Source organism: Trichomycterus rosablanca, chromosome 20 (genome assembly GCF_030014385.1).
Source record: "Trichomycterus rosablanca isolate fTriRos1 chromosome 20, fTriRos1.hap1, whole genome shotgun sequence".
In the NCBI taxonomy this organism is placed as follows: Eukaryota; Metazoa; Chordata; class Actinopteri; order Siluriformes; family Trichomycteridae; genus Trichomycterus; species Trichomycterus rosablanca.
The window spans coordinates 10,462,099-10,524,369 of record NC_086007.1 but is presented as its reverse complement, the minus strand read 5'-3'; the positions used below and the strand labels follow the sequence as shown (position 1 = coordinate 10,524,369).

Below are 62,271 nucleotides of genomic sequence, written 5' to 3'. Positions count from 1 at the left end.
AACAGACCTCGCGTTGGTCGTCCAAAGAAGCTGAGTGCACGTGCTCAGCGTCACATCCAACTGCTGTCTTTGAAAGATAGGCGCAGGAGTGCTGTCAGCATTGCTGCAGAGATTGAAAAGGTGGGGGGTCAGCCTGTCAGTGCTCAGACCATACGCCGCACACTACATCAAATTGGTCTGCATGGCTGTCACCCCAGAAGGAAGCCTCTTCTGAAGTCTCTACACAAGAAAGCCCGCAAACAGTTTGCTGAAGACATGTCAACAAAGGACATGGATTACTGGAACCATGTCCTACGGTCTGATGAGACCAAGATTAATTTGTTTGGTTCAGATGGTCTCAAGCATGTGTGGCGGCAATCAGGTGAGGAGTACAAAGATAAGTGTGTCATGCCTACAGTCAAGCATGGTGGTGGGAATGCCATGGTCTGGGGCTGCATGAGTGCAGCAGGTGTTGGGGAGTTACATTTCATTGAGGGACACATGAACTCCAATATGTACTGTGAAATACTGAAGCAGAGCATGATCCCCTCCCTCCGGAAACTGGGTCGCAGGGCAGTGTTCCAGCATGATAATGACTCCAAACACACCTCTAAGACGACCACTGCTTTATTGAAGAGGCTGAGGGTAAAGGTGATGGACTGGCCAAGCATGTCTCCAGACCTAAACCCAATAGAACATCTTCGCGCTCCTCCACCTTCCGCTTGAGGATGCCCCAAAGTCTCGAATATCCGCCAGCTCCGTGATGTCGTCATGGAGGAGTGGAAAAGCATTCCAGTGGCAACCTGTGAAGCTCTGGTAAACTCCATGCCCAGGAGTGTTAAGGCAGTTCTGGGAAATAATGGTGGCCACACAAAATATTGACACTTCAGGAACTTTCACTAAGGGGTGTACTCACTTTTGTTGCCGGTGGTTTAGACATTAATGGCTGTATATTGAGTTATTTTGAGGGAAGAATAAATTTACACTGTTATATAAGCTGCACACAGACTACTTTTCATTGTGTCAAAGTGTCATTTTGTCAGTGTTGTCCCATGAAAAGATATACTTAAATATCTGCAGAAATGTGAGGGGTGTACTCACTTTTGTGATACACTGTATATGATAAGTGGAGCTGATAAAATGGACAGTGAGTAGAAAAAGGAGGTGGTTTTAATGTTATGGTTGATTGGTGTATATGTGTTACCCTGAGTAGGATAAATTAAAACGACAATTAATTAATGTTTTGTCCAAATTTTTTCAAATGTGCAAAAAAGACAGCTTATAATTTATAAATAATGTATGTACAAAGGTCTGGATTTAGTGCCATATGATTTCCATCTTTTTGGACCGCTCAAAGAAGCTTTAAGAGGAAGAAGATTTTCATGTGATGATGATGGTGTGAAAGCAGCGGTGCATCAGTGGCTACACATTCAACCAAAAACATTTTTGCTGAATGCGTTAAAAGGGTCCCAAGCTGGGAACAATGCATTGCAAAGGAAGATGACTTTAGGAAAGTGATGTAATTTGTTTTTTTTTTAATTCTTAATAAATAGTTTAAAAAAGTGTGGAAATGTTTTGAAGAACCCTTGTATTCATTACTAAACATTTGAAAATAGATAAAATACCTTAATGATGGTATTCATTTACATTTAACCCCATAAACAAGTGGAACACAGTTCATTTTATTAGCTCCACTTACCATATAGAAGCACTTTGTAGTTCTACAATTACTGACTGTAGTCCATTTGTTTTTCTGCATGCTTTGTTAGCCCCCTTTCATGCTGTTCTTCAATGGTCAGGACCTCCACAGGACCACTACAGAGCAGGTATTATTTAGGTGGTGGATCATTCTCAGCACTGCAGTGACACTGACATGGTGGTGGTGTGTTAGTGTGTGTTGTGCTGTTATGAGTGGATCAGACACAGCAGCGCTGCTGGAGTTTTTAAACACCTTACTGTCACTGCTGGACTGAGAATAGTCCACCAACCAAAAATATCCAGCCAACAGTGCCTGTTGGGCAGCGTCCTGTGACCACTGATGAAGGTCTAGAAGATGACCAACTCAAACAGCAGCAATAGATGAGCGATCATCGCTGACTTTACATCTACAAGGTAGACTAACTAGGTAGGAGTGTCTAATAGAGTGGACAGTGAGTGGACACAGTATTAAAAATCTCCAGCAGCATTGCTGTGTCTGATCCACTCACACCAGCACAACACACACTAACACACCACCACCATGTCAGTGTCACTGCAGTGCTGCAGTACAGTTTTTAAATACCATGTCCACTCACTGTCCACTATATTAGACACTCCTACTTAGTTGGTTCACCTTGTAGATGTAAAGTCAGAGACGATCGCTCTAGATCTTTATCAGTGGTCACAGGACGCTGCCCATGGGCCGCTGTTGGCTGGATGTTTTTGGTTGGTGGACTATTCTCAATCCAGCAGTGACAGTAAGGTGTTTAAAAACTCCAGCAGTGCTGCTGTGTCTGATCCACTCATACCAGCACAACACACACTAACACACCACCACCATGTCAGTGTCACTGTAGTGCTGAGAATGATCCACCACCTAAATAATACCTGCTCTGTGGTGGTCCTGGGAGAGTCCTGACCATTGAAGAACAGGGTGTGAAACAGATGGACTACAGTCAGTAATTGTAGAACTACAGAGTGCTTCTATATGGTAAGTGGAGCTGATAAAATGGACAGTGAGTGCAGAAACAAGGAGGTGGTTTTAATGTTATGGCTGATCGGTGTACATGAGGAATAAAGGCGCATTTCGTGTGTGTGTCCACTAGGCAGCTGTCTGCTCTTTGTTCCTCTGGAAGTCTGATTCTAACCTCGGTTGCTTCCCTTTTGATTCTCCCAGTACGCACACAGTACGGAGTCGCTCCCTCGTGAAACTCTGGAACTGGAAACTATAAACTGAATTATTTTGCATTAGAAAATATTTAAAGCCGAAGCTTTAATGTGCGTCTTTATTCAGCTGTGGAGGAACAACCTGAACGCAAACGGGCAGTGATGTTGAGTGGATATTTTTAACGGCATTGGGGAATTCTAACGCTGTGCCGTGTTCACCAGCTGCTCTCCCCCAGTAAGTACCCCTGTGTTTTTGTGTTAGCTTAGCTAATTGCTATCGTATTGTTTTTTAAACGTGTATGCCCTAAATTCGTGGGGTAAACTGAACGCTGCTTTACGCTGTGTTTTATTTATTTATTTATTTTTAGCTGCATGTGTTGAGCTTTCTTCTAAGTGAACTCTAATGGTGCGGCCTCGTTTTAAAGTAGCTGTGTTATTATACCATGATAAGTAAACACTATTTAGGATTAAACTACAGTATAGAATTTAACATCGTCCTATTCGCTTAAAGCAACAGCTCATTGTAAACAAACACACAAACATTGTGTATAAACGTCAGCTAACGACAATTCCACATTTTTTTTAAACGAAGTCCTTCACTTTTGGCTTAATCCCAAACCACTAACAATTGGACAAACTTATTTTTGTGTTAAAAGCCTTGATTTCACACACTAGTGAGTGCACATAGTAAGAAAGTGTGGAAGCAGCAACCTGTCCTGTTTAGACGCTAATGCTAGCTAGTAGGGCTGGGCGGTATTGACCAAAAATTAGTATCACGATATTTTTTCTGATTCTGACGGTTTCACGGTATTTTTTATTTTATTTTGTATGACTGGGACTTTTTATATGTTGGTGGCTTATTATACTGTCATAAGTACACAGAATATAAAAAGTTTTACTTTTACCATGTATATAATGAAGGTTTTGAGTACTTTGCTCAGCTCCACAAAATAACACAATATATGATGGAATCAGTACAATCTTTTTGTTTATTTAATATTTAAGTATTCTACAATTATCCATAGCTCTCCCTTTAACAAATAAAACAACGTTTGCAAACTCCACTGTACAACTTGACCACACTTAACTTAATTACGCTGGTTTAGCGACTGACCTGAAGTATTTTCCCCAGTAAGACATACATGGAATCCACTGTTTTAATTATTGCTCTAAATGCTTCTTACTCGACTGTCTATTAAAGCAATAAGCCACTCGTTACTGCGATTTTATCACGAGGAAGGAACGTGCAGTAACGCACGGTCTCGAGTGGCTTATTGCTTTTATAAAACGGCGGTCAACATAAAATATAATAAAATACAACAATGTTCAATTTATAAATGTTTTTATTTACAAAAACACTTACAAAAAAGCATTCTTCTGCAAAATCAGGTAGTCCGTTAACAGTGTTGCTAGGCAACATGAGGGCGAACATAACATTCGCAATAAACATTCCTCCACAAACACTATTACACTATTTCTTGGACGAAACACCCGCTTAACGATTAGGATTACTGTTTATATTAATCTGGACATTTCCATGTATAGTACATGACTTAAAATAGTGTTCAACCAAGTTTGTACTTTTTCTTTTCAGTGGCGTATTAATATGGAATGATGTGAGGTGGTCATAGGTGTGCGTTTATCTGGGATTTTACAACGAATGCGGCTCAGCCAATCAGATTTTAGGACCGGAACTATCCGTTTTATAATAAAGCAATAAGCCACGAGAGGCCGTGCATTACTGTGATTTTAGCACGGGGATGACGTTTTTGGCACGACGCGAAGCGGAGTGCCTAAAACTTCTTTCCCCGTGCTAAAATCATAACAGTAATGCACGGTCTGGAGTGGCTTATTGCTTTTATAAAACGGCGGTCAACATAAAATATAATAAATACAACAATGTTTAATTCATAAATGTATTTATTGTGTATAAACTTACAATAAAGCGTTCTTCCGCGACGCAAAATAGTTCGATTAACAGTGTTGCTAGGCAACATGAGGGCGAAAATAACATTAATTTTTTCTATTCAGTGGCGTATTAATATGGAATGATGTGAGGTGGTCCTAGGTGTGCCTTTATCGGGGATTTTACAACGGCTTCGAACGCGGCTCAGCCAATCAGATTTTAGGACCGGAACGATCCGTTTTATAATGAAGGTTTTGAGTACTTTGCTCAGCCCCACAAAATAACACAATATATGATGGAATCAGTACACGTGGAACAGTTGCAATCAATACAAATTTTATTGTTTATTTAATATTTAAGTATTCTACAATTATCCGTAGCTCTCCCTTTAACAAATAAAACAACGTTTGCAAGCTCCACTGTACAACTTGACCACAGGTCTGTTGTACTGTAGAACAGTGGACGACTTGACTTAACTTAATTACGTTGGTTTAGCGACTGACCTGAAGTATTTTCCCCAGTGAGACATACCTGGAATCCACTGTTTTAATTATTGCTCTAAATGCTTCTTACTCGACTGTCTATAGAGGAATATTATATGATTTGCTGCCTACTGAAGCCTACAGCTGTTGTATTAACTATGCTACGGTATGTATGGCTGTATTTGAAAAATCCGTACGGTATGAGGAATCAAAGGCGGTATATCGAATGTACCATCATACCTCCCAGCCCTACTAGCTAGTGAATAAGCCAGCATAAAGTGAACGCTGGTATATTCACATTTTTTATTATGGTGCTTTTACATTTTATTTATCCATGCTTTTGCTCTCATTAATTGTGTACTTTTGAATTTTGACTTAAGTACGGTTTTTGATTCTCAGCAGTTGCAGTTTTTATAAGACACATGGAAAGGGGACACCCATGGTATCATGTTAATTTATTTAGTTTTTTATGCTGATGCCAAGCTGCTGCATTTCACTAAATGTGAATAAATATTTTATTCTTGTTATTATTACAAAAGAGGAAAATATCCTAAAACCAAAGCAAATCCAATTGTTGAAACATTGTGAAAAACACATAACCAGAATTGCTTGTTGACACTCCCTAAAGTAAGCTTAATTCCATTCCCATTTGATATGTTCACAAATGTAAACATGACAGACTCAAAGCTGTAATCACAATATATAGTGTCTACCTCAAAATTCAGATATGCTCATAATGTCCCTTTCAATATACTGATGTAGCTTTGTATAATGTAAGGATTCGTCAGTGTTTCCATCAGTTGTTGATATGGCAGGAATGTTTTAGAATGGCAGGAACCACCCTGGTAGGTTTGGTACCCCCCCCAATTTTTTTTTCATTTTATGGCTTGTGAGACAGCTATGGCTCTGGAAAGAAAATATGCACATCTTCAAAAAGTGTGTTCATGCTACATGTCCAGAAGCTATTATCTGTTTGCTAAGGTGACAAAAAAAGATAATGTTAAAATCTATGTAGTTATTTTTAATTGTATGTTTTTGTCTTTTAATGTTCACAAGTGTATTTAAATTGCATTGTTGAATCTTTCATATTCATCACGTTTTAAAATAACAGGGTTTTTAAACAGAACAGACACCGGCAATAACTTCTTTAGCAATTTGAGCTACAGCAGCTCGTCTGTTGGACCAAACGGGCCAGCCTTCGCTCCCCACGTGCATCAATGAGCCTTGGGCGCCCATGACCCTGTCGCCGGTTTACCACTGTTCCTTCCTTGGGTCACTTTTGATAGATACTGACCACTGCAGACCAGGACCACCCCACAAGAGCTGCAGTTTTGGAGATCCTCTGACCCTCTAACCATCACAATATGGCCCTTGGTTACTCTTTAAGGTTTCTAATGGTAATTGTGGCTTCAACACAGTTGTTTGAGTGTGTGTAAGTAATGTTTAGTAAAGTACTGGTCCTCTGTTCAGGGTCTGTTCTGCATTCAGCTATGTTTTTTGAGGAAGTGAATGACTCACTTTGACACCGACCAGGATAAAAATGTTAGTATGAATGATTAAGTCTGTGTAATGGTTGTGTTATTTGGCTTTGTTTTTTCAAGTGCAGTATTGATGGTGAAGATTTATGTTAGACAGCTGCTGCCAGTTTTTTCCACATTATAAAATGTTTATTTGTATATGACTACTGATCCTATTTGGGCTTTTTGTTTCTGCACAAATTACCGGAACATTTGGCACCAGAAAACTTTTTCCACTGGGTTTTACCCACTGGGGCTGCTGAAAATGTTTCAGTTGTATGTTTTAGTACTTGCTTAAGATTTCCAACACAAGACCTAATGGTATCCAGTGATGGGGGTTAGGCATGGTTGGTAACAGTTTGTTACTGGTTGGCTATTCTTGCTACACCTATGCAAGCATGCCAGTTTAAAGGACATATGATGTTGATGTCATTACATGCTGAAAAAATCTTTTGGGTTTCTTTTTAATCATTGAAACAAATTGATCTAAATAACATTCAACTAAGTACTTCAAAGTATGACTTCACTGTTCATGCATGCAACAGGAACAGGGTGTATGTAGAACCCTTTTGATAGCCTTCCTATTCTTAAGAGCAATTTCCTTTTTTGTGTTCTCCCAATTTAGACTGTATTGTAGTTCCTGGAATGAACTGTGTGAATAGCCTGTATTAGCATATCATATATACAGAGGTACGTTGTTAACAGTGTTTATCTTTAGAGTGGTCATTTAAAATAATTTCTTTGTGAAGTAATATTTAGTTAGAAAGATTTTTTCCTGTCTATAAAATAAAAAAACAGATATATGAATGCTTTAACATCTTCATCGTTAATAAAATACCAGCACGTGTTGAAAATGGCCTCACATCTCCTGCCACCTGTTTAGTGTGCCTGAAATAACATCCACCATGTTGACTGCCCAAACCACATGCAGCTGTACTACAACTAGTATGTCAAATTAGTACATCACCCAGGGCAGCACGGTGGCTTAGTGGGTAGCACTTTTGCCTCACAGCAAGAAGGTCCTGGGTTCGATCCCCAGGTGGGGCGGTCTGGGTCCTTTCTGTGTGAAGTTTGTATGTTCTCCCCGTGTCTGCGTGGGTTTCCTCTGGGCGCCCCAGTTTCCTCCCACAGTCCAAAGACGTTCAAGTGAGGTGAATTGGAGATACAAAATTGTCCATGACTGTGTTTGACATTAAACTTGTGAACTGATGAATCTTGTGTAACGAGTAACTACCTGTTCTGTCATGTTCATGTGGCCGCTCATCCTTAGACGGCCGGCAGAGCTGAGATTCGATACGATGTATTCGAGATCCCAGCTCTGGTTCCAGTTTTTGTCTTGATTTAATACAGTACCTTGCATCAGATTTTTACGTTGGGTAATGATGTACTGATAATCTGAGGCACACTGGGTCTGTTAGTCTGTTTCTACTGAAGCACCAGCAAGTTTCACTACTCTTTTTGTACAGCCTTTTTACACGTTTCCTTGATTCAAAGCCAGGAATAATAATAATGCTGCCTTGCTGAGTTTTGTTTCCTCTTAAAGTATTTATGTCAGCAGTAGACTAAACATTTAACCCTGAACAAACCATGTACATGTACTTTTACTATTGTTTTAGTGTTTTAATCCAAATATAGAACATCTCTTTTAATAAGAACTGTTGCTTTGCTCTGAATAAATACACACAGCAAATCCCACAGACTTTTTAATATTATATTCAGTCTTTGCTCTGCTTTGCAGGCAGCTCTTGTCTGGATGCCAAGGGGATACTCTGAACTGGCATGCGCTATGTGAAGGCTGTCAAAAAATGTGTTAAATCTTAGTCTCAGCCTGTTTGGTTTCTGTTTTAGCCAACAGCCACATTTCTTTGTTTCCAACTGCTCTTTTATTTGCAAGTACTTGTTTTTAGAATTTTTTCCAGTTGGGCTACAGGTTTGATAACCTGGCTGTATCATGCATACTGCACTTCACGCCTTATATTATTCTTGTTTGGTTTTATCTTATAGTACATCTTTTCTTTTAGTTAAATATACACTGATCAGCAGGGCTGGACTGGGAACAAAATTCAGCCCTGGACTTTTTTCTTGACCAGCCCACTACAAGCACATCGCGCCACACATATCACCCCCTAATCAAAGAAATCAAGTAATAATAATCAAGAAATAAAATGAAACCTTTCTTTCATTAAACCTTTAACACTGGTAAATATGCTTTTTTTCGCACTTTTATTCACACGTGATTCACGTTTGTTCCAAATTAGTGCATTGCTCCGATGAGCAAAGAAATAAATACTTTATATGTTGACAAGGGAAATTAACCATGTGAACTATGCACATAATCACTCTAAAAAATGTCCTGAACAACTGCATTTTTCTTTCTGTATTATAGAGGACAAGATAGTGTTTACTTTTTCTGAAGAGCAGAGACTAATGGTACCGTCTCAAATTATATCCACCGCCCTATGTAGTGCACTATGTTGGACATGATATCATAGAACTTTTACAAAAATCGTCCTTAAAACGGCTGGTTTAAAGCCCCTGATATCCAACAGTAGCTTAGATAACTACTTATTAATCATTCAGCGACTGTTAAAAGAAATGTTTTGTACTGTTAGGAAGTACCCTAAGTAGGGCATAGGCGACATTTGAGATGGGCCCACAGTCTCTCCTTAAACGGCGTTACTAACGAAGCAGAGTCACTGAACACTAACTTTTCCTTTTCTGCTCTTTGGCTGTGCTGTAGTTCCTCACTGCCAAACAGGTTGTCCAGTTTCCTGCACTTTTCTGCATCTGCTTGCAGCTTTTTCTGTTTTTTATCAGGGGCTTTTTCTGCACCTCCTTTACACGTTTTTGACCCTTTCTCTATCGCTCGCACTCATTCATAGCTTTTGTACCGGTGGTTGTGATTACGGTTTATCCTGTCTCATTAAACCGCAAGAAATAAAATTAAACCTTTCTTTCATTAAACCTTTAACACTGGTAAATATGCTTTTTTCGCACTTTTATTCACACGTGATTCACGTTTGTTCCAAATTAGTGCATTGCTCCGATTTTTCTTTTTCTGCACCTCCTTTACACTTTTTCGACCCTTTCTCTATCTCGCACTCATTCATAGCTTTTGTACCGGTGGTTGTGATCAGAGCGGTAGAGAGAACAGAGTGGCGACACTCCCATAGGGAACCGTTGGAAAGGGGGCGGGACATTTTTTCTGCGCAGCTTCCGGGTTGTGGAGCTCTGTATAGTTCCAAACATCCCATAGAGCCCCATTCATTTCCACTACTTATCAAACATTTTTAGCTGTTTGTTGCTTTGTTTTAAAAAAATTATGAATTTAATGTCATTAATATACTTAATACTGTTATTGTTTAGCATTTGCTCAGCACTAAATGTTACATGTTTATCTTAATTAATAGGTATAACCCAATTTAGCTTAGTCAGTTAAGCTTAATTAATGACACACGAGTCTTTTCACCTAAAATGAGTTGATTAATCAAGAGTCTTGTTACAGAAATGATCATAAAACATTAGAACCACAATAAATCATTATACTTTTACTTTCATACTTAAGTACATTTGAAGGTAAATTTAGTTTAGTACTTTAGTGGAGGTAAAGAGTATTTTTACTTTTACTACTACTTTTACTGGAGTAATATGTTACCTTGGATATCTCTACTTTAACTCAACTACATGGTTTGTGTACCTTGTCCACCACTTACATTAGACAAAATGAACTAGTGCATATATTCATAATGAATTCATTAATGTATTACATGTAGGAATCAATTATTAATCACTCATGAAATAAGAGATGAATGAATGCTTTTTCATGTACCTGCACTATAATGTTTTTGGTACGGTAATGTGTTTATCAATCTGTTCATTCAGTGCAGGTAAACCTTATGAATCCAGCACATGACTTAGTGTTTAGCCAAAATGATTATTATTATGAATCCTCAGGAAAGTGAAGGGAGATTAGTTTATGCAAAAAACAAAACATAAAAAACTTTAATGTCTATACTGTATATTGTCTCTACTACTTAATGATATCGCATTATGTAATGTATGCTAATATAATGTACTGTGTGTTAACAAGAACGACCTATTAACAAATCATTATAAACATCAATCTTCCACTTTATGGTTGCAGTAAGATGCAGTAAATGTAAACGCAGTTGAAAATACCCAGAAATTGTACAAATGTTTATTATTTGCCGTTTAATATTTCATTTACTGCTGCCTGTCCCATTTGAGAACATGACAGCGCCGAGTTTGTTTGGAACTATTGAGGGTTACATGAACCACGTGACCGCGTAGCGGCGAGATCAAGGAGTGTCGCAACTCTCTCTATCTACGGCTCTGGTTGTGATTACGGTTTATCCTGGGGGAGGGACATTTCTGTGATTGGCCAATGGACATGCATTGAGGATACTGTGGTGGGCCAATGCACACTTCAGGATTATTATTCAGGAATATTAAAACAGAATTTATTTTTCACTCTCTCTCAGCGGCCCACATACAGAGCGGCCCACCGGGAAAACTCCCGACCCTCCCGATGGCCAGTCCATCCCTGCTGATCAGCCATAACATTAAAACCACCTCCTTGTTTCTACACTTACTGTCCATTTGATCTGCTCCACTTACCATATAGAAGCACTTTGTAGTTCTATAATTACTGACTGTAGTCCATATGTTTCTCTGCATGCTTTGTTAACCCCCTTTCATGCTGTTCTTCAATGGTCAGGACTCTCCCAGGACCACCACAGAGCAGGTATTAATTGGGTGGTGGATCATTCTCAGTACTGCAGTGACACTGACATGGTGTGTTAGTGTGTGTTGTACTGGTACGAGTGGCATAAGACACAGCAGTGCTGCTGGAGTTTTTAAACACCTCACTGTCACTGCTGGACTGAGAATAGTCCACCAACCAAAAATATATCCAGCCAACAGCACCCTGTGGGCAGCGTCCTGTGACCACTGATAAAGGTCTAGAAGATGACCAACTCAAACAGCAGCAATAGATGAGCGATCGTCTCTGACTTTAAATGTACAAGGTGGACCAACTAGATATGAGTGTCTAATACAGTGGACAGTGAGTGGATACGGTATTTAAAAAGTCCAGCATCGCTGCTGTGTCTGATCCACTCATACCAGCACAACACACATTATCACACCACCACCATGTCACTGTCACTGGCAGTGCTGAGAATCATCCACCACCATATATATATATTACTGGATTTTTGTAGTTATCTGATTACGTTCTTTAAACAACTTGGTCTATAGTTTAGTCTATCGGCTATTATCAAATATTAAAAATTATTTTTAATAATATCTGAACAACAGGCCAATCGTTGTTCATGTGGCCACTGGGCCTCAGGCTTACCTGAGCGCCGTTTTATTTTATTTTTAAAGACAAATAATAAAAGGAAACTTTGTCATCATTTGTCTTCAATTTAATTTTGTTTAAAAAATCGGGGGGGAAAATTGTATTGTGAACCCAGTATCGTGAAACACATCGCATCGTGGATTAGAGTGTATTGTTATCTCCCTAGTTTTAAGTAAGCTGAGGTTGTTTTTGAGTAGTCTGCAAAGTTTAAACAGAAAGTGAGACTGTGGATGGAGAAGCCAATGGTTTATTGCAATGGCAACAGGAGTTCCTCTTCCTTTTTACTGCAGTAACATAAGACAAATCTTTCTCAGTTCTATTGCTAAATATAGTAGCAATCTGGAAAGCAGACTAATGTGGTATTGAAAGTAAGTATTGAATGTGTAATTGGGGAACATTTGGTCGGCGCTTCCAAACCTTTTTTTAATGCAACTTCCAAATGTTTCTGGTTAATTCGGTATTATTTAATCTCTGAGGCAGAGTGGCTTCAGTGCTGATCTTGTAGAGCAAATGTTAGTGTGCTGATGATATAAATAGTCAAAACTGTGCTCTTTTTTTAATTTTGCTGTGTGCATGTAGAGCCCATATTAGTGTTCTATGTGGCATCCTGGTTCCCATTTCCTGTTTCCAGGGGACAAAAGACATGAGGCTGTTTCAGAGAGTTTGCCAGCTGAAATAACCATTAGAGACAAAAAGCTCTGGCCTACATATTTGTTCAAAGGGAAAGAAAAATCAAAGTCTTTATGGATAAAAGAATGCGAAAGTAATCTCATGGACAAGGATCCACATCAAGAAATTAAACTATCCCTTACACCTTAAAGTACAAAAATGAAAAGAAACAGGCTTCAGTTATTTTAGCTGTTTGTCACTTTAATGTTATTGCAATACATTCATATACACTGATCAGCCATAACATTAAAACCACATTATCAGCTCCTCTTACCATATAGAAGCACTTTGTAGTTCTACAATTACTGACTGTAGTCCATCTGTTTCTCTACATACTTTTTTAGCCTGCTTTCACCCTGTTCTTCAATGGTCAAGACCACCACAGAGCAGGTATTATTTAGGTGGATCATTCTCGGCACTGCAGTGACACTGACATGGTGGTGGTGTGTTAGTGTGTGTTGTGCTGGTATGAGTGGATCAGACACAGCAGCGCTGCTGGAGTTTTTAAATACCGTGTCCACTCACTGTCCACTCTATTAGACACTCCTACCTAGTTGGTCCACCTTGTACATGTACAGACAGGAATGATCGCTCATCTGTTGCTGCTGTTTGAGTTGGTCATCTTCTAGACCTTCATCAGTGCACAGTGGCTAAGTGGGTAGCACTGTCGCCTCACAGCAAGAAGGTCCTGTGTTCGATACCCAGGTGGGGCGGTCCGTGTCCTTTCTGTGTAGAGTTTGCATGTTCTCTCCGTGCCTGTGTGGGTTTCCTCCGGGTGCTCCGGTTTCCTCCCACAGTCCAAAGACATGCAAGTGAGGTGAATTGGAGATACAAAATTGTCCATGACTGTGTTTGATATAACCTTGTGTAATGAGTAACTACCGTTCCTGTCATGAATGTAACCAAAGTGTAAAACATGACGTTAAAATCCTAATAAACAACAAACATGTTTAGAAGAAACAGAAATTGAATTTGGCCAAAATTTGGAGAAAGATGTGCTTCCCATTTGATGAACACATACCACTTTTCATTACCCACTTTTTAGTAGTATCGCTAAGCATAAGTGTAAATCAAAGCATCATGATATGGCGCTGCTTCTTTGTGAGAGTTACTGAAGCATTACACATAAAATAATTGTGCAATAAGGTCGAAGTCGCTTCTGGACATGGTTAACATAAGGCTTAAAGTTTTAAGTGGTATTTGTGCATGTAACTTTGTATTGTAGTTCTTGACAAAGGTTTGCCAAAGTAATCCCGTGCCCCATGCGGTTATATCAGCTATTGCTGAGTGGCGGTTCTTGATGCAGTGCCGTCTGAGGGATCGAAGATCACGGGCGTTCAGCTTAAGCTTTCTCCCTTGGCCTTTATGCACTGAAATTCCTCCAGATTCCTTGAATGGTTTTATGATGTTATGCACTGTAGAGGGAGAAATATGCAAATCCCTTCCAATCTTTCTTTGAGGTTCATTGTTTTTAAACATTTCAATCATTTTCTCACACATTTGTTGACAAACCGGAGATCCTCTGATCATCTTTGCTCATCAAAGACTCAGCCTTTCCTGGATGCTGCTTTTGTACCAAACCATGATTACAATCACCTGTTGACGTCACCTGTTTGGAATCACATTATTAGTTAGTTTTTTCACCTCACTAATAGCTCTAAATTGCCCTCGTCCCAACTTTTTTTGGAATGTGTTGCAGGCCTGAAATGCAGGAATGGATGTTTATTAATAGATGAAATAAAGTTGAGCAGATAAAACATGACATATCTCAGGTTCATCCTGTGTGCAATCAAATCAAGGAACACTGCATTTTTATTTTATTTGCATTTTCCATACTGTCCCAACTTTTTTCTGATTTTGGGTTGTACTTTTAATGTCTAAATTGGTCTATTAGACTTTAGTTAAAGTTCAGAAAAAAACATTTTCCCCCAAAGACAGACACCTTTTTTGTCAGTTTTGTCAGTTTTGTCAAGGCATTGTGCTCCATGACCAGAATATTCAATTAGATGCAAATGAAATGCCTCCAGCTTCAAAGAAATGCTCAACAACTTTAGTTTCAAGAGTTACTCGATTTTACATATTTGGCTCGGTAAATCATCTGCAGCTTGTCTCACAGCTTCAGATCTCAAAACACTGACCACATATTCTGATTTTGCATCCTGTTTACATTATAAACAAGTGGTTGGCAAAGCGCACTGGTCCTGGCAGTGCCATGTGTGACTGACTTTGCTTCGGCCTGGCTCTTTGTTCTCCAGAGCAGGGATTTCACTGCCCAGCACAGTGGGTACGGGAAGGTGGGGGGGAAGGGGGGGATGTTGAAGTGGCCGACGGGACAAGGACGGAATATTGCGAGGAGGTACCAGCCTCCTGTTTTTTAGAATTACTATTTTGGAAATTGTTAATCGGGATCTGGGCTTGGGGTTTGGGCAGGAACAGAAAATATTACACACTGATTTCTGTTGATGACTAGATACATGAAGGTAAACAAATGAAGTATTTACGATCCTTCTGCAGTTTGCTGACTAATCTGTAGGTCACCAGTTGATCAGGTAATAACATTTTGTTTTTTATCTAGCATTAACAAAGTAATATTTATACTATTCCACTCGTTTTGACGTTATAAATAATGACACTTGTAAAATGTTCTTTTGTATAAGTGGAGTTTGCTGCTGAACAGAGTTTCTTTGGGAATATATTTTAAGTTAAGTGACCTGCCAAACAATAGCACAATCGCCCATCGCCTACCATTCAGTGATCCTTTGTGTCATTAGAATATACAAAAAATGGATTGGCAGCTAACTTGCAATGTACAACCCCAAATCAGACAAAGTTGGGACAGTATGGAAAATGCAAATAAAACAAAAATGCAGTGTTTCTTACATTTACTTTGACTTTTATTTGATTACAGACAGAATGAACCTGAGATATTTCATGTTTTGTCTGCTCAACTTCATTTCATTTGTTAATACATTTCAGGCCTGCAACACATTTCAAAAAAAGTTAGGACGAGGGCAATTTAGGGCTAGTAATGAGGTGAAAAAACTAAATAATGATGTGATTGTAATCATGGTTTGGTACAAAAGCAGCATCCAGGAAAGGCTGAGTCTTTGATGAGCAAAGATGCCCAGAGGATCTCCAGTTTGTCAACAAATGCGTGAAAAGATGACTGAAATGTTTAAAAACAAGAAATATTGTAAGGGGTTTGCATATTTCTCCCTCTACAGTTCATAATATCATTAAACGATTCAAGGAATCGGGAGGAATTTCAGTGCATAAAGGCCAAGGGCACAAGCTGATCGGTCCCCAATAGAGAATGTGTGAAGAATTTTAAAACAAAAAATGCAACAACGACGACCCCGTACTGTTGTACATCTTAAGACGTGTTTGCAGGAAGAATGGGACAAAATAAAACCTGAAACACTAAATAACTTGGAATAAAAGACTTTGTCTTTTAAGTGTAGTGAAAAGGAACGGCAACATTACAAAGTGGTAAATGCTTTACTGTCCCAACTTTTTTTGGAATTTGTTGCAGGCCTGAAATGCAGGAATGGATGTTTATTAATAAATGAAATGAAGTTGAGCAGATAAAACATGAAATATATCAGGTTCATCCTGTCTGCAATCAAATAAAAGTAAAAGTAAGAAACTCTGCATTCTTCAAGCTGTCCCAACTTTTTCTGATTTGGGGTTGTATTTCTAACAGACTGTATTTATTTATTTATTTATTTATTAGGATTTTAACATTGTTTTACACACTTTAGTTACATTCATGACAGAACAGGTATTTACTGGTTACACAAGACACACTGTAGCACCCGGTGGAAACCCACACAGACACAGGGAGAACATGCAAACTCCACACAGAAAGGACCCAGACCGCTCCACCTGGAAATCAAACCTAACCACCAAGTCATTTTAACCAAGTGCTACCCACCAATCCACCCAGATAGAGAAATAATTGAAAACAAGTATTAAAATTAGAGATGGACCGATCGGGGTTTTTGGCACCGATTCCGATTTCCGATCTCCTTTCAGGGACATCGGCCGATAGCCGATTCCGATCCTTTGGGATTTGCAGATTTGCAGTAAATAAACTTAAAAAGAGCCTCACAGTAAAGATAAACCGGAGCCGTGTGTGTTTGTGCCTTTAGAAGAGACGCAGTTACAGAGTTACAGAGACGCAGAGTTCACAGTATCGCTATAAGTGATTCATTGATTCATGAGTTGATTCGTTTTTATGTGAAGCGTAAGTTTCTCTTCTCAGTTATCTCTCCGTGTTTACTGTTATTAATTAAATGTCGTGGTTTTAAATAAACACCAGCTACTACAGAACATTTTGTGTGACTCTTACATTAAAAAGCTTAATTAAAAAGCTTAATTAAACTGCTATTACCACAGATCTGTAACCGAGTCAGACTCGTTCCGTCTAAGGAGCTAAAAGTTTTCTAAAAGTTCAGCAGATGATCCTGAACTAACGAATTTGGTAATGAATAAACTTTTGCCTCGGATTGGCTCTGTAACGTCTTCTGTTCTCATCTACATCACAAGTAAGAACCGCTTACGACTTACCAAAGTGAACCAGGAGTTTATATAACGTGCTGATAGAATCGACTCAGATGTGACCGGGTTGAATTATCTTTTTAAAGTAAATATTACAATCAGCAAAATTACGTCGTAAGAGCTTTCACGATGGTTTCTGTACGATTGTTGATGAATGGTGATGTGATGGTTGGTGCTTCGTAGCTCAAAGTCTGGATCAATCCACTGAGCTGTTAACTTAACATGGTCTTTATATATCACACGATCGGATCGACTACTTTTAGGAAATATCGCCGATCGCCGATAGCATATTTTGATTAAAAATCGGCCGATACCGATTCGTAGCCGATCGATCGTCCCATCTCTAATTAAAATGTATAATCTAAGTACAACAATTGAGTATTTGTATTCACTTAAATATGCAGTACTTCAACAGCATTCTTTGCTGCAAAGAAAGTTGCCAGATGTGGAGTTTTCACACTAAACTAGGCTACTTATTAACTGCAGTCTTCTTTTTAAACAAATGTCACTGAATAGCGCAATTCATAGCTTTCATATGCCTTTATCTAAACGTATTCTGAATACAGTGTAACTCCTCATATTATGGCCTTGGCTCACTTGGTGCTACTTGGTGTATTAATAGTGTTATTACTCCTGTGGGCAATCCACAGCACCCTTTCAACAGGTGCAGGCAGGGTTCCCCTTTGAGCGTCACATCTCATGGCATGAATGTTCTCTCGTTTCTGCCCCCCCAGGAGAGCTACACACAACTTTTAAAGTGTAGCTAGACCACGAGTTGTGTGTGCAATAAGGCATCCACAAGACCCGTACCACTCCTCTGGACCACTATGTGACGGGTTTATGGAGCATTTTAATCAGACGCACACCACACAGCTAGTATTGCTAGTAAGCCAATAGCAGCGAGACTGGTACAAGTACCTCCCCATGCTTTTATTTGCCTGTTGCTCTGATATTCAAGAATTTCCTTGTCTCCACTCATGTGGCGCTCATGATAGAGTATGAACTGCGTGTGTTGTTGGACATAATTGCATTATGCTTCCTCTCCACTGGTGCTGACCCCTGCCCCTGATTGAGGAGAGCAAACTGACACACGTCCCCTCCGACACGTGAGCAGTAGCCGACTGCATCTTTTCACCTGTACGAGGCGAGTTCATATGCCGATCATCCTTGCGCACGGAGAGCCACACCCTGATCAGCATTATTCCTCTACTCTGTGCAGACGCCATCGGTCAGCCAGCAGAGGTCGTAATTGCATCAGTTATGAGGTCCCTATTCGGCTCCCTACCTGGATGAACAACAGCCAAACGTTGTTCATATAGCCACCCAGCCCAGCCGGATAGCAGAGCTCAGATTCGATACGATGTTTTCGAAATCCCAGCTCTGGTGTACTAGCATATTTTACCACTGCGCCACCCGAGCGACATTAATTTCACATTTTAAGTGCATACTGATTTTTTAGTTTTAGAAGACCATGTTTCAGAATTTGGCTCCTTGATCTCCAGTTATAACGTCTTCTGTGATAAATTTTAAAAAAGGAGTCTTTCAATCAGTCAAATTGCTTCATGAGATGTTAAAAGTTGCCTAGGGAACATTAACCTCATGTTATTTACATTTCTCTGCCATGTGGACAGAGGTCTCATTCAGCTCTCAAGGGACGTCATCGTTTCTGTTCCAGGGCTGGATAACATAATGTTGAATGGTCTACATACTACTCAAAATATATTGTAGATTGTTGTTGTTAAGAAAGTTTCCTTTTTCACTTTGTTGACTTACAGATCCAGCAGACCTGATGAAGACTCTACGCTACTGGAAACCTTATCTGTAGTTTTGCACTACAAGAAATTGGATGCCACGCTTCATTACTGCCACACTGGATGCAGCTGAACCAGACAAGTAGGCAAAATGCTTTCTATTGTCCCAGTGGATTAACATAATTCTGAAGAGATGACAGAGTTGCCTTGAACAGCTGTAGTGAAAACAATTAAAGAGAAAAGTTGGTGCCATTATTTCAAGCATTGTGTAGTTGGTCAAGATGACTAGTTTGTTTCGGCGGAGCAGCAGCAATGGCAGCTCTCGAGGAGGAGGAGGAGGAGGAGGAGAAGGGACAGGGGGAGGCGGTGGTAGTGGAGGAGGAGGACCAACCACCGGTGAGCTAAACAACAGCAGGCCGAACAGGCAGGTACGGCGGCTGGAGTTTAATCAGGCCATGGAGGACTTTAAGACCATGTTCCCCACCATGGATTATGAGGTGATCGAGTGTGTGCTACGTTCCAACAATGGGGCCGTGGACGCCACCATAGACCAGCTTCTGCAGATGAGCATAGACGACAATGGATCAGACGACAGTTCAGACTCTGATGACAGCATCCCACCTGAGGTAGGGCTGACTCTTCACCCTGTAGGTTTTTTAGACACACATGCAAGGCTTATAAACAGCTTATGAACAACATGTGGGCAGATGGCAAACACACAAGAAAAGCTCAACACAAACATCCACCCAGGCCACCTGATTCGCTGTCTAGCAGCCTGCCGACCTCTCGTTTCCTGGTCAGCTTCACTTTTAATCTTGAAGCTCTGCCCTGTTCCTTCCATCCACACTGTCTGATTTGACTGGCAAATTAACATCAACTGTGTGAATATAGACAGCAAGGGGAAAAAAGAGGGGGGAAAGGAAAAGCAGACGTCCACTCTGCACGTAACAGTGGGTCATATGGTTTATATCATTTTCCCACTTATGGCAAGGATATGCTGTGGCTTTTAGTAATGAGATCTTTACTCATTTAAACATCTGTGTAACATGGACTGATGTGTTAAACATCAACAAGACACCATTTAAATGTACAGTGGGGTCAAAAAGTATTTAGTCAGCCACTGATTGTGCAGGTTCTCCTACTTAGAAAGATGAGAGAGGTCTGTAATTTTCATCATAGGTACACTTCAACTATGAGAGACAAAATGAGAAAAAAAATCGAGGAAATCACATTGTAGGATTTTTAAAGAATTTATTTGTAAATTATGGTGGAAAATAAGTATTTGGTCAATAACAAACAAGCAAGATTTCTGGCTCTCACAGACCTGTAATTTCTTCTTTAAGAAGCTCTTCTGCCCTCCACTTGTTACCTGTATTAATGGCACCTGTTTGACCTCGTTATCTGTATAAAAGACACCTGTCCACAGCCTCAAACAGTCAGACTCCAAACTCAACCATGGCCAAGACCAAAGAAAATTGTAGACCTGCACCAGGCTGGGAAGAGTGAATCTACAATAGTCAAGCAGGTTGGTGGGAATAAATCAACTGTGGGAGCAATTGTAAGAAAATGGAAGTCAAGATCTCATCCCGTGGTGCCAAAATGATCATGAGAACGGTGAGCAAAAATCCCAGAACTACACGGAGGGACCTGATGAATGGCCTGCAGAGAGCTGGGACCAAAGTAACAAAGGCTACCATCAGTAACACACTACGCCGAGAGGGACTCAAATCCTGCAGTGCCAGGCGTGTCCCCCTGCTTAAGCCAGTACATGTCCAGGCCCGTCTGAAGTTTGCCAGAGAGCATATGGATGATCCAGAAGAGGATTGGGAGAATATCATGTGGTCAGATGAAACGAAAATGGAACTTTTTGGTAAAAACTCAACTCGTCGTGTTTGGAGGAAGAAGAAGAACCCAAGAACACCATACCTACTGTGAAGCATGGGGGTGGAAACATCATGCTTTGGGGCTGTTTTTCTGCAAAGGGGACAGGACGACTGATCCGTGTTAAGGGAAGAATGAACGGGGCCATGTATCGTGAGATTTTAAGCCAAAACCTCCTTCCATCAGTGAGAGCATTGAAGATGGAACGTGGCTGGGTCTTCCAGCATGACAATGATCCCAAACACACCGCTCGGGCAACGAAGGAGTGGCTCCGTAAAAAGCATTTCAAGGTCCTGGAGTGGCCTAGCCAGTCTCCAGACCTCAACCCCATAGAAAATTTGTGGAGTCCGTGTTGCCCAGCGACAGCCCCAAAACATCACTGCTCTGTCATTGCCAACAAAGGTTATTTTACAAAGTATTGCGTTGAACTTTTGTTATTGACCAAATACTTACAGTATTTTCCACCATAATTTACAAATAAATTCTTTAAAAATCCTACAATGTGATTTCCTGGATTTTTTTTTTCCATTTTGTCTCTCATAGTTGAAGTGTACCTATGATGAAAATTACAGACCTCTCTCATCTTTCTAAGTAGGAGAACCTGCACAATCAGTGGCTGACTAAATACTTTTTGGCCCCACTGTATATATTGAAGAAAGATGATTTCCGATCCCTTCAGTGTATATATTTAGAGACTTGTGTAATTAATGCCAATGTGAATTAATGTTGTTCTAGTGGCTCAACACGTCCCCTCCGTCTTGTGCCAGGAGCCGGCTACGTCTTTTCACCCACACGAGGCAGGTTTATATGATCCGTATCGCACCAGTCCTCATTATCCCCTGTCTCATTGTGAAGGCTCCCTTAATCAACCAGCAGAGGTCGTAATTGCAGCAGTTATGAGGAATCCCCTCATAGGCGCCCAGCCTTCCACTAACAGAGCTGAGATTCGAACTCACGAGCTATGGTGTGCTAGCCTGTTTTACCAATGGCACCACCCAAGCTCACAAATGCCACATAATCTTAAAAAGTATTTGTTTTAAAGCTAATTACATTCGCTCATGTTTTGTTTTCTTTGTGGTTTATGTTTCTTTCACATCAGATTCTGGAGAGGACTCTTGAACCTGACAGCTCGGATGAGGAGCCACCTCCAGTCTACTCTCCTCCCACATATGACATGCATATTTATGACAGGAAACATCTCAATGCACCACCCACTCCACCCCCAAGGTAAAAAATAAATAAAAGGAGCTGTTTACATGTATCATATGTTTTAAAGAGTGATCAATTTCACTTTTACTTTGTTTTAAAATAGAATCAAATTATTGGTACAGTACGTTACATTCATTAAATAGTGGAAATAGTTTATTTCTTGGAAGTCAGTTGTAAAATTAGAACCTTTACTGTACTGTACTGTACTTTCTTGAAAATGTAATAAAAACCATTAGTCTCTGTGGTACTTATAGTCATGGGGGAAAAAGTATACCCTCTAAATAACAGCTGTAAAGTCCTTCTCAACTTGTATAAGCAAACAAGTGACTCTATTTCCTTGGGTGCTCCCGTTTGGCACAATTTTTATGCCGGATGCCCTTCCTGACGCAACCCTCCCCTATTTATCCGGGCTTGGGACCGGCGCTACAATGCACTGGTTGATGCATCCTAGCGACTAGATACCTATAGAACGATTCAGTGTTCTCCGATTAGTTCTCCGGCTGCATGTTTTTGGACTGTGGGAGGAAACCGGAGCACCCGGAGGAAACCCACGCAGACACAGGGAGAACATGCAAACTCCACACAGAAAGGACCCGGACTGCCCTACCTGGGGATCGAACCCAGGACCTTCTTGCTGTGAGGCGACAGTGCTACCCACTTAGCCACCGTGCCACCCTATAAGCAAACAAATGACTAAGTGACACAAAAACCAACAGATTTAAATGTGTATTCATTTTCCCCCCAAAAGTATACCAACATTCAGAAATCCTACTTCCACTATTTAAAAAAAATAAGTAGCGCAGCTAGAGGTTTTTGATCAACTGCACTAGATTAATCATTAAGAATTGTGATTACTTTATAAAACCAGAATTTTTGGCAGTTTTGTGTTCTGGAGCACAACAGGTGTGTCTAAGTCATGCCAAGTGGGAAAGGCATCTGCCATAAACTCAAAGAAGCAGTTGTTCCTGCTTATCAATCTGGGAAGGGTTAATAAGCCATCTCCAAACATTTTAAAATTCATCATACTACAGTGATGAGGAATGTTTACGATCAGGGAGTCTTGCCAATGTTTCCAGTCATAGGCATCACAATTCATTGTTTGATGCTTAGACAGATAAATAAAAACTTAAGAGCTACATCAGGTGACCTAAACACTTTTGTTAGCACATTACATCTTAGTTCACAACGTACAGTTAGCAAATTACTGAACAAGAATGGCTTTTTTTGGAAGGGTGGCAGAAAAGCCCCTTCTCTCAAATATATGGCTGCATGACAAACCACAAACATTTTGGAATAATTTCCTTTGGATTGATGATTGATGAGACCAGGGTGGTTTGTTCATCACGCACAGCACGACGTTCGACAAAAGCTAAACACTTGGTGTAAGCATGGTGGTGGAGGGTTGACGATTTGTTTTGCAGACACAAGACAAAGGAAACTTGCAGGCAAATTTTAGACAAATGTGAGGCTATTTTTGCCCAAGCACATTTACTTCGACCCAACTGAGATGCTGTGGCAGGATCTTTAAAAAAATGTTAAATAATGTTAAAGTAGTTTAAGATAAAAGTAGTTTAGGCTTGGTCACAGTTACGGATCACATCATTCATTTTTAATTTTTGCTTATTTTTCATTTTAGAATCATATTAAACAGAATGAAACTGATTTGACTGCAACAATTTGGATTGTAAGTCATGACCCCACTTAAAGGGAAAGTAGTTAGATTATAGTAATAACTGTGCAAGTATCTTATTTCCTGTTGCACCATGTTGCAGTGTCCTGCTTTTACCCTCGATATGCCACCTGGTGTTCATGATATTAACTGCATGATCTGTATTCACTCTTTAAAATGTAAAGCTGCCGTCCGTCCGTCTTTCTGTCTTTCTGTCTGTCTATCCATCCAGCTATCTATCCATCCATCCATCCATCCATTCATCCATCCACCCAACCGCCCAAATAAATAAGTACATAAATTTAATGAAACGTGGTGTATCATAGTAAGCAATCCCACCCTCAGAGGAGCCAGTCATTGTACGTATACAGTGGGGCCAAAAAGTATTTAGTCAGCCACTGATTGTGCAAGTTCTCCTACTTAGAAAGATGAGAGAGGTCTGTAATTTTCATCATAGGTACACTTCAACTATGAGAGACAAAATGAGAAAAAAAAATCCAGGAAATAACATTGTAGGATTTTTAAAGAATTTATTTGTAAATTATGGTGGAAAATAAGTATTTGGTCAATAACAAAAGTTCAACTCAATACTTTGTAACATAATGTTTGTTGGCAATGACAGAGGTCAAACGTTTCCTGTAAGTCTTCACCAGGTTTGCACACACTGTAGCTGGTATTTTGGCCCATTCCTCCATGCAGATCTCCTCTAGAGCAGTGATGTTTTGGGGCTGTCGCTGGGCAACACGGACTCCACAAATTTTCTATGGGGTTGAGGTCTGGAGACTGGCTAGGCCACTCCAGGACCTTGAAATGCTTTTTACGGAGCCACTCCTTCGTTGCCTGAGCGGTGTGTTTGGGATCATTGTCATGCTGGAAGACCCAGCCACGTTCCATCTTCAATGCTCTCACTGATGGAAGGAGGTTTTGGCTTAAAATCTCACGATACATGGCCCCGTTCATTCTTCCCTTAACACGGATCAGTCGTCCTGTCCCCTTTGCAGAAAAACAGCCCCAAAGCATGATGTTTCCACCCCCATGCTTCACAGTAGGTATGGTGTTCTTGGGTTCTTCTTCTTCCTCCAAACACGACGAGTTGAGTTTTTACCAAGAAGTTCCATTTTGGTTTCATCTGACCACATGATATTCTCCCAATCCTCTTCTGGATCATCCATATGCTCTCTGGCAAACATCGGACGGGCCTGGACATGTACTGGCTTAAGCAGGGGGACACGCCTGGCACTGCAGGATTTAAGTCCCTCTCGGCGTAGTGTGTTACTGATGGTAGCCTTTGTTACTTTGGTCCCAGCTCTCTGCAGGTCATTCATCAGGTCCCTCCGTGTAGTTCTGGGATTTTTGCTCACCGTTCTCATGATCATTTTGACCCCATGGGATGAGATTTTGACCCCAAGGGAGATTATCAATGGTCTTGTATGTCTTCCATTTTCTTACAATTGTTCCCACAATTGATTTATTCACACCAACCTGCTTGCCTATTGTAGATTCACTCTTCCCAGCCTGGTGCAGGTCTACAATTTTCTTCCTGGTGTCCTTCAACAGCTCTTTGGTCTTGGCCATGGTTGAGTTTGGAGTCTGACTGTTTGAGGCTGTGGACAGGTGTCTTTTATACAGATAACGAGGTCAAACAGGTGCCATTAATACAGGTAACGAGTGGAGGACAGAAGAGCTTCTTAAAGAATAAGTTACAGGTCTGTGAGAGCCAGAAATCTTGCTTGTTTGTTATTGACCAAATACTTATTTTCCACCATAATTTACAAATAAATTCTTTAAAAATCCTACAATGGGATTTCCTGGATTTTTTTTTCCCCTCATTTTGTCTCTCATAGTTGAAGTGTACCTATGATGAAAATTACAGACCTCTCTCATCTTTCTAAGTAGGAGAACTTGCACAATCAGTGGCTGACTAAATACTTTTTGACCCCACTGTATTTCTTTTATGGCAAGAATTGGGGTGTTTGTTTTTGGTTTCAGCATGATTGTGCCCCCTACACAAAGCTAGGTTCATAAAGACATGGTTTGACTAGTTTGGTGTGGAGAACCTTCATTGGCCAGCACAGAGCCCTGACCTTAACAGTGGAAGCTTTGTTTGGAGAGTTTTAAACTTTATAAAATGTTCATATGATTTTCGAATTAGGTGGCCATCAAGCTTATGGTCAGTTGTCCAGCATTGCTCATGCCTATGTGGCATGCAATTGTCTTTTATTATTGTAATAGGATCTTTTGATATTACTCACCCCGCCTTTGTCAATGTAACATTCCAGGTTTGAGGTGCAGCCGACTTCGGGACAGCAGCAAACCCGAAGTTACAGAAACTGGAACCCACCTTTACTCGGCAACTTGCCTGATGACTTCCTTCGAATCTTGCCCCAGCAGTCAGACTGTACACAGGTGTAATACTAGACATTCACTCTGTAGATAAACTTTACATTACAATACAAAGAAATACTGTCAGACCCTCATACATAAACTGTAATTTTAGTTTTCTTACCTAAATTTTGTGTGTTTTTACTACAGAGCTCTAAAGGCACCGAACACGAGCCGTGTTCCTCTTCAGCATCAGTGCCTGGTCATGCTGCCTCTGTATCTGGTGCATCTGGAGCTTCCGAACAGGAGCGAAAGCTCAAACAGTACCTGGAAGATGAGCGCATTGCACTTTTCCTCCAAAATGAGGAGTTCATGAAGGAGTTACAGCGCAACCGGGAGTTCCTTATCGCACTGGAACGAGGTGCACAAACAAACACACACTGCTTATACAGAGATTTGAAGTGATGCAGATAACCAGGCTGACACAAACACAATAAATACACTTACTGTCTGGGTGCTTGTTCTGGTTTCCGTGTTGTGTCTCTCCTCTCTTTTCACCTCCCAATACATGCCAGTGGGTAGCGTGGCCAGTAGGTAGCTACTCTAAATTGCTTCTCACTGTAGGTGAATTTGAACAAGTAAGTGTATAGAATAGTTGCACCAGATAAGAAAATAGTTTATTGTGTCTTTGAGAATATTCAATTAATTAATTGAAAGAAAATTAAAGTAGTTTACTCAAAATTCACTCCAACATATTGTAATCACTACATTAAGTAACAGAGCAAGTACAATTTTTGTGTAGGAAACGGAATTCTATACATCACAGATCTGCTGATCAAGATGTGTAATTGCATCTCTGTCATAAACTTCAGCTCTCAAGGTCATGGTTTCCAATTATAGTGATTTTTGATCACAGACACACACTCGCACCTGATAAAGGGTGGAGGAGGCTCCCCTCTGTAGCCACCATCAAATCCCAATAACAATATTCTGACAGAATGGCCTAGATACGAGAGAGAAAGACAATGACCAACTGTGACTAACTCACTGAGAGATATCCTTAACAAGAACAAAGCAGAGACATTTCTTAACTTTCTTCACATAAGTGAAGCCAGATAATTACTGAAATTATAAAATGCTCCCATACTCATACGTCTCCTGTCTTGAAAGTAACTCTTTAGAGTAAACAATGCATTAAAAGACCAAATAAACAAAAATTGATCACAGACAGAACGTGAAGCTCATGAATTTTATTTTTCATTATTTTAGATTTGTATTTTGGTTTGAAATTGGCTTAATGTTGGTGTTCTGCATTCAAAAAAGTCCTTGAATTTGCGTTATAATGATACATTATTTTCTTTCTTTTTTGCCGCCTTCTGTTTAATTTTAACATCCTCTTTCTCTGGTTCAGATCGCCTTAAATACGAGTCCAAGAAATCCAGGTCAAGTCATTCAGCTGGCAACTCCACTGGTAAATATATTCCACCCACCTCTAACGTCTGTGTGCTTCTGCTGATATTTTTGTGTGGTCCTGTTTATATCAATACATTTAATTAATTATTATTATTTATATTATTTTTAAAAGAGTCTTTTTTTGGTTTTGTGAGCTTTAAAATTGACATGTTTGTAAAACCACATACTGTACATTAAAACTAGCAATGTTTGTTTAAACTAAACCATATTTGCAGAAGTCATTTACCTTCACTAGTATTTGTTTTTATCATAAAAATTAAAGTATTTAATATCCTAGATTAAATAATATCTTTTTCTTAGGAGCAAATATCTGTTAGACAGAAAATAAGGATAGTTTCAAATTGTGAAAAAAATAAAGTGAGTACTGTAATTGGTCTTTATTTTTCACATTGTATAGTACCAGCTGTCATTAAGGTTAATGGTTAACTTTCAGACTACTTGTTCTGTCACATTGCTGCCACTGTGAAGGCAGGTTGCCAGTTCTGAGAAAATGTGGTGTTGTTGCTATATATTTTCACCTAATGCTGTATTTTATTTTTATTTTAAACACCAAGGATATTTTCAAGTGACACTTTTCCTCCACAGGTGTCTATAACACTCCTGGATCATTTGAGGCTTGCACTACAGTGTCAGACGATGCACTGTTCAGAGACAAACTTAAACACATGGGAAAATGTAAGAACCTCTTTTGCCAGACAGTTTTTTAGGAAAATCCTATATTCAATTCCAAAGTTAAACTATAAGCTGTGGTTTTTATGTTATTTAAATTGCTTTTTTAACAGCAACCAGAAAGAAACTGTTTGAAATTGCAAAAGGGTTTTCAGAAAAGACAAAACGGAGGAAGTCCAGAAGAAGAACGCTACTGAGGCATCATTCGTATCCTTCACACAGATTCTCGAAACTTGGAATAAGAAGTTTAAAATGACTAAATAGAAAGTATAAGAAAAATGATTAACACAATTAAATACCTATTAACCTTGTGTTAAAAACAAAAAACTGTATATATATTTTTTTTTTTCCCCACTTTTTTCTCCCAATTTTCTTCCCCAATCTAGTCGTGTCCAATTACCCTGATTGCGTCCTTTATACTGATTCGACCCTTCACCACTGACTGAGGACGCCTCTCAACTGACATACCCCCCTCTGGCACGTACAGTCAGTACAGACTGCATTTTTCACCTGCACGAGTCGAGTTCATACACCGGCGGGCACTGTGTACGGAGGGCCACACCCCCATCAGCATTATTCCTCAGCCCTGTGCAGGCGCCATCAGTCAGCCAGCAGGGGCCGCAGTTGCACCAGTTATGAGGACCTATGAGCCGACTTTTTATCCCTAACCCTGAACAACAGCCAATCGTTGTTCATGCTGCCGCCCAGCCCAGTCGGAAGGCAGAGCTAAGATTCGATATGATGTATTCGACAAACAACTATATTTTTATTATTTTTGTATTCAAAGCACCTTACAGTTAGACATTATTAATGCTTGTGTGTAACTCAACAGTTAATAGCTTTGCTTAGTGGGTCCAGTGGTGTATTCATGACTTGACTAGAAGTCAAACCCTTATTTATTTACTTACTTTTTCATTGTCTGTAAGCGCTTTACCAAACATTGTGCTGGAAAATAAATACAATGTATGATTTAAGCCAGAACGTCTTTTATGTTCCTGCTTACCTTAACACATCTCTCAGACTGGGCACTACAAACTCCACCGCCAATTTACTGGATGATGTGGAGGGAAACCCATGTGGTAAGAATAGATTTGACGAATCAGTCCAAAGTTAACTCCTTGATGGTTCTTGAACCTGAGTGCACCATTCTTTTAGGAATTAAAGTAAACTGGTGCATGTCTTTGGTTAAAAATAAGTTGTGAGTTACAGTACCATAACAAATCAAGAATTATCTGTACTCTAAATGAACACCTGTCTTAATGTTTAGTAGCAGGAGTCTGCTGAGGGTTGTGACTATAGTAGTATGTATAATGCCTAGTTCACACTACACGAGTTTTGCCCTGATTTTCGCTCGGCGACTGGTCGGCGCTAGATTTTCCGGCTCGGGAGCAACTCGGCGTAAACTCGGCTCTCAGTCGCTAAGTGTGAACTACCCAACAACTCGACCTGAACCGGCTCGCTGACCGCTCGGCGACTGGATTGAGTTTTCTAGCAGGTCAGATATCTGATCTCAGATGTGCGACTGGAAATGAGTGACATGTCGAACAGCCAATGAGAACGCAGGATACAGCGTGAAGGGAAACGCAGGAGAGGATATAGTTTATATCAGAATACACCAGCACACACACGTTTTACAGTATTTCTGATTTGATCGTCCTCTACAAAACATAATACCCACGCTGCATTACAAAATTATTAATTAACCTCAAACTTACTACAGAACAAGCCATATACTGTTCGTGTTGCCAAATTCACTCAGATTCATTTATTTTCCCTCTTTGATTTTACGCTGCACATCAGACCACAAACACTTTGATCTCTCGCTACTTGTTGACGTGCATTTTTGGACGTGGTATCGTTAAACTTCTCGTCACTTCTCACGTGTGTTTTTGTAAAGAAAAAAAAAAGAAGCGAGACCAGAGAAGCTCGCCAGTGATTCCAGTTGGTGGTGGATCGTGTAGTGTGAAACCCCCTATCGCCGATCAGTCGTGTAGTGTGAAATATACACCGACTGAAAGACTCCCGAGTGCAAGAGATTCAGTCGTGTAGTGTGAACTGTACAGCGACCTGACGACTTGGAAAGTCGTGTAGTGTGAACTTGGCATAAGTAGACAACTAATCCACACAAACACATGCACAAAATAGGTCTACAGCTTATTTCATGTGAAAGTATACACAGATGAGGCATAACATTATGACCACCTTACTAATATTGTGTTGGGCCCCCCTTTTGCTGCCCCTTAAGCAACAAACTGTGATGCACTGTGTATTCTGACACCTTTCTATCAGAACCAGCATTAACTTCTTCAGCAGTTTGAGCTATAGTAGCTCGTCTGTTGGATCACCCATGACCCTGTCGCCGGTTTACCACTGTTCCTTTCTGTGGACAACTTTTAATAGATGCTGACCACTGCAGACTGGGAACACCCCACAAGAGCTGCAGTTTTGGAGATGCTCTGACCCAGTCCTCTAGCCATCACAATGTGGCCCTTGTCAAACTCACTCAAGTCCTTACGCTTACGCCAATTTTTGATGCTTCTAACACATCAACTTTGAGGATAAAATATTCACTTGCTGCCTAATATATCCCACCCACTAACAGGTGCCGTGATGAAGAGGTAATCAATGTTATTCACTTCACCTGTCAGTGGTCATAATGTTATGCCGGGTCAGTGTAAATCCAGCATATAAAACTTTACAAAATTGTACTATGTCAAGTCTACAGGGCTATTATATTATATCTAATTGTTTTAAGAGGAAGCCACGTGTTTACCTCAGTAGACTCTTCTCACTTAAGTACAATTAGTCTAAAAACACTTTAGCAAAAGTGATGTTTATAAAGGCCAATCTTAATCCTAATATAGATATGGAATATTGCTCCCAACTTGGAATATTGCTCCTTAACATTGCCTGAAGATCATTTGGAAAGAGCACAATCTTTCATCAGTCACAGCACTATTTTTAGTCCCTTGACAAAAAAGTATAACCAAATTTAGTTCCTGGGTGTGATACATGTCACTTAGCAATGGAAATACAAACCAAATGTGGGTTCACTACTTTGAAGCCTTACGTCATGTGACTTTACATAAAAGTGAATTGTCGGTAAGGTAAGGTCCAAGTACAGTGTATCACAAAAGTGAGTACACCCCTCACATTTCTGCAGATATTTAAGTATATCTTTTCATGGGACAACACTGACAAAATGACACTTTGACACAATGAAAAGTAGTCTGTGTGCAGCTTATATAACAGTGTAAATTTATTCTTCCCTCAAAATAACTCAATATACAGCCATTAATGTCTAAACCACCGGCAACAAAAGTGAGTACACCCCTAAGAGACTACACCCCTAAATGTCCAAATTGAGCACTGCTTGTCATTTTCCCTCCAAAATGTCATGTGATTTGTTAGTGTTACTAGGTCTCAGGTGTGCATAGGGAGCAGGTGTGTTCAATTTAGTAGTACAGCTCTCACACTCTCTCATACTGGTCACTGAAAGTTCCAACATGGCACCTCATGGCAAAGAACTCTCTGAGGATCTTAAAAGACGAATTGTTGCGCTACATGAAGATGGCCAAGGCTACAAGAAGATTGCCAACACCCTGAAACTGAGCTGCAGCACAGTGGCCAAGATCATCCAGCGTTTTAAAAGAGCAGGGTCCACTCAGAACAGACCTCGCGTTGGTCGTCCAAAGAAGCTGAGTGCACGTGCTCAGCGTCACATCCAACTGCTGTCTTTGAAAGATAGGCGCAGGAGTGCTGTCAGCATTGCTGCAGAGATTGAAAAGGTGGGGGGTCAGCCTGTCAGTGCTCAGACCATACGCCGCACACTACATCAAATTGGTCTGCATGGCTGTCACCCCAGAAAGAAGCCTCTTCTGAAGTCTCTACACAAGAAAGCCCACAAACAGTTTGCTGAAGACATGTCAACAAAGGACATGGATTACTGGAACCATGTCCTATGGTCTGATGAGACCAAGATTAATTTGTTTGGTTCAGATGGTCTCAAGCATGTGTGGCGGCAATCAGGTGAGGAGTACAAAGATAAGTGTGTCATGCCTACAGTCAAGCATGGTGGTGGGAATGCCATGGTCTGGGGCTGCATGAGTGCAGCAGGTGTTGGGGAGTTACATTTCATTGAGGGACACATGAACTCCAATAAGTACTGTGAAATACTGAAGCAGAGCATGATCCCCTCCCTCCGGAAAATGGGTCGCAGGGCAGTGTTCCAGCATGATAATGACCCCAAACACACCTCTAAGACGACCACTGCTTTATTGAAGAGGCTGAGGGTAAAGGTGATGGACTGGCCAAGCATGTCTCCAGACCTAAACCCAATAGAACATCTTTGGGGCATCCTCAAGCGGAAGGTGGAGGAGTGCAAAGTCTCGAATATCCGCCAGCTCCGTGATGTCGTCATGGAGGAGTGGAAAAGCATTCCAGTGGCAACCTGTGAAGCTCTGGTAAAGTCCATGCCCAGGAGAGTTAAGGCAGTTCTGGGAAATAATGGTGGCCACACAAAATATTGACACTTCAGGAACTTTCACTAAGGGGTGTACTCACTTTTGTTGCCGGTGGTTTAGACATTAATGGCTGTATATTGAGTTATTTTGAGGGAAGAATAAATTTACACTGTTATATAAGCTGCACACAGACTACTTTTCATTGTGTCAAAGTGTCATTTTGTCAGTGTTGTCCCATGAAAAGATATACTTAAATATCTGCAGAAATGTGAGGGGTGTACTCACTTTTGTGATACACTGTACATTGGTCAGTCTAATGCTGGAAACTATGTGTGTCTTTGTTTAGAAGACGAGAGTCAGCTCAGAAGATTGGCTACTCAAGAAGAGGAACGGCCTCACAGAGAAGCACTTTCATGGTGAGAGGACGTGCCACATTAAAAAGGATTCGGGCATTTTTGTTATCAGTATGTGTAATTTTAGCCGGGAATTTACCTGCACTTGACTGGAACAAGATACTCTGATGGCAACAAAGAGTTGAGATACTGTGTAGACCAATGCATATGTTTACCAGGGTGATACCTACCTACGTGATTAAGTAAACAAAATAATTCATGATTTAATGATCTGGAGAATGTGCTTATACATTCTAAAATGGTTATTTAAAAAACTTAGCACTGTGTAGAGACATCAAATGTATCTTAAAGCCAACTAACAAGATGAAGATCTGCAAATAGGGGTAATTTAGCCCCTAAATGTGGCCCTATATAAGCAAACCACATGTTGGTGACATATAATAAAGAAATAAGTTAATAGGTGTAAATTCCACCAAATCCACTGCATGTGGCTTTTGTTATACATCCTCTGGGCATGGTGTGGGAAGGCCCTGGGTTCGATTCCCAGGTGGAGCGTTCTGGGTTCTTTCTGTGTGACGTTTGCATGTTCTCCCTGTGTCTGCGTAGGTTTCCTCTGGGAGCTCCGGTTTCCTCCCAAAGTCCAAAGACATGCAAGTGAGGTGAATTGGAGATAAAAAATTGTCCATGACTGTGTTTGATATTAAAAACTTGAACAAATGGTGCTCAGCTGACATTTCAGCTGGCACACCAGAGCTGACATTTCGAACTCGTTGGTTCGAAACTCAGCTCTGCCATCCAGCAGGCTGGGCACCTACACGAACAACGATTGGCTGTTGTTCATACAGAATGGAAACCGGACACGACCTTATAACTGATGCAGTTACTACCTCTGCTGGCTGATTGATGGCTCCTGCACAGATACGAGGGATAATACGTTGATCAGGGTGTGGCTATCTGTACACAAAGCTGATCTGCATATGAACTTGCCTAGTGCAGGTAAAAAGATGCAGTTGGCTACGGCACATGTGTGTCAGTCTCGGGCGTGTGTCAGTCTCGACTCTCCTCAACCAGGGTTGAGATCTACAAAAAGGGAACATTAAAATCCTAATAAATAAATTAATTATACATTCTCTGTAATGGAATTGTCATGGCAAATGAGTGAATGGGGGCTGCCTGATAAACTGCTATCTGTAATTGTGACTGACACAAAGCCAAGAAAGTTTACCTTGTAATATTTAAGTCCATTTACAACCATACTATTCAACACATCAATGTGTAGCTTTAAACACAATATTATAATATAATATTATAATATTAGCTTTATTAAAAACAATTACATTCAACTTATTTCAGATTTTCCTGGCGTATGTAAGGATTCTGTGATGACAGCAGAATGATCCATGGCAAGGACTCCATGGTTTCGCTGCATAATTCATACCAAGGAGGTCCTTCCTTACAGTTCCAGTCTGCTCTGGCTCCTCGCGCACAGGATGAGACCGACTATTGGAATGCAGCATTGTAACAGCCTAGTATTATTATTATTACTTCATGTGTTCTTTTAACTGTATAGAAACGTTTAGTTAATATATAATTACATAGGTCAGACTAAAGAAAGTGTATTCATTTCTTTTTTTCTCTGTATGATTAAAAAAAATCTTGATTTTTACTAGTTTGTGAACTAAGAAATACTTAAAATATATATTTTCTCCTAATCTATTTATGGTTTTAGCAGCATTTGATTTGTTACTGGTTAGCCATTTTCTACACCTGGGCAAAATGTCGAAATATACAAGTAGCTTTTTTGTCCAGCTTTTTTAAATATCAGTCTGTAATGTTTTTACAGTGTTTAAGAATGAAACATACATAAAACATGAACTTTATTTACTCAATGAAATTTTATTATTTCAAACTATGGTAAGTTATTTAATTCATGCTTTAATACCTTAGTGTTTTGTTTTAAATATAATTTACCCGAACTTGCATCGATTTGGTCATTTAAATGGTCGCTCAGGTGGCGCAGTGGTAAAAACACACGCTGGAACCAGAGCTGGGATCTCGAATACATCGTATCGAATCTCAGCTCTGCCTACCGGCTGAGGCTGAGCAGCCACATGAACAGTGATTGGCCTGTTGTTCAGATATGGGCGGGACTAAGCCGGATGGGGTCTCTCTCCCATGACAATTGCGACCTCTGCTGGCTGATTGATGGCGCCTGCACAGAGAAAATAGTGCTCTCAGGGTGTGTCCCCTCCGTGCACAACGCTGAGCTGCACTGCACTCGTCAAAGTGTAGGTGATAAGATGCATACGGCATGCTGCCCACATGTTGGAGGGGGCGTGGGTTAGCTTTGTTCTCCTCAATTAGAGCAGAGATCGGCATTGGTGGAGAGGAAGTGTGACGCAGTCGGGCAATTGGACGCACTAAAAAGGGAGAAAAAGGGAAGAAAATGCATAAAGAAAATATAAAGAAAAAAGATTGGTTATTTAAATGATATAATGCTATTATAATGTAAAACTATAAGCAAACCTGATACAGTTGTTGACCACTGTAAATGCCCTCTTGTCTAACAATACTCATTAACAGTCCGCTATGCCGTTACTGTGATCAAAGATGAACTTTCACATTTAGTTATATTTTCTTGGCTGGAAATGTTAGATAATGTAAAAAAAAAAAATAAAAAAAAAGAATAATTATTTAGCCCCTCAAAATTGTTGTTGATAGTCAGAAAAAGGACCAGTGAGGTTTATGTGTCTGGATTAAGGTTTAGCTTCCAAGAATGAATATAGCAACATCAACTAAGGAGCGGTTTAACAATGCAATTATAGTTCTACATCATAGCATCTGTAACAAAATGGCCCACTATCTCAAAAATAAAAAATTACATTTGTTAAATTAAATACGCATTAAATTTTCTTCATGGCATTGTCATACAAGAACTGTGATGTTGAAATTTATTTAAATATGTATAGTGGGGAATTATTTAATGATTTGATTGATATTATTAAAGATCACTCCCAATCCAGAAAAATATTATTTGGGTATTTACAAGTTCCAAGTAGGTTTTAATGTCATCTTAGCTATTAACAGTGTACAGTACACAGAGACAAAATGAGTATTTAACTGTGTAACAGCTCTGTTGTTAAAGTTTGATTTGACATTTTTACATAAACATGAAAATGTGGAGTTCATGTGTGTCTTGGATCAGTTCGTTATTGGGTGAATAACCGATGCCAGGAAAGATTTTTATTCTTGCCAGAAATGCAGTTTTCCCTCCAACTTTAGCATTGAATAGCACTGCAACCTTTCAGTGTTTTACATGGTTTTCAACATTTCACAGTATTTGTCAAGATTTTTTTAATGCATTTTCTCCCCTTTTTCTTTCAATTTTTTTATTGTGTCCAATTCTTACCCAATTGCGTTATGCTTCCTCTCCACTGGTGCTGACCCCCGCCCTGATTGAGGAGAGCGAACTGACACACACCCCCTCTGACACGTGTGCAGTAGCCAGCTGCATCTTTTCACCTGCACGAGACGAGTTCATATGCGGATCAGCTGTGTGCATGGAGAGCCACACCCTGATCGCATTATCCCTCGACTCTGTGTAGGCGGCATCAATCAGCCAGCAGAGGTCGTAATTGCATCAGTTATGAGGTCCCTATCCAGCTTTTCCCACCGTGTATGAACAGCCAATTGTTGTTTATATAGCCGCCCAGCCCAGCCGGATGGCAGAGCTGAGTTTCAAACTGATGAGTTTGAAATGTCAGCTCTGGTGTGCTAGCGTGTTTTACAGCTGCTTTTAAGGCTGCACCACATCTACAACTATTATTATACCACTACTATTCCATTATACTATACATATTGCTTTTTATGGTATCCTATAAAAGAATTATTTTGTAACAGCCTATTTGATAAATTGATATTTGTTTTCATTTCTGAAAAAAATTGCTTATTGTTACTGTTATGACTATAAACGTATTACTGCATTAATGCTTAACCATCACAGTATAGTTTATCCCACATGGCCTGTTTACACTAGTCCATTTAATCTCTCAGGGAATTCTCATTTAATCATTCGGTACAAGCACAACTTGAATGGTTCATGTAGCAAGCGCAGAAATCCTTTGTAATGCAATAAAAACTGACTAACCAAATTATTTTTTACAACTGAGTAACATTTTCACATTTCCGCATGACTTTGAATGATTTTAAATTCTAAAAACTCCAAAATCGACTTAACACTGTAGTCTTCATGAAGGGTGATGTTTGAGTGAATTAACTGTATTTGGTGAATAAAGGTTGTGCAGTGATAGTTGTGTGTTGATGAATAGAATGTAGTCTTTGTGATTTTAAGTAAAGTAAACTTTTGAACTCAGATCAGATGGATCGTTTTACAGTAACAGTGTTAGTAGGATTTTTATTATTATTATTATTATCTTTAGGACTTCTAATTGCGTCTGTTGCACTAAGAAGTGTGATTGTTTTGTAACCTGTCCAAACCAGACCCAAAAGTTTCTTACAATTCAAAAATGTTTTAGTTACTGAAAAGTAATAAAGATATTATATGTTGTGTTGTGGTGATGTTATTTCAAATTTGTTTATCCCAAACGTCTACAAAGATTTGAACAAGAAAAAGTTGGGACAGCATGGAAATAGCAAATAATAAAAAAACACTTTTTTACATTTACTTTGACTTTTATTTCATTGCAGACGGTATGAACCTGAGATATTTCATGCTTGTCTGCTCAACTTCATTTCTCAATGTACTTTTCTGCTTCTGGACATGGTTAACATAAGGCTTCTTTTTGCACAGTAAAGTTTTAAGTGGCATTTGTGCATGTAACTCTGTATTGTAGTGCTTGACAAAGGTTTGCCAAAGTTCATCCCTCACCCATGTGGTTATATCAGCTATTGTTGAGTGGCGGTTCTTGATGCAGTGCCGTCTGAGGGATCGAAGATCACGGGCGTTCAGCTTATGCTTGCACCCTTGGCCTTTATGCACTGAAATTCCCTGAATCATTTAATGATATTATGCACTGTAGAGGGAGAAATATCAAACTGTCTGCAATCAAAAGTAAATGTAAGGAACACTGCATTTTTATTTTATTTGCATTTTCCATATTGTCCCAGCTTTTTCTGATTTCAAAAATAATTAGGTTCCCCTCTTCAGTCTAAAGGCATATAATAAAAAATGAATTCACTTATCACAGATCGTTAGCATGATTGTAATGGTTTCTTTATCAAAAAGAGGGTTATCTTAAAATGACATCAAAATTCAGGGTCATTTTAATGTGATATTTAATGGGATTCTGTGCTTTCAGAAAGTATTCAGAGTATTGTCTTTTTTTGCACTTTTGTGTTGTGGATGTGGTTTTTAATAGACATAATTGCAATTTTCATGCATCAGTTTACACTTAATCACCTGTATGATACAGTAAACTTTTTTTTTGTGCTCCAAATTGTGTATAGGTTCATGTGGTAAATTACACTAACCCACTACACTAACTCTGGAATTCAGGGTTCAGATCCCCAGCTGTGCCGTCAGCTGGTCTGGTGTCTACATTCAAACATTCGAATGGCCAACGCCCTGAGGTGGGTTTGCGTCCTGTCCAGGGTGTGTTACTGCATTGCATCCAGTGATTTCGGGGGAAGTCGGAGCCACCGTGACCCTGATCAGAATTAAAAATGATAATGAAATGAAAAAAGTTTTGACTAGAAATCTTTAAGATTTTTTCCCTTTTTAATAAATATGTGATAATATTGTATTACATTACAACATAAATATTTTGACCCTGTATAAAAATAATTTCTGGAAAAGCTGGACATTTTACAACTTTAAGATGATATAAGAATATAATTTAAACGTAAGTACCACAAGCTGCTTTGGAAGCAGGATAGTACCATGAGATCAGAATAAGAAGGTAAACTCTATATTAACTATATTAACCGACTGATTGGGTTGAAGCAAAAAGTGATGTTTGTATCAAAGCAGGCTAACACAGACATTGAGTATGAGGCACAGAACATCCAGAACGTGTTCCTCCGTACAATTCATCAAGGCATAGCTCCCAAGTACAGTGATGTAAGAAATGAATTGAAGCCTACTGTCTCAGATGAGATATTGTTAAGACATATAATCAAGGCAATGAGCGACGAGAGTGAGAGGCAGCGTAGACTGGGTCAGGCCCCACGTCAAAAGGTGACCGTAGCTCGCAGTGCTCAGCTTGAGTCCGTAACAGAGGCCAAAGAAGAGAGAAGTGCCAATACCATGGTTAAAAAACAAACAAAGACACTACAAGAACTGAGTGCTCAAGTTGAAGCCCTGACAAATGTCATAGAGACCATGAAACAGGCCAGATGCCCAGAGACTTTTTGTAGGTGTACAGCGAGCAAGGCCTTTCCACAACATACTGCAAGAGTTTGCGGATGCCCCAAATGTACAGAACAGGGTGTCACCCGCTACAGTCACTGTTTTGCTTGTGGGGAAGAAGGTCACAGGGCTGTAGGGTGTTTAAAGAAGCAGGCAAGAGGAGAAAGCCGTTTCCAGTCCTTGCCACAGAACAAACCACGCTTGCAGCAACAGACAGAGTCAAGCCAGCTTGAGCTCAACCATGCCAGTGTCAGCTGTACAACCTCGCCCAATGTTTCCCGTATGCCTGATTCTATAGATGACAAGGTTGCTGAGGTGGTGGGTAGTAAGTGCTTGCTTAAGTGCTACATGAACGGATATGCTGCTAGTGTTCTGCTAGATACAGGAGCACAAGTGAGTATTCTGGATCGCAGTTGGAAGCAGATGTATTTGCCTGATCACACAGTTAGACCACTCAGCAAGCTTATGGGCACCAAACCTCTCAATGTGCTGGCAGTAAATGGGGATACAGTTCCCTTTGATGGCTGGGTTGAGGTCACTGTGAATTTACCTGGCAATAGTGACCCCAATCTGTCAATACAAGTGCCATTTTTGGTAAGCAGCATGCCATTGGAACGCCCAATACTTGGATTCAATGTTATAGAGCAGCTGATAAAGGGGCAACAGAGTGGGGCAAAGATCCTGGCCACGATTGCGAATCTGTTGAGTGGAGCAATGGAAATAGAAGATGACAAAGCCAATGCATTCATCAACTTTATTCAGGCAAAGAGAGCTGACAGGGTAGTCCCTGCCTTGGTGAAGGTGGGCCAGCAGGATGTTGTCATTCGGGCAGGTCAAGTAGCCCATGTCAAATGCAAGATACCAGACACCCTTCAGTCTCCAGTCTCTGTCGTGCTGTTTGAGCCAAGTCAAGGGAGCACACAGCTAGAAAAGCTGGATATGGGAGATGGATTAATTGAGGTCTGTCATTAATTGAGTTCATTTGTCAATGTTCCTATAGGCAATCACAATAAACATGATGTCACTCTGCCCCGCCGAACAGCACTAGGATGTGTCCAGCCCATAACAGGGATAGTGCAAACGAACCACCCAGAGCAAGCCGAACAGTTTCCTATTTCTGAGGTGAGCAGACAAAGATCCGGACTGATCCCTGCAGTTGACCAAAAAGACTTGGCGAGTCGATGGAATCCACCCGTTGACATTAGCCACCTCACAGAGGAGCAACAAAGAATAGTGAGAGAAATGCTGTACGAGGAGTCCAGTGTTTTTGCCCGTGATGATCAGGATATGGGCTGTATCCCCAGTCTCCAGCTTTCCATTACATTAAAGGATGACATCCCCGTCCAGCGGCCGTACACATCCATCCCAAAGCCACTTCACCAGGAGGTGAAGCAGTACATCCAGGATCTCCTAGCACGTGGCTGGATAGTAAGATCTAAGTCCCCTTATTCTGCACCAGTTGTGTGTGTAAGGAAGAAAGATGGCACGCTTCGCCTGTGCATTGATTACCGGCTCCTTAATCAGAAAACAGTTCCTGATAGGCACCCTCTTCCCCGGATCCAGGATCTCCTTGATACTCTCGGTGGGTACTCGTGGTTTTCAATCCTTGACCAGGGAAAAGCATACCATCAGGGATTCATGGCTGAGGGGTCACGTCACTTGACAGCCTTCATTTCACCATGGGGCCTACATGAGTGGGTGAGGATCCCGTTTGGACTTACCAACGCCCCAGCTGCCTTCCAGAGGAGTATGGAAGGAATGCTTGATGAGCTCCGGGATGAATGTTGCATTCCTTATTTTGATGACGTTCTCTGTTATGCTCGGACATTTGACGATCATTTTGGAGTCCTGAGGAAGGTCCTGAGAGCCTTGCAGAGTCATGGTGTGAAGTTGAGACCCACCAAGTGTGAGCTATTTAAGCGAGAAGTCAGGTATGTAGGTCGGCTGGTATCAGCTGAAGGTGTTTGCATTGACCCCAAAGACATTGAGGCTGTTACCGCCCTGCAAAATAAGACACCTAGTACAGTTGGTGATGTCCGTAGACTCCTTGGGTTCTTGAGCTACTACCGTTCATATGTACAGGACTTCTCCCGGCTCGCTGGTCCACTGTACGAGCTGCTGCATGTGAATGATGGGAAAGGAGCAGCACGACCAAGTAAGTCTAAGAGGGAAATCAAAAGAGGTGCCCAGTTGCCTTCACGGACCCCAATCGAATGGACTGATGAGCACCAGCAAATCTTGGAGAGACTAATCAACACATTAGCTAACCCACCTGTGCTTGCCTACCCAGACTTCGGCATGCCATTTACACTCCATACAGATGCGTCGGAGAAAGGGCTTGGGGCGGTCCTCTACCAGCGTCAGGATGGTAGGATGAGTGTTATTGGGTATGGCTCGAGAACCCTCACTCCAGCTGAGAGGAACTACAGGCTTCATTCGGGGAAGCTTGAGTTCCTAGCTCTAAAATGGGCTGTCTGCGATAAGTTCCGGGATTATTTGTTCTATGCCTTGCATTTCACAGTCTATACTGACAATAATCCCTTAACTTATGTTCTGGGCACTGCTAAGTTGAACACTGTGGGCCATAGGTGGATCGGTGAGCTGTCTGACTTTAGATTCAACATCAAGTATCGACCAGGCAAAGTGAATGTGGATGCTGACACATTGTCGCGATGCCCTCTTGATATGAACAGTTATGTCACTGAGTGCACAGAAGAACTGACAAGAGAAGCTGTCAATGCAATATGGGAAGGTGGCAATGCTGCAAAGAACCAAGATGTTGCATGGATTGCAGTACTGAACCTGTCCACAGGTGACTTATCTGAACAGAGCGGCATGAATTTCCTGTCAGCAATTGACCATGATGATCTTGCAAAAGCCCAGCGGTCAGACCCAGTTGTTGGCCCAGTATTAAAGCTCAAAGAAACAAGCAAAGTACTGACTAATGACATGAAGCAAGGCGTGGGTGGTGCAGTCAAACGGCTGATGCATGAATGGAGCAAACTGTGCCTTGAGAACGGCCTTTTATATCGCAGAACCAGTCATAGACGGCAGTTTGTACTTCCTGCCCAGTACAAACAGATGGTCCTTAAACATCTGCATGACGACATGGGGCATGTGGGCACAGAGAGAGTCCTTAACCTGGCCAGAGAACGTTTTTATTGGCCTTTTATGAAAAGAGAAGTGGAGGCATATGTGACTAGATTGTGCCCCTGTATAAAACAAAAAAAAAACAGTGACACATGTAAGAGCAGCAATGGGTAGCATCACCACCACCTCACCCTTAGAGCTTGTGTCTATTGACTTTCTCCACCTGGAGCCTAGTAAGGGTGGCTTTGAGTATGTGCTTGTCGTTGTGGATCATTTCACAAGGTTTGCGCAGGTGTATGCAACCAAGGACAAGTCCGCAAAAACTGCTGCTGAAAGAATCTTTAATGATTTTATTCCCCGATTTGGATTTCCCACCAGGTTGCACCACAATCAAGGTCGTGAGTTTGAGAATGAACTGTTCCGAACTTTGCAAAAACTAACAGGTGTGGGGCACTCAAGAACAAGTGTTTACCATCCTCAAGGCAATCCGGCTGAAAGATTCAACAGGACACTGCTACAAATGCTGAGAACACTGGAGGAGAAGGAGAAAACCCGATGGAAGGAACATCTGCCGCAAATCGTACATGCCTATAATTGCACCCGGCATGAAGCAACTGGGTACTCCCCATTCTTCCTGTTATATGGACGGCATCCACGTCTCCCAGTTGACTTCCTGTTCCGTCTGGGGGTAGATGAAGAGGTTCGAGCTCCAAAGAGCTATGCTGAGAAATGGAGAGAGAGAATGACGGAGGCTTACCGCATTGCATCTGAAAATAGTAGGCGATCTAGTGCACGTGGGAAAAAGTACTATGACCAACATCTAAGGGGAGTGCTCTTACAGCCCGGTGACCGTGTGCTGGTACGAAATCTGAGTGAGAGAGGAGGGCCCGGTGGTAAAAGAACAAATTCATGACAACCCTGTATACAAAGTAACACCTGAAAATGATGAGTCAAAGTCACGCATTCTACACCGAAACCTGCTGCACTTGGTTAATGACTTACCTGTAGATTTACCTCTAATACCAGAAACACCATCTCAAAAAGGGAAGCGAAAAAGACAGACTGAGATTGAGAGAATAGCCCTGCCTGGTGGAGAAAGTGAAGCAGAATACTCCCTGACAGACCCAAGGTTGGCAGATGATGAGAGTGAGCCTGAGCAAGTAGGTGACCCTGCAGGGGTGCAAAGTTGTCCCCCTCCTACTCTGACCCCCACCACTGACATTCAGTCTCCAGAGATTAGGAGATCTACCCGAAATAGGAGGCCAACCCAAAGGTTTACCTACCCCACATTAGGCCACCCTGAACATAGGCCTCACACACCTCCTAACACCATAGAAGCTTTTGGGGCCACACACACACACCAGTTTGGGGAATCCCACCCTTTTACATTCCACACACATACCCAACATTTCACCCCACTTCAGCTTCGCTTTACCCAGTACCTGTGTTAATGTACTAGAAGTGGGATATGTTCTAAAAACTGCATGGTTAATTATGTTTAAAGTTAAGAGCTAGAGATTTATTTGGTAATGTCAGGAGCCATTTTATTTTGTCCGAGAGCGTGTGACACCCACAAAGTGTGGTCACATTTGTGTTTATATTTTTCTTTTGATTATTCTATTTATTTAATCAAATGTGCCATTTTACACTCTTTGCACTTTAAGTCAAAGCCTTACTAAGGAGAGTACGCCTGTGGTTCCCGGTACTGTCAGTAGGTGGCAGTGTAGCGCTGGTTGTGCCGTGACTAGCCATGGTAGCGTTCACTTTTCCTCTCAGACCAGAGAGGCATTCGTGAAAGCAAGCCACGGTTTCCGTCTCATGTTTTTAATTCTGTTTTTCAGGTGAGTTCTGTGCTAAAAATGCACCAAAAACATGTAAAACTAGTTAAAACACCATACTAGTCAGTTTTTGTACACATTGGTTGAGCTGTGAAGTGAATAAATGCTTATTAGTGGATAAAACGAAGGCACATGGATTCTGAGTGTAAAATGGCAGGTGTGTGGGTGTTGTTTTAGTAAATTGTGTTCCAGCTACACTCCTGACCTTTAAAAATACTATAGAAAATGTTTTAACCGGTTGTAAAGTGTGTTAACCTGTTTTAAACCACTGAACTGAATGGCAACATGTGTTTTCGTGAAATGGCTGTTCTGAGAAGTTAATTAGCAGTTTTCAGTTTCTCATTGTAGCACAGTTCGGAAGCGAACCTCCTACTGTTTTTGGTCTTTGGTGAAAAATATATAATTAATGTGCTCCATATATGAGCCAGGGTCATTTAGAGTATGTGTGTGTATATGTATATACAGGGGTTGGACAATGAAACTGAAACGCCTGTCATTTTAGTGTGGGAGGTTTCATGGCTAAATTGGACCAGTCTGGTGGCCAATCTTCATTAATTGCACATTGCACCAGTAAGAGCAGAGTGTGAAGGTTCAATTAGCAGGGTAAGAGCACAGTTTTGCTCAAAATATTGCAATGCACACAACATTATGGGTGACATACCAGAGTTCAAAAGAGGACAAATTGTTGGTGCACGTCTTGCTGGCGCATCTGTGACCAAGACAGCAAGTCTTTGTGATGTATCAAGAGCCACGGTATCCAGGGTAATGTCAGCATACCACCAAGAAGGACAAACCACATCCAACAGGATTAACTGTGGACGCAAGAGGAAGCTGTCTGAAAGGGATGTTCGGGTGCTAACCCGGATTGTATCCAAAAAAAATTAAACCACGGCTGCCCAAATCACGGCAGAATTAAATGTGCACCTCAACTCTCCTGTTTCCACCAGAACTGTCCGTCGGGAGCTCCACAGGGTCAATATACACGGCCGGGCTGCTATAGCCAAACCTTTGGTCACTCGTGCCAATGCCAAACGTCGGTTTCAATGGTGCAAGGAGCGCAAATCTTGGGCTGTGGACAATGTGAAACATGTATTGTTCTCTGATGAGTAAACCTTTACTGTTTTCCCCACATCCGGGAGAGTTACGGTGTGGAGAAGCCCCAAAGAAGCGTACCACCCAGACTGTTGCATGCCCAGGGTGAAGCATGGGGGTGGATCAGTGATGGTTTGGGCTGCCATATCATGGCATTCCCTTGGCCCAATACTTGTGCTAGATGGGCGTGTCACTGCCAAGGACTACCGAACCATTCTGGAGGACCATGTGCATCCAGTGGCGGTGCCGTGTATCAGGATGACAATGCACCAATACACACAGCAAGACTGGTGAAAGATTGGTTTGATGAACATGAAAGTGAAGTTGAACATCTCCCATGGCCTGCACAGTCACCAGATCTAAATATTATTGAGCCACTTTGGGGTGTTTTGGAGAAGCGAGTCAGGAAACGTTTTCCTCCACCAGCATCACGTAGTGACCTGGCCACTATCCTGCAAGAAGAATGGCTTAAAATCCCTCTGACCACTGTGCAGGACTTGTATATGTCATTTCCAAGACGAATTGACGCTGTATTGGCCGCAAAAGGAGGCCCTACACCATACTAATAAATTATTGTGGTCTAAAACCAGGTGTTTCAGTTTCATTGTCCAACCCCTGTGTGTGTGTGTGTGTGTGTGTGTGTGTGTGTGTGTGTGTGTGTGTGTGTGTGTGTGTAATATAATATAATATAATATATATATTTTTTTTTTGTAGAAAACTGTAGAAAAGTTGCCTTATTACAAGAACATGCTGTAACATTTACTTCTGCTTACCTGACCTCAGGACTTTATCCCGAATCCCACGGCGGTTATGGGACCAAATAGTCCATAACCAATGTCTGTTCTTTTGTGTGTTCTCATTAAAAACTGACGTTGCCAATTCAGCCCATATTGGAGAAGAATAATTCTGGGGTTTTTTTTGAATATTGGATGCTTTAAAAAAAACAAATATGGCCTCAGTGCCTCCAGCAAGTCCCCAGACATCTGTGCGTTTTTGTGTTTGTCCTTTCTTAAAACGCCCCATGCTGAGCTAAAAACAAAAGCAGAGTTAAAACATTTCAGTTAAAATCCAGCCCATAGGCCCACAGTAATTATTTTCTTGTGCCTTGTAAAACAATTTGATTTAGCATGTTTGTTCAAACTCTTTGTTCAGTACGACTGAATGTTCAATATCTGAATGCTAAATAATTCCAATATATATATACAGTGTATCACAAAAGTGAGTACACCCCTCACATTTCTGCAGATATTTAAGTATATCTTTTCATGGGACAACACTGACAAAATGACACTTTGACACAATGAAAAGTAGTCTGTGTGCAGCTTATATAACAGTGTAAATTTATTCTTCCCTCAAAATAACTCAATATACAGCCATTAATGTCTAAACCTCCGGCAACAAAAGTGAGTACACCCCTAAGAGACTACACCCCTAAATGTCCAAATTGGGCACTGCTTGTCATTTTCCCTCCAAAATGTCATGTGATTTGTTAGTGTTACTAGGTCTCAGGTGTGCATAGGGAGCAGGTGTGTTCAGTTTAGAAGTACAGCTCTCACACTCTCTCATACTGGTCACTGAAAGTTCCAACATGGCACCTCATGGCAAAGAACTCTCTGAGGATCTTAAAAAGACGAATTGTTGCGCTACATGAAGATGGCCAAGGCTACAAGAAGATTGCCAACACCCTGAAACTGAGCTGCAGCACAGTGGCCAAGATCATCCAGCGTTTTAAAAGAGCAGGGTCCACTCAGAACAGACCTCGCGTTGGTCGTCCAAAGAAGCTGAGTGCACGTGCTCAGCGTCACATCCAACTGCTGTCTTTGAAAGATAGGCGCAGGAGTGCTGTCAGCATTGCTGCAGAGATTGAAAAGGTGGGGGGTCAGCCTGTCAGTGCTCAGACCATACGCCGCACACTACATCAAATTGGTCTGCATGGCTGTCACCCCAGAAGGAAGCCTCTTCTGAAGTCTCTATACAAGAAAGCCCACAAACAGTTTGCTGAAGACATGTCAACAAAGGACATGGATTACTGGAACCATGTCCTATGGTCTGATGAGACCAAGATTAATTTGTTTGGTTCAGATGGTCTCAAGCATGTGTGGCGGCAATCAGGTGAGGAGTACAAAGATAAGTGTGTCATGCCTACAGTCAAGCATGGTGGTGGAAATGCCATGGTCTGGGGCTGCATGAGTGCAGCAGGTGTTGGGGAGATACATTTCATTGAGGGACACATGAACTCCAATATGTACTGTGAAATACTGAATCAGAGCATGATCCCATCCCTCCGGAAACTGAGTCGCAGGGCAGTGTTCCAGCATGATAATGACCCCAAACACACCTCTAAGACGACCACTGCTTTATTGAAGAGGCTGAGGGTAAAGGTGATGGACTGGCCAAGCATGTCTCCAGACCTAAACCCAATAGAACATCTTTGGGGCATCCTCAAGCGGAAGGTGGAGGAGCGCAAAGTCTCGAATATCCGCCAGCTCCGTGATGTCGTCATGGAGGAGTGGAAAAGCATTCCAGTGGCAACCTGTGAAGCTCTGGTAAACTCCATGCCCAGGAGAGTTAAGGCAGTTCTGGGAAATAATGGTGGCCACACAAAATATTGACACTTCAGGAACTTTCACTAAGGGGTGTACTCACTTTTGTTGCCAGTGGTTTAGACATTAATGGCTGTATATTGAGTTATTTTGAGGGAAGAATAAATTTACACTGTTATATAAGCTGCACACAGACTACTTTTCATTGTGTCAAAGTGTCATTTTGTCAGTGTTGTCCCATGAAAAGATATACTTAAATATCTGCAGAAATGTGAGGGGTGTACTCACTTTTGTGATACACTGTATATATATATACACTGCTCAAAAAAATAAAGGGAACACTAAAATAACATCCTAGATCTCAGTAAATGAAATATTCCAGTTGAAAATCTTTTTATGTCAGTACATTCCAAATTCAAGAGAACCAGCGAAAAAGACACACCTGTTGAAGCTGATGAATCACAAAGAAAATGGCGCCCAACGAACTTTGAGGGAAGCAAATTAGGAGGCGGAGCTTGTGAGGCAAAACATACACTGCAGGGAGATGAAACTGCACATGATTTGTTAACTCTGACAAATAACTCCACCTCTATGTCAATTTTAACACTGACGGTTGTTAGGATAATTCCCAGGGAGTAAAAAAGTTTTTACACTGTGATTTTAACACTATGAAATTTACTGTGTATGCAGGACAATGCTCAATCACATGCATCAAAGTACTCCACTGAGTGACTAGCCAGTAAAGGCCTAAAAGATGAAAGAATAATGACATGGCCCACTTCCTCACCTGACTTAAACCCTATTGAGAACTTGTGGGCCCTTCTTAAACGGGAGATTTACGGTGTAGGAAAACAATACACCTCTCTGAACAGTGTCTGGGAGGCTGTGGTTGCTGCTGCACAAAAAGTTGATCATCAACAGATCAGGAAACTGACAAACTCCATGAATATAAGGCTTATGGCTGTTATTAAAAAGAAGGGTGACTATATTGATCACTGTTATTTTTTTTAATGTCAGAAATGTTTATTTGTTAATTTTAAGTTGTTTGTTTATTATTCTCACTTTAACAGATAAAAATAAACAAGTGAGATGAGAATTTTAGTTTTTTATTTAGTTGCATAATAATTCTGCACACTAATAGTTGTCCAATAATTATGCACGCATAGCTATTTTCCTAAGAAAGCCAAAACCTCACTTTCACTTTCTTAAATATTCAGGTTTGAGGTTTATTAACATTTTGAATTGACTAAAAGCACAGTAGTTGTTCAATAATAAAATTTATCCTCAAAAATACAACTTGCCTAATAATTGTGCACACAGTGTAATTCGGTTAATTCGCATTAACGTTTTCACCCGATGTTAGAATGTGACCATCGCGATTGTTTACATACTTTATATTTTTATTAAATTATCAACATGTCACGAGGCAGAAACTGACCAGACGCTCTCAGAATATAAATCAGGGAACCCAGAGGATAGACTAAAACAGTAGCCGGAAGACAACAAGGATTATACACGGTAACGGTTAGATTCAGAAATAAGAAGCGCAAACACAATCGGCAAAACGAGACACAAACAGAATCATTTAATTAAGATTCACTGAATCAAACACCGCTGAACTGAATCAAAACTCCAGAGCCGATGAGTGTGTTCAGGATTGGCTGACCGGGACATGTGACATTACAATTTCAACAATTTACTGTTTTAGATCCTAATATTTATATTGATATAATTAATGTAATGGATAAAAAATAATAATAAATATTAGGAACCTTCTTACCCAACATTTTAGTATATGAACTATCTCTCACATACCTGGAGACATTACAAAAAGGCAGTTAATTTGGACTTTATAGTATAAATTCATAATTAATAATAAAATAAGAGATGTACTTTTTAAAATACTTTATAAACGCTATCCAGTCAATGCTAGATTGAGCAATTTTTTTTAATATTTCTGGTAGATGTACCTTCTGTAATTGCTTTTACCCATTAATCTTTTTTTTTGTTTTGTTTTTGAATGCGTCTATACATTTTTCTTTTGGGTCGATGTGTTCTGGGATTTGGGAAAAAAAATTGGTATCTGAAAATATATTTTAAAAACAATTATTTTGTATATTGTTAAATTTAGTGTAAAAACAAAATTGACATGTTTATGTATATATGATATGTATGCTTCTGTAATATTGTTTAAAAATAAAAGTTACTTTTAAAAAAACTTGAGAGGATTTTTGAGTCGAGAAAAAAGTGTAACACAGCACAAAAAAAAAAACCGCAGGGGCGAGAAACTTAATTTAAAAGTGAGACGGAGAGAAGCGTGATTAAAAAAAAGCTCAGCCAAAAGCAAAAAACTGACTAAATATAAAATACAAAATGAACTCAAAATTGAACTCTGATTTTTGGTTTTCAATACTTTTGGCCGTATTTTGACGCCATAGGAGACACTCCCATAGGGAACCGTTGTAAGGGGCTGGACATTTTTCTGTGCAGCTTTAATGCTACTTTTACTTTCAACATTTAAATGTTAAATACTTTGGTACTTCTACTCAAGTGGAGGTAAATAGTATTTTTACTTTTACTACTACTTTTACTGGAGTAATATTTCACCTTGGATATCTACTTCAACTCAGCTACATGGTTTGTGTACCTTGTCCACCACTTACATTAGACAAAATGAACTAGTGCATATTCATAATGAATTAATCCATGTATTACATGTAGGAATAAATTATTACTTACTCATGAAATAAGAGATGAATGAATGCTATTTCATGTACCTGCACTATAATGTTAAAGGTACAGTAGTGTGTTTATGAATCTGTTCATTTAGTGCAGGTAAACCTTATAAATCCAGCCACATGGCTCCGTGTTTAGCCAAAATTATTATAATAATAAATTCTCAGGAAAGTGAAGGGAGATTAATTAATGCAAAAAAAAAAAAAAAGAAAGAAAAAATATCTGAACTGTATATTGCCTTTACTACTTTGATATCACATTATGTAATGTATGCTAATATAATGTACTGTGTTTTAACAAGAACGACCTATTCTTCCACTTCATATACCAAACTGACATTAAAGCAATTTAAAAAACAAGAATTGTAATATATACAGTATATATGTGTGTGTGTGTGTGTGTGTGTGTGTGTGTGTGTGTGTGTGTGTGTGTGTGTGTGTGATATATATATATATATATATTTTTTTTTAATAAAAAATCACGTCAATTCAGTAACCAAATGTGCGTAAATTTAAAACTGTAGAAAAGTTGCCTTATTACAAGAACATGCTGTAACATTTACTTCTGCTTACCTGACCTCAGGACTTTATCCCGAATCCCACGGCGGTTATGGGCCCAAATGGTCCATAACCAATGTCTGTTCTTGTATGTGTTTTCATTAAACACTGACGTCGCCAATTCAGCCCAGATTTTAGAAGAATAATTCTGGTTTTTATTCTGAATATCAGATGCTTTTAAAAATCCAAATATGGCCTCAGTGCCTCCAGCAAGTCCCCAGACATCAGTGCGTTTTTGTCTTTCTCCCTTTTTATAACGCCCCATGTTGAGCTAAAAACAAAAGCAGAGTTAAAACATTTCAGTTAAAATCCAGCCCATAGGCCCACAGTAATTATTTTCTTGTGCCTTGTAAAACAATTTGATTTACCATGTTTGTTCAAACTCTTTGTTCAGTACGACTGAATGTTCAATATCTGAATGCTAAATAATTCCTATATATATATATATATATATATATATATATATATATATATATATATATATATATATATATATATATATATATATATATATATATATATATATATACACTGCTCAAAAAAATAAAGGGAACACTAAAATAACACATCCTAGATCTCAGTAAATGAAATATTCCAGTTGAAAATCTTCATTCATTACATAGTGGAATGCATTGAGAACAAAATAACATAAAATTGATCAATGTAAATCAAAATTATTATCCCATGGAGGTCTGGATTTGAAATCATACTCAAAATCAAAGTGGAAAATCCAATTACAGGCTGATCCAACTTCAGTGGAAATTCCTCAAAACAAGTTAAAATGAGGCTCAGTAGTGGGTGTGGCCTCCACGTGCTAGAGGTAGCATGAGGCGGTGTCTACAACCCACAGAAGTTGCTCAGGTAGTGCAGCTCATCCAGGAAGGGACATCAATGTGAGCTGTGGCAAGAAGGTTTGCTGTGTCTGTCAGCACAGTGTCCAGAGCATGGAGCAGATACCAGGAGACAGGCCAGTACACCAGGAGACGTGGAGAGGGCCGTAGGAGGGCAACAACCCAGCAGCAGGACCGCTACCTCCTCCTTTGTGCCAGGAGGAACAGGAGGAGCAGTGTCAGAGCCCTGCAAAATGACCTCCAGCAGACCACTCATACCCATGTTTTTGCTCAAACTGTCAGAAACAGACTCCATGAGGGTGGTATGAGGGCCCGACGTCCACAAGTGGGGCTTGTGCTTACAGCCCAACATCATGCAGGGCGATTGGCATTTGCCACAGAACACCAAGATTGGCAGATTCGCCATTGGCGCCCTGTGCTCTTCACGGATGAGAGCAGGTTCACATCCGCCGCCCATCAGGAGCACGCCCAGGCGTTGTAGGGAGGTCATACAGGCACGTGGAGGCCACACACACTACTGAGCCTCATTTTAACTGGTCTTGAGGAATTTCCACTGAAGTTGGATCAGCCTGTCATTTGATTTTCCACTTTGATTTTGAGTATGATTCCAAATCCAGACCTCCATGGGATAATAATTTTGATTTACATTGATCATTTTTATGTTATTTTGTTCTCAACGCATTCCACTATGTAATGAATAAAGATTTTCAACTGGAATATTTCATTTATTGAGATCTAGGATGTGTTATTTTAGTGTTCCCTTTATTTTTTTGAGCAGTGTATATATATAAAAATATATATAATATACACTATACTAGACCATTGCACCTACTTTTGCACCTTCTTGAATCTATATTTATTGTAGATTTTCTCAGCTTCACGTACCATGTAGGTGCACGTCTGTAGTTCTACAGTTTTTCAAAAGTTAGTATTGAACCTGCAGTTCTCACAGACCATCGATCTATCATTTAATACAGCTGACGGGACAGATAATTTTAAACAACTCACTTCTACTTAATAAAGATTTCGAACACATGACATATGACATTAACAAAGAACATCATAGACAAGCTGTTGATGCATGCTCAATAAATAGACAAGCATGACAAGCATGTATAACTATTCAATATATTGGGAATTGATGAAATATGAAGTCAGATGTTTAGCTATTAAAATAAGTAAAATGATTGTCAATGAAAAACGAGTAGAAGAGGAAACTATTATTAAAGAAATTATTACGCTTAGTGATAATCCAAATCCAAAGAAGTTCAAATGTATGGTAAAATTACAAGGAAATTTAGATAATATTTTTGAGGAAAAAGCAAAGGGTGCATTTATCAGATTAAGACACAAATGGTTTGAAAAAGGAGAAAAAAATACAAAATACTTTTATGGCCTAGAAAAAAGAAACTGAAACTTTTGATTATAAACGGTGCATGAATGGTGTTGTTGCAAAATATTATAGTTTTCAAAATATTTCAAATCATATTACTCATTTCTATCAATTTCACATTGTACATTTTTCTGCTGCTGTTGTGGTTCAGATTAGGGCTGGGTGTCAACACTAATTTCCTGGATCGATTCGATTTGATTCACAAGGTCCCGATTCGATTCGATTCAATTCATTTCGGTTCAACACAGTTAGGCAGATTTGAGTTACATTAATAGGTTTTGTATGAATATGTAAAGATGTTCAGAGAACGAATGTGATAATTGTACAAAGTACATAATATTTTCATTATTAAAAATATTTGTGTATTTTGTTTACATAAACAATTAATCCAAAACAAAAAACAGTGACATTAATGTTTTATTACTATTTTATATGTCTGACACACTACAACAGTGTAAATGTAATGTAAACATACACCTGGCTGTTGAACAGCTTCACACTACACGACTTTCTGATTTGCCGGGTCGCTGTACAGTTCACACTACACCACTCACAGGCGATGGGGGGTTTTACACTACACCATCTATCACCAACTGAAATCACAGGCGAGCTTCTCTGCTCTCCCAAACTACGTTTTGTCACAAAAACAAACGTGAGAAGTGACTAGGGGTTTAATGATACCACGTCCAAGCATGCAGATCAACAAGTAGCGAGAGATCAAAGTGAGAAAAATAAAGAGATCTGAGTGGATCTGGCAACGCGAGCAGCATGGATTGTTCTGTAGTGAGTTGGAGGTTAATAAATATTTTTTTTTGTAGAGAACGAACAGGTCAGAAATGCTGTAAAACTTGTGTGTGTGCTGATGTATTCTGATGGAAACTATATTACACCCCTGAACCACCTGTTTATAACCTCTCCCCTGTGTTTCCCCTCGCTGTTTCACACACTGATTGAGAGGCGAGTTTTGATCGCAGACCGAACACAGAGTTGCTCCCGAATCTAGCGCCGACCTGTCACCGAGCGAAAATCAGGGCATAAAATCATGTAGTGTGAACAAGACATAACTTGAGCTTCTGCCATGCTGAACTGATGTGCAAGTCAGATCTCAATGCGCAAAAAAACAGTGGCTGGTCATGCGAAATTAAAGGGGGTAACCATAGTAACAGATTTCCGTGTACACCGTAAAAAAGAGGGGGGAATTTAAAAGATCGATCTCGCGTTTATATGAATCGATATCGAATCATTCAAATAAAGATCGATTCGAATCGAAAAATCGATTTTATAAACCCACCCCTAGTTAAGATAACAGGTTAGCCAGTTAAGTAAATTACTGCAGCACTTTTAGTTTAGAAGTTAATGTTATGCTAAACATGCTGTACAGTCTTACCACAAAGGTTATTTTGTAACAATGGCCACCCATGTGGTTTGATTTAAAATTTTTTTTTTTTTTTTTTTTTTTTTTTTTTTTTTTTAAAATCTTTGTCAAGATGTTGATAAAGGCTAAACACAGAGGGACAAAGAAATATATAAAACTAGAATTCAGCTTTTCAGACTTTATTAGTGCTGGAAGTGGTTTTGTGCAAAGTCATTAAAGTAGTAGTGTAACAGTAAGTTTGTTAATGAAGTGTTACTTATGTGTCAGTGCAGCAAAAGTTTATTATACCAGAAAATACCACACTAAAAGTCACATGATCTCAGTCGATGAGCAGGGCATAGAGGTGGATATGGACGTATTTCCAGAACTTGCAAAAGTCCAAGAAGTTGTTTTGTCATCTACACTGATGATGGTAAGCTGACTGTGAATTTCAGTTCAAAATCAACAATCATAAAGTTAGTCATTTAACTCTTCTGTATTTAAACACCTCACCAGCAGAATTACTCAAGAACTGACTACTCTGAGCTGACTGAATATGTGATACTCACACCTTGTGGTAGGCATAATGAAATACAAAATGGCCACCTGGTCAAAAAATATTTTGTCATCAACCACTTATTGTTTAAAATATATTTAATGTTTTACTAGAGAAGTTTTCTAAAATACAAGCAGCATTTAAAATGTTTAAATATGTTTGTTATTTCTGATTTCCAGAGTTTACTTTTCTGCACCAAGGCAGTGAAGGACCCTCCTCTCCAAGTCTTACAGATACATGGTTCAACCGGTATTGGACAGCACTAGCGCAAGAAATGTAATTTTATTATTTACATATTTGTACACTTTGTTGTTAAAAACAAATGAATTGGGGTTAAGGAGTTGAAAAAAATGGTTAATTTTTTTTGTTGTATTTTTAATAATTGTATTTAGATAGTAGAGCACTTCCAAGCCAGCAGGAATGACTGTGATCAAGGAGTATGAAGAGACTGGGAGTTTGAAAGATTCCACCAGGCGATTAATGGTGAACATCATTGTAGCCCACATGCATGAAAAGGAAGGGTAAGAGGCTTGATGTTCATGACATGAGACTCTTATTTGTAAACAAGGCAAAAATGTTACCAAAAAACATTTCTTTTTCTTCTTTACAGGAGAGCTGTAAGTAAAGCAACAAAAGAGTTTCATGCCCTTGGGATTGTGTCACTCTTCCTATCCTTAAAGGATCCATATTCTAAAAAGGAATATGTGAGTTTACATTATAATCATAGTGTAAATTAAAGATTTTCAGCTACATTTTGGCTTGTTTATTATTTATGTATAAGCAGTCGGGGTGGGCTATATGACCCTAAAATAATATCACAATATTTCAGATTATTTTTGCAATAACTATATTTTTGGCGATATAACAAAACACTGAAAAATATTTTATTTCTTTCAAGAAAACACTATTGCAAAAAAAAAAAAAATAATGTTCAGGTTTTATTTAGAATTAATATGAGTTTCAAACACTTCGTAGATAAATGTAAGAAGTTGTAAGAAATAGGTTATAATTATGCCCACTTTTCTGTATTTTGTCTTTCAAATAAAAATAATGTAACAATATAAAGTCAGGCGATTTCCATAGTGGTGGCCAGACTGAGACCATTGCTCACACACAGGGGTGGCACAGAAACTGACATTTTTTTTATGTGGTCATTCACTCATTTACCTATACAGGCAGTGAGTGCCATGTAGAATTACATCACGAAGACCCGCATACTAATAATAAGCTTTTTTTCTCTTTCTATTTTCCCTGACAAGTAAAAAACATAATATAGCAACCTTAACATTATGAGGAAGAATTTCAAAGCTATTCATTTGCAATACTTTATCATTTGGCTCCCAACTTGTGTGTAATGATGACACTAAGTTGAACCCCAGAACATGCCAGTGTGAATTTTCTTTCAACAATATGATACAGACTGACCAACACTATTAAGCCAAATCAGCATTGAAAATTTACTTTACTTTTAATAGCCTTCTACAATGCTGGAGCCTCTTAAAACAGAAGATTTTCTTTTAACCCCTTAACGCCGCTTGTCGCGAATTCGCAATGCCGGTTTGTGCTTATTGAATACGTTCCTAGGAACCTTTTGCAAGCACTAGTTTCTCGTAGGACCGGTCGGAGTGGGAACTACATGCGATTCACGGAAGCTAACCTGTCGGTTAGTGACTTGTGCATCTTGCGGCTGCAAATTTGGAGAAATTGTTCAATTTGATGCAGGTTGTGCTAAGATAAAAATACGTACAATCTTATTGATTGCTTCTACAGCGGAGATATTGGAATAGATTTAATGTGGCGAATATTTTTTCTGTTATTTGAAGTTTTCTGTTTGTCACGAATTCGCTACGTCCGACCATAACGGCTACAATCGGCCATAATGTCTGCATATAAATAATGCTGTATTTAGAATGATTTCAGCACTCACTGCACTTTCTTTAGGAAATGCCATTCTAGTTCATTTGTATAATCATTGTAAAATAGCATGTATGTATGTATGTATCTACTGTATATGTATGTACTGTATGTATGTGTATATGTACAGGGGTTGGACAAAATGGGAGGGGTTAAATTGGGGGGTTGCTGACAGCTATCCTTTTCTCCTGGAATCTAGAAACACCTAACCTAAAGTTAAAAGTTAATGTGAAAGCATTAAGATGCTTTCAAGGGGGGCTGGTTAGGATTTTTGGAACATAACAACATTATTAAACGTAAATTTAATATGGGAAGTTTTCCGGCATTCACCCACGTGTCCCCTTTGTTCAAAATGGCGCCGGCCATGGTCCCCCCAGACCCCTGCCGAGTGGGGGGAGGCGGAGCCCTGGGCTTTTTAGCACACTTCATTGGCTCCACCAGCAGTAAAGGAGGAGGAGCCTAGCTTAGTTTAAAAAACCGGCGCGCGCAGACGCAGGGACTCTTTTTCGGTGATCACCCAGATTACAGGAGAAAGGAGCGCCGATCGGCTTAGCTCTGACATATTTTCACAGATCATTTCTTACACTTAATAAAGTGTTTTGGAAGAGTACTTTCTGGATTCTCCGCCTGCTTCTTCAGGGCCTCTTGACAAAAAGTTTCGTCGTAACACTAACTACCAACACCTTTTAGGACCCGACATTTAAATTACATCAAAAACATTTAACAATTACATTTAAATGCCCCAAACTTTATATTTAACTTACGTTTGTTTGTGGACGAAGATGACGGTGCAGGACACCCTGCACAGAATAAAATTCAATGTAGCCCTAATATGTTTAGAAACCAAAAAAAAAAACACATTTTATTACACATTAAAGCATAACAAAACGCATTTTATGTCAGTACATTCCAAATTCAAGAGAACCAGCGAAAAAGACACACCTGTTGAAGCTGATGAATCACAAAGAAAATGGCGCCCAACGAACTTTGAGGGAAGCAAATTAGGAGGCGGAGCTTGTGAGGCAAAACATACACTGCAGGGAGATGAAACTGCACATGATTTGTTAACTCTGACAAATAACTCCACCTCTATGTCAATTTTAACACTGACGGTTGTTAGGATAATTCCCAGGGAGTAAAAAAGTGTTTACACTGATTTTAACACTATGAAATTTACTGTGTATGCAGGACAATGCTCAATCACATGCATCAAAGTACTCCACTGAGTGACTAGCCAGTAAAGGCCTAAAAGATGAAAGAATATTGACATGGCCCACTTCCTCACCTGACTTAAACCCTATTGAGAACTTGTGGGCCCTTCTTAAACGGGAGATTTACGGTGAAGGAAAACAATACACCTCTCTGAACAGTGTCTGGGAGGCTGTGGTTGCTGCTGCACAAAAAGTTGATCATCAACAGATCAGGAAACTGACAAACTCCATGAATATAAGGCTTATGGCTGTTATTAAAAAGAAGGGTGACTATATTGATCACTGTTATTTTTTTTAATGTCAGAAATGTTTATTTGTTAATTTTAAGTTGTTTGTTTATTATTCTCACTTTAACAGATAAAAATAAACAAGTGAGATGAGAATTTTAGTTTTTTATTTAGTTGCATAATAATTCTGCACACTAATAGTTGTCCAATAATTATGCACGCATAGCTATTTTCCTAAGAAAGCCAAAACCTCACTTTTACTTTCTTAAATATTCAGGTTTGAGGTTTATTAACATTTTGAATTGACTAAAAGCACAGTAGTTGTTCAATAATAAAATTTATCCTCAAAAATACAACTTGCCTAATAATTGTGCACACAGTGTAATTCGGTTAATTCGCATTAACGTTTTCACCCGATGTTAGAATGTGACCATCGCGATTGTTTACATACTTTATATTTTTATTAAAATATCAACATGTCACGAGGCAGAAACTGACCAGACGCTCTCAGAATATAAATCAGGGAACCCAGAGGATAGACTAAAACAGTAGCCGGAAGACAACAAGGATTATACACGGTAACGGTTAGATTCAGAAATAAGAAGCGCAAACACAATCGGCAAAACGAGACACAAACAGAATCATTTAATTAAGATTCACTGAATCAAACACCGCTGAACTGAATCAAAACTCCAGAGCCGATGAGTGTGTTCAGGATTGGCTGACCGGGACATGTGACATTACAATTTCAACAATTTACTGTTTTAGATCCTAATATTTATATTGATATAATTAATGTAATGGATAAAAAATAATAATAAATATTAGGAACCTTCTTACCCAACATTTTAGTATATGAACTATCTCTCACATACCTGGAGACATTACAAAAAGGCAGTTAATTTGGACTTTATAGTATAAATTCATAATTAATAATAAAATAAGAGATGTACTTTTTAAAATACTTTATAAACGCTATCCAGTCAATGCTAGATTGAGCAATTTTTTTAATATTTCTGGTAGATGTACCTTCTGTAATTGCTTTTACCCATTAATCTTTTTTTTTGTTTTGTTTTTGAATGCGTCTATACATTTTTCTTTTGGGTCGATGTGTTCTGGGATTTGGGAAAAAAAATTGGTATCTGAAAATATATTTTAAAAACAATTATTTTGTATATTGTTAAATTTAGTGTAAAAACAAAATTGACATGTTTATGTATATATGATATGTATGCTTCTGTAATATTGTTTAAAAATAAAAGTTACTTTTAAAAAAACTTGAGAGGATTTTTGAGTCGAGAAAAAAGTGTAACAGAGCACAAAAAAAAAAAACCGCAGGGGCGAGAAACTTAATTTAAAAGTGAGACGGAGAGAAGCGTGATTAAAAAAAAGCTCAGCCAAAAGCAAAAAACTGACTAAATATAAAATACAAAATGAACTCAAAATTGAACTCTGATTTTTGGTTTTCAATACTTTTGGCCGTATTTTGACGCCATAGGAGACACTCCCATAGGGAACCGTTGTAAGGGGCTGGAAAGTTTTCTGTGCAGCTTTAATGCTACTTTTACTTTCAACATTTAAATGTTAAATACTTTGGTACTTCTACTCAAGTGGAGGTAAATAGTATTTTTACTTTTACTGGAGTAATATTTCACCTTGGATATCTACTTCAACTCAGCTACATGGTTTGTGTACCTTGTCCACCACTTACATTAGACAAAATGAACTAGTGCATATTCATAATGAATTAATCCATGTATTACATGTAGGAATAAATTATTACTTACTCATGAAATAAGAGATGAATGAATGCTATTTCATGTACCTGCACTATAATGTTAAAGGTACAGTAGTGTGTTTATGAATCTGTTCATTTAGTGCAGGTAAACCTTATAAATCCAGCCACATGGCTCCGTGTTTAGCCAAAATTATTATAATAATAAATCCTCAGGAAAGTGAAGGGAGATTAATTAATGCAAAAAAAAAAAAAGAAAGAAAAAATATCTGAACTGTATATTGCCTTTACTACTTTGATATCACATTATGTAATGTATGCTAATATAATGTACAGTGTTTTAACAAGAACGACCTATTCTTCCACTTCATATACCAAACTGACATTAAAGCAATTTAAAAAACAAGAATTGTAATATATACAGTACATATGTATGTGTGTGTGTGTGTGTGTGTGTGTGTGTGTGTGTGTGTGAGATATATATATATATATTTTTTTTTTTAATAAAAAATCACGTCAATTCAGTAACCAAATGTGCGTAAATTTAAAACTGTAGAAAAGTTGCCTTATTACAAGAACATGCTGTAACATTTACTTCTGCTTACCTGACCTCAGGACTTTATCCCGAATCCCACGGCGGTTATGGGCCCAAATGGTCCATAACCAATGTCTGTTCTTGTATGTGTTTTCATTAAACACTGACGTCGCCAATTCAGCCCAGATTTTAGAAGAATAATTCTGGTTTTTATTCTGAATATCAGATGCTTTTAAAAATTTAAATATGGCCTCAGTGCCTCCAGCAAGTCCCCAGACATCAGTGCGTTTTTGTCTTTCTCCCTTTTTATAACGCCCCATGTTGAGCTAAAAACAAAAGCAGAGTTAAAACATTTCAGTTAAAATCCAGCCCATAGGCCCACAGTAATTATTTTCTTGTGCCTTGTAAAACAATTTGATTTACCATGTTTGTTCAAACTCTTTGTTCAGTACGACTGAATGTTCAATATCTGAATGCTAAATAATTCCTATATATATATATATATATATATATATATATATATATACACTGCTCAAAAAAATAAAGGGAACACTAAAATAACACATCCTAGATCTCAGTAAATGAAATATTCCAGTTGAAAATCTTCATTCATTACATAGTGGAATGCATTGAGAACAAAATAACATAAAATTGATCAATGTAAATCAAAATTATTATCCCATGGAGGTCTGGATTTGAAATCATACTCAAAATCAAAGTGGAAAATCCAATTACAGGCTGATCCAACTTCAGTGGAAATTCCTCAAAACAAGTTAAAATGAGGCTCAGTAGTGGGTGTGGCCTCCACGTGCTAGAGGTAGCATGAGGCGGTGTCTACAACCCACAGAAGTTGCTCAGGTAGTGCAGCTCATCCAGGAAGGGACATCAATGTGAGCTGTGGCAAGAAGGTTTGCTGTGTCTGTCAGCACAGTGTCCAGAGCATGGAGCAGATACCAGGAGACAGGCCAGTACACCAGGAGACGTGGAGAGGGCCGTAGGAGGGCAACAACCCAGCAGCAGGACCGCTACCTCCTCCTTTGTGCCAGGAGGAACAGGAGGAGCAGTGTCAGAGCCCTGCAAAATGACCTCCAGCAGACCACTCATACCCATGTTTTTGCTCA

The 62,271-nt window shown here is 39.6% G+C and overlaps 1 protein-coding gene and 1 long non-coding RNA gene across 4 annotated transcripts; both read left to right on the top strand.

Moving 5' to 3' along the window:
- The first annotated feature begins 2,823 nt into the window (after nt 1-2,823).
- cuedc1b (CUE domain containing 1b) lies at nt 2,824-37,718 on the top strand. 2 transcript variants are annotated; one of them, XM_063016737.1, is made up of 11 exons: nt 2,824-3,079; nt 19,137-19,738; nt 22,093-22,220; nt 26,151-26,277; nt 26,404-26,614; nt 27,605-27,664; nt 28,252-28,341; nt 28,449-28,542; nt 29,356-29,414; nt 33,145-33,214; nt 34,505-37,718. In XM_063016737.1, coding segments are annotated over exons 2-11 (1,185 nt in total). In that variant the 5' UTR covers nt 2,824-3,079; nt 19,137-19,393; the 3' UTR covers nt 34,506-37,718. The 2 variants fall into 2 exon arrangements, with proteins under 2 accessions (XP_062872807.1, XP_062872808.1); XM_063016738.1 differs by lacking the exon at nt 2,824-3,079 and adding an exon at nt 15,205-15,350.
- Nucleotides 37,719-44,390: 6,672 nt separating this feature from the next.
- LOC134334472 (uncharacterized) lies at nt 44,391-60,092 on the top strand. Of its 2 annotated transcripts, none has more exons than XR_010015492.1 (5): nt 44,391-44,449; nt 55,708-55,804; nt 55,921-56,049; nt 56,139-56,232; nt 58,631-60,092. It is a non-coding gene; the product is annotated as an uncharacterized LOC134334472 (long non-coding RNA). The 2 variants fall into 2 exon arrangements; XR_010015493.1 differs by lacking the exon at nt 44,391-44,449 and adding an exon at nt 55,485-55,549.
- Nucleotides 60,093-62,271: the final 2,179 nt, after the last annotated feature.

Bases quoted from the DNA above. Each gene is read 5' to 3' on its own strand.
- cuedc1b (XM_063016737.1), top strand. From the start codon at position 19,394: ATGACTAGTTTGTTTCGGCGGAGCAGCAGCAATGGCAGCTCTCGAGGA. The intron at 19,739-22,092 runs GTAGGGCTGACT...CTTTCACATCAG, and splicing joins ATGACAGCATCCCACCTGAG to ATTCTGGAGAGGACTCTTGA. The intron at 28,543-29,355 runs GTATCCTTCACA...CACATCTCTCAG, and splicing joins ACGCTACTGAGGCATCATTC to ACTGGGCACTACAAACTCCA.